The sequence below is a fragment of the Asparagus officinalis genome, chromosome 5 (assembly GCF_001876935.1).
Source record: "Asparagus officinalis chromosome 5, Aspof.V1, whole genome shotgun sequence".
NCBI classification, from domain to species: Eukaryota; Viridiplantae; Streptophyta; class Magnoliopsida; order Asparagales; family Asparagaceae; genus Asparagus; species Asparagus officinalis.
The window spans coordinates 105,137,919-105,193,280 of record NC_033798.1 but is presented as its reverse complement, the minus strand read 5'-3'; the positions used below and the strand labels follow the sequence as shown (position 1 = coordinate 105,193,280).

Below are 55,362 nucleotides of genomic sequence, written 5' to 3'. Positions count from 1 at the left end.
GTCGAGCCAGTTCAGCCTGGCCGACACTTATCTCGCCTCCCGCGACTATTTCTAAGTCCACGTCCGCTTCCGTTCCTGTTCAAATTGATCCAATATCTTTTGTGAAGTCACATGGCAGCATGGATCTTTCCTAGTTTAAGATGAAGATCACAGATCATCTTGGTCCTTTGCACGGGGATCGAGGCAAACTTCCAGTCAAAGAATGCCTGGGTCCAGTGAATGAACCTCGAACAACTCACCGGACTGAGGGTCGTATACGACCTTCCAACAAGACCATTCATATAACTGCCCGATTGGGGGTGCATGCAGAAAACCAGGAGCCCGTTAAGGATGCTCCCACACGAGGGCGTGGTCCTAAACGCGTGACTCCTACGAATGCCAACAAGGTGTTACCCTTTCAGAAGAAAACGTGTCTGTCGAATAATAATGTTATACCTGGAGACTCAAACCAACAGCCGATAGGTTACTTCGACCACAATGTTAATGAGTTGTACTATCGGGTTAGGGGTACGAAGAAATCTCGAAAGAGAAGTATCACAGAATTAGACTCTCACTGTCCTTGTGAGAGGTTTATCAGGGCAGTATTATTAGAGTATAGCTGTCCTAAGACTGCTCCACAGAGGGTCTCGGTATTTAAAAGACTTTTCATCGAAACATCGAAGCCCAAGCCAAGGCATTTCCGCAAGAGAAGACCGACTGTTCAAAAAGATGAACTTCTAGAAGTCACCATCAACGTGGTCGATAAAGAAAAGTCAACATGAAGTTTCAGTCCTGATCCTTTTCAAGAGTTGTCCTAGCGTATAACTCGGCTATAATTCGGAACTATCAGACCAAAGTGATTATTAACAGATGAACAGAGGGTTATCCTCGGATGATGAAATATCAGACGCCAACTCTATGGTCGCTTCCGACAATACAGTCTCCAGCTTCTCGTGAGGCGTTCATGATCAACGCTGAATAAATGGCTAGAATCCTCGAAGACGCTCTGGGCAAGCAGAAAGAGAATTTTAAATTCGAAATGGAAATGACTGTGTAACGGATAAGGGAATTGCATGATCAAAAGATTCAAGCTTTATCAAATCAGATTGGTGAATCTAGCCGTCGTAATGCTACAAATTATGTAGATTGGTGAATCTAGCATCGATGTCGAGTATACACGATGTTTCCATGTTTTGATGATTAAGAAACAATTACACGACGAGGAGCAGCAGAGGGTGATTGATACACCAGAATTTGAGTTTCAGATAGATTTAACCACCGTGGAGATCACATTTGTATTCTTGCTAGAGAGAACGAGAGTCTTAAAAAGGAAGTAATACCTTAAGTTAAAGTTCAATAGAGATGAAAAAGAGCTGATGAGGCTTCTTGGGAACACGAGAAGGATATGCGTCCCGTCTAGCTGTAACTGTTCGAGTGGGTAAATTGATTTGGTTATAGCTTATTGATGTTTATGATTTTTTTTATTTTCTACATGGTCATATTTATATTTAACGCTAGAATGGGGGTATTAACACTTAACTCTTAATCATTCGGAATATATGGTATATATATATGGGGGGTTTCTTGTTTGGATTTTTTGCTCGACGTACTAGTTCCGTTTAGTTAGGGGTTAAGTGGGAGTATTCATATTTTAGATTGTTAAGCATAGATATTATTAGTGATTCATATCTAAGGATTAATGGTATGAGATGTGTACGGGAGGGTTTTCTTATCTGGATTATCACCTCTTAATACTTTTCTCATATTATTAATTCCTAAGATACCATTGCGGAATTTCGGAGGCGAAATTCTTTTAAAGGGGGAAGAATATAAAACCTCGTAAATTTAAATATTTTATGATAAGTAATAATAAATATGTTATATGGTAAAAAATAATATATTTTGATGTTTGAGTATGATAAGAATTGGTTTGAGATCAATTCGATGTATATTTGTGAATATATGAGTGCAAATGCACAAAACATACACGAAGAGAAATCTGGGAAAAATTACCAGTTAAGGGTTTCTATGTTTTACGCACTGATACAGTTAGAATCTAAAAAATATAAAAGACCAAAGTTGTAGGTCTCTTCAATAGCTTTCTAACAAATCTTAGATCACCTCATTCCGAGGTCGGATGAGAAAGTTATAGCTAATATACCAAGTCCGAGTCTGAGCACGGCCCAGGATCTTGTGCGGTCGACCTCTGTAGTCGAGGCGGCCGACCGCTGGGTGAACCTGTTTTTGCCAAGTTTGTTTTGGGTTGGGTTTTGTTTATACCAAACCCAGTTGTTACCCTAAGTATATATATTTGTTTTCAAGCTCTTTTAACCCTCTTTCACGTGAGATTAACACCAGCAACCTTCCTCCTTAAACCCTAACCCTAATTGTGAGTTTTAGGAGAGATCTTGGGGTGTTTGTCGAAGGAAAGGCGAGGAATTGTGACGTTTGGTGTCGAGAGATCTTTTGTTGTTCGTTTAGAGGTGTGTTCACGTGCAAAGGCAAGATCACTTACATCCAAACTCATCCACATAGTTAAATAACTAGTTTAGATATTTAATTTGTGTTTACATGTCTAAATCTTAACCTGAAGTGTTAAAAGACTAGATTTCTTATGTTAGACTGTAAACAAATGTTAGATCTACATGTTTTTCTTGTTGTTTATAATAGAAGCATGATCATGATCATTAGGATTGCTTTTAAATTCGTTTTGATCTTGTTAATCATGTTTTAAAGATGTTTAAACCCTAGAATTATGTTTTAACGAGTTTACATGTTGATTAGTTTTAAAGATGTTTAAACCCTAGAATTATGTTTTAACGAGTTTACATGTTGATTAGAGATGCTTAAAATCCTAGGTTTAGGGCAAACAAGATCTGTTATGTTTTAACGAGTTTACATGTTGATTAGAGATGCTTAAAATCCTAGGTTTAGGGCAAACAAGATCTGATAACGTGGATAAATAATTGTTACATCTGTTTCAAGTTTCATGCAAATATATTTATGCTAATTTTGTCGATAACTAAGGTTCTTGTGAAAAATTTGCTTATTTCGGATGTTAAGCTTGATTAGATTAAATCAAAAGTTTAAAAAATTATGGGATATTTTTCTAATATGTAGAAATCAAGTTTTAATCTTGTCATATAATTTATAATGACAAAATACATGATGAGTCATAAGTTTTGCAAGTTCAAAGACTGAGAACCAGTTTTGGTCCTGTCCGGTCGACCGTGCACTTAGCGGTGGTCGATCGCCAACCTTTTCGTGCATGTTTGCACACGAACGTTGGCCGATCAACGCGGGCTTAACGACGGTCGATCGATGGACGATCTAGTTTATTTTCTGAGTGTTGTTTGCGCCGTTTTGTTTGCGTTTGCGGAGTTCGAGCCGCACGATGTTACACGTACAGTCATAGACACATATGAATAGTGTCGTAACACACATATGAGAAACCCAAAAGGGGATTTTTACAAGTATTGCTCATATTGACACGCACACTCAGATATATGCACGTACACTTAGTTTATGTTATTTTGACTCATATTATTGAGATAGTTGATACAAGTTGAGTTGGTGAAAGTGAATTAATATATGATAAAGTATTGCTCATGGTTATGGATGCTCAGTATGGGTGTTTATCCATAAAGAGAGATTTGGTTGTACCACACTAGGGGTATTTGGTTGTTTTCTCGTAACGAGATATCAGTTGTACCAAATACTCGAAGATGATCGGTGTATGTTTTTCGGGTTGGGTTGATACACCTATTCACTGTTGCACGATCATCTGGAAGCATATCCAAAAATAGGGAGATAAAACCCTATCACCGTTGGACGAATGAGCATTCCGGAAATAGAGAGATAAAATCTATTTGCCGTAAGGACGATTGAGTAAGGAGGTTGTATCCGATATCCGCATAGTATTATGCGAGCCTTACAAAAGTATCATTATTTTATGTACCCGGAATAGGGAATAAAATCTATTATAGTAGTGCGATTGAATAAGGAGGATTGTATCCGTTGTCTGTATAGTATTGTGCGAGCCTTACAAAAGTATCGCTATTATTCGTAGAGATGAATACATATATATATGCTATAGTTATAGTTTTGCTCCCATAGTAGATTGCCATGAGTAGGGTACATCTTTTGTTATATGACATACATGATATGACCATGGTGATTATGAGTTGGGTGATTTTCTCTTATTATTGCGCCGACTACTCGAGGGTAGTTCGAGATGTGATAATGGTACTATACAGATGAGATTTGGAGTATTTTCTTTTGAGTATTATTTTCATTCATAGAGTTGGAATTGGTGTTTAAGGATTCACAATTTGTGACATATGGTATATATATGAGGGTTTTCTTGTTTAGATTATTTCGCTTGACGTACCAGTCTCGTGTTGTGGGTTTCTAATTATTGATTTTATTTATATTGTTTATCTTTAGTTCGGTGTTAATGTTTAGGTGCCTACACTTTGAGACACACGGTATATACATGAGGGTTTTCTTGTTTGGATTATTTCGCTTGACGTACTACGTTTCGTCTTATAGGTGTCTAAATATTAACTCTATTAGATACGGGGAAAATGATATAGGTAGACTATACTTAATAGATAGAGTCTTCACTTTATCTAGCAGCCCTTCCCCTGGGGGCGGATGGAGGTGATCTTACTATAGCGCTCTGATGCTCTTGTTATTGTTCTTTTTGTTTAAATTGTCTCTTTCAAGCAGATTAGAGTTTCAGAGAGCCGCAAGATGACAAAGTTCTAGCATAGTCATTGTCGCACAGTGTTAGCAGCTGAAGCTCCACTGAATAGTTATGCTCATTTTTCAAACTTTAGAGTTGTATTCATTTTGTAGAGGCTGAGTGCCTTAGTGAGATTTTATTTGACTCATTGTGTTGAGATTTATTTCAGACTGAGAGATATTTTTATTCTATTTCAGTTGGGCTCGTTTATTGATATACTTCTTCTGTGCATATCTGATTTTGTACTACTACTATTATTTGTCTGTCTTGTACCTTCACCTATTTGTTGATTCTACTAGAGAGATAATGACTATAATGGTGAAACATGTCGCAGTATGGTGTATAGTGCTTGGCAGGTTTAATAATCCGGATTTTACCTTGGACTGCAGCCTTATGTGAACTCTGTGGCGTCACAGCGATGAACTAAAAACACATAAGATTTGTTTGATAAGACTTTGTGTGCCAAAATTTCATGTGCAGCTTAGTTTTTCGTTAGTAACTAGACTTACCAGGTTGACATTATTTTCAGGTTTGCTGCTGCTTTTGGAATTTTGTTGCCTCGACATGCTTCCTCCTGCAAGATGAGTTCAACATACAGACCACTCAATGCGACAACTGCATCATTGTATTCTCCTTATCATCTTTATTTCTCTATCTATTATGCTATCATGAATCTAATGTTTTCTAAACTATAGGGATTCAATTTTTGCTTGAGCCAACTTGCCTGCATATTCTCCATTGTTGTGACGATTGTTGTCCTGTTTACAATCACTTGAAAGAACATCATGTTGGCATTTTTTTATTTTGCCTGAAGGAGCAGCAGTAGGATACAATGTTCTAATGCAGACGACAATAATAACAGGGATACCGACAATGACGATGACGGAGAGTGAGGCTTGTTCTTATATGTATGTAGTTTTAGATTGTGTTAAGACATGTTATGACTTTTGAATTTTACCTACATGTATTATATTTATGATTTTATTGCTTAGTGAATGAATATTGTTTGAGCATGCGAGATGTGTTATGATTGTGATTATTGGATGAGTATTGTTTCATATTGTGGATTGGTGGATGATGGATGAGTTTTCATTTGGAATGTGAATGTATATAATAGTTGATTTTATGATATATTGTTAAATATTGTCATTGGATTGATGTGGATACATGCTATATGTGTATTCTCATACAGGAGGTTACCGAAAAATTAAATTTTTTTACGTAAATATGTACATTAGCGACGGAGAAAAACCGTCGTCAATACTCATTGGTGATGGGGTAATTCGTCGCCAATGTTTTAAACATTGGCGATGGGACAATCCATCGTCAATGTTTAAAACATTGGCGACGGATTGTCCCGTCACCAATGAGTATTGGCGACGGGGAAATCCATCGCCAATAATAAACGTCCGTCGCCAATAAGCATTGGTGACGGGAACCCCGTCGTCAATACTTATTGGCGACGGATCCATTTCCGTCACCAATGTGTATTGGTGACGGATTTTGGGGCATTTATGACTGATTTCCCGTCGCCACACATTGGTGACGGATTTTGGGGCATTTGTGACTGATTTCCCTGTCGCCAATGCCCGGTTTTCTACTAGTAATAATAAAACATAAAATAATGTAAATGATTCTTCAAAAAGAAACTTTAGTTGGAGATTTTGTGTATACCTAGAGAGAGAGAGAGTGTGTGTGTGTACGATTTTTAGGGAGGAAGGGAGAGCGCAATCATTTACTTTATGTATGAAGAGTTGAATGTGCGTGAGAGAGAGTGGAGGTGGGGTAGCACTATTTTGCCGTGTTCATCAAATCCTAAAACAAAACTATTCCTGAGCTGGTGTTGAATTCTGCAGAAAGGTCTATAGGAAATTAGTTCTGTATATTGATATTTCTGTATAGTCGAGCTCAGCATATGACCACTAAAACTTAAAACTTGATTATGTTAGTCCAAAAGTAGAGTTTAATTAGCCTAACATTCGATGTGCTTTCTCTATGCATTGAAAGAGACAACCGTCAATACCGGGGGGGAAATGCTAGCTCATTCCAAAAATAAAAATCTGCCTGCATTGATTTAAGCATGTGATAATTATAGCATTGGACTTGGAAAAATCCGTCTATGATTTTTATGTCTACATATATAGTTTCATCATACATAGATAGAACTCATAGAAGTTTCTGAGTGAGGTATTTTATTGCCGTGCTTGTGAATATAGAAATACTACTGAACTAATGACAGAGATCCTTCATAATTATGGATGCATGATTGTCATTCATTCACGGAGTTATAAGTGTTTTTCACTTGTTCGTATTAGTGAAGAATATGGTAATTGTTTTTGATATTTTCATGCCCTTCAAGAAAACCGCAATGATAAAGCAATGTGGTTTAGTACAAAACACATGCATGAAGATTTGATAGTACAAATGTAAAAAGAGCTTTGCTACATGGACCCATAATATAGGAAAAATAAGGGGGACAATGGAGGTGTTCCCCTCCTATTTGATAATGAGTTGGTCATCATTAATGATGGTCAACTCATTATCCAATAGGAGGGGGACACCTCACTTGTCCTCTCTATTGGTCTCATATTTTGAGTCCTTGAGGAATTTTTCATATAAAAAATAGCAATGAAATTAATGCAGAGAGAACAAGTTACAGAAAATACGGCTTATTAATTAGTCTAAAGACTGAGTGATGCTATTTATGAGTTATCATGGTCTCTAACTATTAGTTTAAATTTATGAATATTAAAATTTTAATTTTTCTTTCAAAACCACTTACCACACCTTTCAAGACCACTATTGCTACATTTGGTAATCTTAGCCTTTGACGTGGGGAGTAAACTTTGATATGCCACATTCCAATTTTCTTAGCTAAAAAATTGTATCACTTTCCATGTTGTCAAATACCCATTCAATTAATACTTTAATTGCATATCATTTCTATAAATCTGCTTCTATTTATTCATAATAATAAGTTCACATAAATATGTGCTTAAGATACGAATAGATGTAGTCCTTATACATTAATAATGTCACATGAAAATGTCCATATAGCTACACGCACGTGCCTACCCATTCACCCGCCTGCAGCCCATTCACTAACATATAGGACCCACAAGTAACATAAAATGAAGTAGATTATCATAAATTTAAAATAAGTGTTTTTTTCATTTTTTGATATATGACCATATCTTTATCATTAAGGAGCGTATATGTCCGCAATACATTTAGACAAGTGTTTGTATAGCATCAAAAAGTGTACAATTCATTATGCCCAACAATGGTACAGCCTAAAGGACCGATTCATTTGGGCCCAATAATAATAAGAGCCAATTAACTATAGTTAGGCCCTATAGTTAATCTATAGACTTTAACCATAGAGGGGCCAAATAAAGCAACCCAAAGGCCCAAAACACTGAATATTAAGTGTACGAGTATTTCAAAATTTAAAATTTCATAGGTTCTATCTTAAAATTTTTGCTCATTTTTGTTCATTTTGATCCATTAATAATTAATTATCATAGTTTAAACTTTATAATTTTATGGGTATAACATAAAAATTTTGTTTGCTTTTATTTGTTTCTCCCAATAGAATTTAGTATGTATATTTCAAAAATACTGATTTTCATTCGTTTTACCTTCAGTACGCATAATCTCCACCATATTTTTTATTTATTTATTTTGACCCAATAATAATTAATTATATGTACTATAAAATTCACAAGTTCATAGGCTTTAATCACTGCTTTTTATTCTTTTTTTTTTTTTTTGCTTACTATCCAGTGACCACAATTATTAATTGCTTTCTTGTCAACTTTTTATGCGTAGTAAATTAGAAAATGTAATCAATAAATAAAAGAGGATTGAAATTTTGGAAGAATTTCAAGGAGAATATACATACTTTTAATCAGTTCTCTCAGTAAGTATGTCATTCTTTTAAGAATGTTTGGCGATCACAACACAATCTAATGGAGTTGATCTAGACCATACAAAATTATATAGTATAAGCACACATAAGTAAGAGTATATAGTATTTGTATTTGTAGGACATAAGTGAAATTATCCTAGAAGGGGTATGAATAGGGTATTTGCTAATCTAATCCGATAACAATGCTAAATTAAAACTAATTAACAAATATCCTAGCAATTATGATATACAATGAGATATGTGAAAGAATATACAATAAAACAATAGGCGATATAAACATGCAACAATGGCAATATAACAATATGGTGAACAATGAGCACAAAAGAAATACGTCAAGGCAATCGCAAACACAAAGAAATGATCATGGAGTTCGGTCGACCCACGATCTACGTCTCCGCTCTTTACCCACGAGGAGAATCTCTACTATATCACAAAAATACTACACAATCGGCTTTCAGTGCTCACCGATAAACATTTACAACTTACACAATTACAATCACACAATACACCCTCTAAGTGTTGGCCTAGCCCGTGTCACATTCCTCAAGTGCTCGGAATTATAACCTCTCCCTAGGATTTACAACCGACGCAACTCCTCTTGGAATTGATCTTGTCTCTCACCAACCACTTCTCTCGGTATCCTTGTGTATTACAACGTGTTCTCAATAAAGAAAGTGTAAATACAAGATTTGTTCTTTAATACAAAGATGTGAACTCAATTAAGCTCACTCTCAATGTCACAACCCCACAATCCGAATTTATACAATATATGAAAATATTAAAGCTCAATAGGGGTGTGTGTAAGCAATGAGTAAAAATAAAATTAAACTCAAAATTAATCTAGAAAATACAAATATAACAATTGAAATATAAACAAGCTAGATAATTGAGTTTAGAAACACTTCTCTAAGAACAAGTGAGGGAGATTAGAAGATTGAATGCTCAAACCGAAATTGATCTCCTCCTCTTGTGAAAACCTCTTCACATAAACAAACTTAAAAACTACACTTAAACACCCTTAAACACTTGTAAACTTGATTTAAAATTTTCTTAGATGGTTCAGAAGTTTGAAGGAAAGGGGTATACATAGGATCACAAAACAAAGCCCAAAAACTAAGAAAATCTAAGCAAAAAGACCAAAAAAACCCAAAAAAAAATCAGGAAGCTAAAAAACTAGCCGATACAGTGTCATTAGTCGACTGATGAACAGTGTCAGTCGACTGATGAGCTGATCATTACAGGCAGCTCAACCTTCATCGGTCGACTAATGAAATCATCAGTCGACTGATGACCTGCTTCGATCGACTGATGGTTCATCAGTCGACTGAACAGAAACTTTTTTACTTTTCCAGCGCTTGGTCGACTGGTGATCCTCATCAGTCGACTGATAATGTGCACCAGGAATTTTATGAACAGTAAAATTAAACTTTGAACCCCTTTAAAAATAGCAAATAAATTCTAAAAAAATAAAATTTGGGAAAATGTTTATAAACATGAAAATAAACATGTTACAAAAAAAAAATTTAAAATATCATTTCTCGTTTGTGAAAACTCATCATTTTATAAAAACTCAAAAATACATGTTCGTTTAAACCCTTGATTTTGACACTATGACTTAAACCAAGTTATGAAATCTTTTTGAATTGATTTATATACTTAATAAAAGATGTATACAAGGATAATTTTGTCCTTAAACCAAGAACACAATGTTTTCTCAAAAATACCTATATTTTGAAAAAAAACCAAGAACGCGCGTGTGTGTGTGTGTAAAATTGAGCTTGAAGTATTTGCACAATATATAAATCCTAAACTAGTATACCCAAGCTAAAAGATCTTTGATATGCTCGTCTTGATTGTGGATAAGGTTGAACTTGTATTTGACTTGAAATGTTGGCTTAATTTGAGATATCGTCATTGCAAAATTTTTTTCAACTTGGATACATGTTAAACAACAATACTAAAAATACACAGTTATAAATTGTTTGTTAATCATCAAAATTAGATTAGATTGTAGGCTCATAAACATGAGTCCTAACAATAATAACCCTAAAGCATCTCCACACACACCCATCTACACAAAAAAAAACTCTCCGTGTATGCCCTTTAAAGAGGTAAAACGCCCAAATATCCCCACATCTCTCTCTCTCTCTCTCTCTCTCTCTCTCTCTCTATATATATATATATATATATATAATATATATATATATATATATATATATATATATATATATATAATATATATATATATAGAGAGAGAAGAGAGAGAGAGATAGAGAGAGAGAGAAGAATGGTATGCTTGGTACCAAGCACAAATAGTGTGCTTGGTAGTGAGGTGTTTATAATCTATTTCACTCATTCAAATAGATTGTATATCCTCATACACTCCTCAACTCATGTGAATTTGGTCTCCCATTTGAATGAGTAGAAGGAATTATGCCACCTCACTACCAAGCACAAATTTATGCTTGGTACCAAGCATACCCATAATTCTCATATATATAATATATATATATATATATATATATATATATATATATATATATATATATATATATATAATATAATATATATATATATATATATATATATATATATATATATATATATATAGTCTGCTGACATTTTTAGGTTAAGATATTTGTCCTATAATTATGTTATTTATGTGTTATTTCTTCGTCCAGAAAATATTCCTGTGCAAATTAGGATCTTTACTATTTACTTTCTTTTAAGAAAACCCGGAAGAAGTTATATGTTATTTATTCTTAATTTGTTGGATACATGTGTAGTGCTTCTAAATTCAGAGAGAAGCTTGTGTCCTTTATTCACGAGAAATGGGAATTAGATATATATATCGATCCTTTTCCATGAGACATACAGACCCCGTTTGGTACGTAGGAATGGGTTGGAATGGAATGTCATTCTCACTTCTCATTCCCTCATACCAAACAAAACTTATTTTAGATGTTGGAATGATCATTCCCATGGAATGATCATTCCCACTTTTTGTGAGAATGGACATTCCAAGTGAGAAGATAGGGAATGATCATTCCCATTCAAGGGGAGAATCAAATTAGTTAGGTTTTTTTTAATTATACTCCTATTAATAATAAGAATTAATTTAAAAATCATGGCTTTTGACTACGTATTCTCATTTTCTCTCAGCTACTAATTATATTCGAACAATAGGAATTTTTTGCGGGGTAGGGATTAAAACTAGTGGTACATATTTTAGTAGCATATTAAAACTAGCGGTACATATTTCATTAGCCTATTATATCACAATTGCTCAACATAGGAGCAACACAATTTAATATAAAAACAGATACGACTGAAACTATATACTATTTGCCGATTAAAATTCTTTCATGTCAATATTTTTTTTTGGTCAATCAAATTTTTTTGTTTATTCACCAATGTTTAAAGTCTGTTATTTTCACCAGCATATTATATTCTTTTTGAACTTTTGCTATTGTTTTCCCACCATAGAGAACTATATGTACCCATTGCGTACATGTTTGATTGTGGTTCATGCACAACAATAAATCTAACTTTTGATTGAAAAATATTTGACCCAATATTTATGAAAAGAGGAAACTCTCTCTGAGAAATTGGCCAAAATATTAAATTATCACAACCATATCATGTCTAGACTATATATAGAGGTATAAGGGCATTATTATAACACATACCTAGATTAATATAACATATGCTCCAAGTGAGAAGATAGGGAATGATCATTCCCATTCAAGGGGAGAATCAAATTAGTTAGGTTTTTTTTTTCAATTATACCCCTATTAATAAAAAGGATCAATTTAAAAATCATGGCTTTTGACTACATATTCTCATTTTCTCTAAGGTACTAATTATATTCGAACAATAGGAATTTTTTGCGGGGTAAGGATTAAAATTAGTGGTACATATTTCAGTAGCATATTAAAACTAGCGGTACATATTTTATTAGCCTATTATATCACAATTGCTCAACATAGGAGCAACACAATTTAATATAAAAACAGATACGACTGAAACTATATACTATTTGCCGATTAAAATTCTTTCATGTCAATATTTTTTTTTGGTCAATCAAATTTTTTTGTTTATTCACCAATGTTTAAAGTCTGTTATTTTCACCAGCATATTATATTCTTTTTGAACTTTTGCTATTGTTTTCCCACCATAGAGAACTATATGTACCCATTGCGTACATGTTTGATTGTGGTTCATGCACAACAATAAATCTAACTTTTGATTAAAAAATATTTGACCCAATATTTATGAAAAGAGGAAACTCTCGTTGAGAAATTGGTCAAAATATTAAAATTATCAAAACCATATCATGTCTAGACTATATATAAAGGTATAAGGGCATTATTATAACACATACCTAGATTAATATAACATATGCAGAAATAGTGAGAATTGTTTAAAAAATATAAATGAAACATACACTGTAGGCATCTAAAAATACCTATAGGTATCCACACACAGCTCGAGACAGAGAGAAGGTGATGAACGCCACTATCTAAGTCTAAGAGGATTATCCGATGCCGATGAACACATGAAGCGAAACGGCGAACCGAATAGCCTATGCACTCACCGGCCACCTCCAAGTGGCCCATGTACTCACCAGCCACCAAATCGGCGAACCAAGTGGCCTGCGTGCTCATTGGCCACCAAAACAGCGTACAGATCAACGAAACAACGAAATACGCGTAACGACGGAACAAGTCAAAACCTAAAAAATCAATAAAAGCCGCTGGCGGCCAAGTCACATCAAAACGACTCGGCCACATCAAAACAGCTCGGCCGAACTAGTGGTTCGGCCCAAAGCCAGATCATCAGAAGGTGACTCGGCGGCCGAGCCACCAGATGACTGTTCAGCCAAAAGTTGTTTTTTTCTATTCTTTGATGGATTCTTTTGGGATTTGAGTGTTCCTGGGCATTCTAACTGATCTGATATTGTGGTTGTACGGTTGTTAACTGAAGATACAGAGAAATCATCAGTCTCATCCAAATAACCGCATCCGAAGCCTATAAATATGAGCCAAAGGCCTCCATTTTCAGGAGGACGTCGATAGGACGAAGTGCTGCCGAATTAGAGAGTGAAGCTACGAATTTACAGCAAGGGTTAGCAGATCTTGGCGATCTCCTGTGCATTAAGAGTGGAGTTCGAGAGATCTGAGACCCGTCCCCTATTCCTCCGGATTTAAGCTTGGTCTTAAATCTCGAAAAGAGCCGTGATCTTGCTTGGCCGAGATCACCGCTCCAGCGATTACTTCCTTCGTGAAGTAAGAGTTTTGATCACCAATTTGTCAATCGGATCTGATCCGTGGCGGTTCACGGATATTAACGTCCTGGCACAAGCAAAGATCTCACGCAAGCAGCGGGTGATAAACGTCCGTTGCGTTGTTTGACAAGAGTTGTAATCTTTATTTTCATTATGTAAGGGAGATCTTATAAAAAGATCGACTTTCTTTCTTTTTTGAACTTATTGTAATGGCTGAAATTGTAATGAGTTCGTTATCAATAAAAATATCAACTTTTGACCCAAACATACACCTGATCGATAACATGTGCATTAGTATAACACATACCTATATTAATATAACATATGCATAAATAAAAAATTTTAGTTATTATCATTAATATTTGTTTTATCTTATTAAAAATCTATGTTGTTATAAGGGCATTATTAGAAAATGAGATTACATTCTCACTTGTGAACTAGTGATACCAAATATGGGAATGGGAATTAGATTTTCATTCTAGCTTCATTCTACAAACGCACCCAAACAAGAGAATGGGAATGACCATTCCATTCTCACATACATTCTATTTCATTCTTTCTTCCACTCCATTCTCACTTGACTTCATTTTCACGTACCAAACAAGACGAAAGTGTTAAAGTAACTCGATAATATGGGTAAATGTATTCAACTTCTTCCTATGTTCCTTTTTCATATGCTCCACGACTTAGAAAATTGTTGATGGTAACCTTTCATAATTGCGCTTGCAGGAGCTTGGACCGTGCGGTATTGCTGATGGCAAACATATTGAGTACCATACCTAGTGACTAGATTTAAATAGAATAAAAAGCTTATCCAAAACATAGAGCTAGTCTTAGATCCATGTTTTGTATGAATATGAAGAAAAGGAAGCGATTTCAATAGAACAATTTTTTTTGAAAGATTCGATGTGCATTTTATGTTGCATATAGCTTCACATACGAAGTTATTGTGTGTTTTGCGGTTTTGGTTGCATTTTGTCGAAAGTATAGCATGCATTTCTAAAAGTATATCAAGTATTTCTGAAAGTGTAGCACGATAAAATACAAGTATAGTAATGCTTTGCTGAAAGTATAGAAGATACTTTTAATAGTATACTAAGCATTTTCTGAAAGTGTAGCAAGATAAAAACACAAGTGTAGTAGGTATTGCTAAAAATATAGTAGGAAAAACACATTAATACATAATTAAACCAAACACAATTAAATTAGACACATCAATCAATTATATTAACACATCAAGACATAGTCATCTTGACAGGTACACATAGAAACGTGAGTCTTTACAAGTCAACCGCATTGTGCTTGCACTACAACCAATAATCATCACAATACCCCTTAGCAATCAATTTAAAGAAGTGATTATTTTCTCTAAAGTCCATCAATGCACAACACAATTCATCATCCATTTCTGTTTGTCATAAAAGAAAATAAAATGTGCAAACTTAATAAAAGATAATCAACTTAAGCTAAATTTAAAATATGAAACTTGGTCTAACAATAAATTAAAATCAAAATTATGAAATTGAACTAAAAATGTTTGATTTTTTAGTATTTTTAATTCTTGTTAATTGTAATAAAAATTGGTAGGAGTCACGCATAATTATGTGAAAATTTATGATGAATAAAATGATAAATCAATGTTGTAATTGTCCCAAATACTATATGGATTTATGCCACAAAATTAACTAAAAGTAGGGGAATTAGGAGAATTTATACCTCAAAATATCAAAAAAGAGATGAATCCTTACCAAAATTTAGTGTTTAAACTTTAGGCATTAATAGAATTGAAGAGTATTTAATAGGTTTATGAGGAATGAAGAAAGGAAATAAGAGAGCAAAGGAGGTGAGAGAGAATTAAATGAGAAAAAGAGGGGACTAAGATTAGATATTTTAAAAAAATTTAGGGGGAACCACATAAGTATGAAGCATATTTGAGAATTTAGGTTTAAAGATAAATACATAAATTTGGTTAGATCTAGAGATACAAAGAAAAGTAATTGGTTTAAACATAAATCATGGTAAACCTTTGGGACAAAAAACCCTTAAAAAAATAAGCAATTTAGATATAACTTAAACTACAAACAATTGAAGGATTAATACGAAAGGTAACATGGCCGTCTATTATATAAAAGAAAGGTTTTTTTTGCCTCCTTTTTGTAGTCGGATGTTATAAACTCGATTAAAAAATCAAAATAATACACAAATTTTTTTTTTTGGGAGGGTGCGGGTTCAAGTGATTGGATTTGATTTTTTATTACATTTTTGGCTAAAATTGAATTGCACTATTCTAAAATAGGTTTTATTAGTTTGTTAAACTGACTTATCTGCTCAGCGAAAAGCAACCTATTATGATATAACTAGTTTCAGACCCGTACGATACACGAATTTGTTTAATATATAAAAATTAATGTAGCAAAAGAATGCAAAGTAAAACGGTAATATTAATATATAAGTAGTCAGAAATAATACAACCTAAGTTGCATATATAGTTTGAAAAATTAGAAACTTTGGAAAACTTGAATCGGTTTAAGATCATATATAGTTTAAAAATTATAATTGTGTAAAAACGATATTCAAAAATATGGCGGGAGTTATTTTATTATTTAGAAGGTAGAAAAAATTCAAAATTAAAGTGAAATGTCAAAAAAGTACCAAAAATGGGTAAGCTTAAAAAAATTGAAAAACATGAAAGGTTTGGAAAATAGTAAAAATGGGAAAATAATTTTTGAACATTTTGTGCTAGTGATATCAATATTTAAACCGTTATAACTTTTCAAAGAAATTGGTAAAATAAAACTTTAATGATAAAAAACAAAGAAAATATACTACCTATCATATAAGGGGTGCATGAGATCCACCTGATGAAAATAAGAGACAATGTAATACTTAAATCAAATAAAGTCAGTGTAAGAAAATTATATGTGATTGTAATTTAATAACATCGTCAAACCATATGAATACGGCATAAGAAGTACTCAATTAGTTAAATAAAATGTAACTTTCACATACTATATATAAACATAAGAAAGAACAAAAATATTGAAGGGAAATGCATTGCCATTGGAGAAAATTAACAAAACATAATATAAGAGAAATACATTCTAGTAAGATTACATTGAGTTCATCACTTACCAATAGTAAAGATAAACAAAGAAACAAACAGATCTGAAACAGAAAAATATAATTATATAGAAAGAAAAGAAAAATACACTTGTATTTCAATAAGATACATGAATTGAAAAATAAAATTTTAGTTTGTCAAACATGCACATAAGCATGCACCACTACATACACGTAATGCTTTAATAAAAGGATACAAAAATATCCAATGAGGATCTTCTTTGATGACTGGAATATAAACTTGTTTCACTTGGTCATAACTTGCCAATTCTATAGCATTTTTTATAGCATTACGTGCAACATTAGGACCAATCCCAGTCCACAGAGCACAAACTCCTTACTAACATTTTGAAATCTTTGACAACTTTAGTAAAATAACATGACTGAGAAAAGGTAGAATTAATTGGAGTTCAATATAAAACCTGTCTGACTATAGTAGAGTAAGCATTCAGAGCTCCTGAATAACGTCTTGGTACACCCGCTGGAAGCTTGCCTTCAGCTTGAAGTCGTACTTTCACCAAATCGGTTGGATTAGCGACTGTTATTGCTATAGCACATATTTGAAAATTATAACACAAACATGTTATAAAATTGTCAGGAGTAGCCCAAAGAAGAAATCTTACCTTAGAAATTAAAAAAACTCAAATGTAAATTGGTCAAACAGATGCAGTTTCACTGACACGGACATTATGAAGTAAACTATAAAATGGACCTAGACCTACCAGTTGTAAGGCCATCAAGTATTTTCTTGGTTAGAGAAATATCTTCAACGAAATTATCACCAACATACAAGGATTTAACCTAACAAAAGAGACAACAACTAACAAATAAGGGATATAAATATCAAGCAAATTCTCATTTGATAAACAGTATAAACTTACCGGCTTATACAGTCCAATCCGTAGGCCTCTAAATACACATTAGCGATGTAATCCTGGCACAATACCTTTCCAAAGTGCTGCCAGGCCTTCTTCTCTAGCAATTATAGATACAATACCTAACATACCTCTGTATTTTGGTAAAGTCGCTACATCTCCTAAAACCGCTTTCTTTTGAAGATGAAGCCTGACTTTTGTAGTGTCCAAAGGAATGGTGAAAATCTTGCACATGAATTTATTCAAAAATCTACTAATTAATCTCAAGCTATTACAAAACTAATTCTCTTGTTCAAAAACTAAGAAATATATTTTACAACCTAATTTCAGCAATAATTAGAATCTAAATTTTTTTAAGCAAGTCACAGAAAGAGTACATTAAACTTGATAGACGTTAAAACTCAAAACACCTCACACTTGGAAATAATAACACAAAAATAGGCTCACACTTGGAAAACCAAAGGAAATGTTCTCACAATTGGAAAACTCAAACCAATGCCCACACATTTGGAATAACCCCAAACGAAAAAAGAAAAGAAAACACTAACAAATAACCCATTTTCTAGTCAAGTGTGCGTTGCGTGCACCAAGATACTACTGATACTATGTGGAAATTTTAAAAAGACAACAAAAGAATCATCTCAAGTATCAAATTATCAATCCGCTTTTCTACACAAGACAACAAAGTTTTGCTCCATGAAAAGCCATCATCATCAAACTGAGCTTATTGAAACCAGTAGTAGTAAAGACAGATAAGAAGAAGGACTAAAATTGCCAACCAAAATAGTAGGTGGTTTGATGGAGTATGTAATACAAATATATTTCTAACCTAATATTGTCAAGTGGCTTATGAGTAACTTATATGAAAGAATGTCATATTCAAGATATAAACCGAATGTTTGGGCATCCTCCAACAACTTGGTTAAGATAGGGGTATGCATAATATTGGAGTAATAATTAACCGAATGTTTGGGCATCCTCCAACAACTTGGTTAAGATAGGGGTATGCATAATATTGGAGTAATAATTATTTATTTGTGTCGCTAAATGGCACTTTATTAGTTCTTGAGTTCCTCTAAGCTTATCATAATTAGTGGTAGAAAAAGGCTTTGCATAATTCCATCAGAAAGCAAGCTAAAAATGAAAAAAAACTCAAAGAGTACTAATATAAAGTATAATACAAAGCATGACAGATTATTCCCACCATTGAGAAGATCATATCTACTTAAAATCGTATAGAAGAAGCAAAGCTAGGGCCAGATAGTTGTATCTATCTATTTTTGTAAAATAAGAACAATAACTAAAGTTTATAACAGTGAAAATTTTCCTCTGCCGACACAAAAAGAGTACAAAAAAAGCATGATACCCAACAGAGAACATTCTCTGAGAGCAAAATCTAATCGGCACCGGATAAAGATGAATAAGTAAAAATTAAATATATTTCTTTATTCAATACCTAACAAAGTACATAGATCTGCAAGGAATATAACAGAAATTGCTAGCTATAAACAAAGTAAAACATTATCTCAGACAAATATGCTAAAATTAGTTAAATTTATTTAGGAACCACAAGAACAGAGCGTTACTGATCAATTTTGAGTATTCATAAAATGAAATTGACATAATTTTAGCTTGTTAGAACTTTACTGATCAATTTCGAGCATTCATAAAATTCTACAAATATTAATTCTCCATGCACATAAGTTTCCTCCTAAAAGACAAAAATCCATAAAATCCAAGGCAAACACTTCTTAATTCTAGAGTTCCCTTCAAGAGATTTCTGTACTGCAGAGAAAAAGAACTACCATGAACTAAGAAGAAAAGAAAAAAATTAAACAAATTAAACATAATATCTTTATAATTAACAAATTTAAATTAAAAGAAAAAACCTGCTCAACTGAAGGAGAGGAAAAAAATTTGCTTACTCTCAACAACAGCAAATGCTTTGGAGTCATCAGCCTTCTCTTTGGCCAGAGGCAGCGGTGTCGCCGGAGATGAGATCACTTCCTTCTCATCTGCCACATCTTTCGGGGCCTCGGTTGCCGTTGGCGGCGGCGTAGCAGAAGCTTCTGGCTCTGTTGAGACCTAACGAAAAGGAGGCTTAGATTGAGGGGAGATGAAGAGATTTGGGGGATTTCAATCGAAAAGGAGGCTTAGATTGAGGGATTTCAAAAAGAGGGCAGGATTGAGGGAGATGAAGAGATGATTTGGGGTTGTCTAGATTATTTCTGAGATCGATGGATGCTTAATGATCTTGGAAGTTGAAGAAAGGGTGTTATTGAATATTAAAAAGAATTTTTTTAAGAAATTAAAAAAAAGAAATTGCCAAGAGTCGTGTGCAAGGGTAAGAGTTTTTAGTAATAGATATAGATTAATGATCTTGGAAGTTGAAGAAAGGGTGTCATTGAATATTAAAAAGATTTTTTTAAGAATTTTTAAAAAAAGAAGAAATTGCCAAGTGACGTGTGCAAAGGTAAGAGTTTTTAGTAATAGATATTTATTAATGATCTTGGAAGTTGAAGAAAGGGTGTCATTGAATATTAAAAAGAGTTTTTTTTTAAGAAATTTTAAAAAAAGAAGAAATAGCCAAGTGACGTGTGCAAGGGTAAAAGTTTTTAGTAATAGATATAGATTAATGATCTTGGAAGTTGAAGAAAGGGTGTCATTGAATATTACAAAGATTTTTTTTAAGAAATTTTAAAAAAAGAAGAAATTGCCAAGTGACGTGTGCAAGGGTAAGAGTTTTTAGTAATAGATATAGATAATAGAAATACCTGAATTGGAGAGTTAGTGAAATGAAAAAGAGGCTATGCTTACATATACACCTGAAAGTCAACATCCATTGTGTTGATTGGCGAACGCGGAAACTGTTGAAAAAAGATGACATTTTTTAGTTTATACTCGCCACACGCTTCATCTACTTTGTATGAAAGAGGCAGATAAATGTAACAGACATTACCATACAAAAAAAAAAGCAAGAAGACAGAAAATAAAAAAGTGATTATATTAATGAGCTTTTTAACCTCTGAAGAACAGGCGAGCTATTTGGAAGCAGTCCAGGTCCGTCTTAGTCCCGAGTCAGATTGAGATCCTCTATTAAGGCATAGTGTCTCCTAATATCTCATAATGCATCTTCACTTTTTATTTTGTGTATAAGCACAAAATACAAGAAAATACTATGCAATAAAAGATGGAGATGCATTAGGGCGCGTTTGGATGGGCGATTTTGAGCTCGAAAGCCTGCCACAGTGTCCCATCTGTGGCAGCTTTTAGGCAAAATCGCCTCTAAAAAGAAGATTTTGCCTGAAAGCTTGCCACAAATTGACCACTATGTGGCAGGACTTTCGGGCTCTAAATCCCTTTCAAAACCACGTAACAACGACGCCCGTTGGCGGGTTATTTGTTTGGGATACAAATTTGGGGCAAGTGGCAGCAAAACTTATTCAATGGAACAAATTTAACCCTTGGAATTTGAGTGGGTAAAGTGGGCATAATCGAATAATTTCGATTGCTTATGGATTATGACAATTTCATAGTGAGGATAATTGATATGTGACATTTATTAAAATATCAATTTAATCTTATTAATTACTTCTAAATTAACTTATCCAATTGGTTAGTATATTTATTTAGTATATTGATTATAATATAAAATATTATTTTACTTTATATAAAATATATAATTTTAGTACCTATACTTATAAACTATACTATTAGTTATATATATTGCTATATTATTATATTATATAGCAGATATACTATATACTAATAATTAATATATATTTAATATCGAATTATATTTAATATAATATTTTAATAAATCAATGATTTAATATAATACATTATTTTATTATACACAAAATATAATTATGTTATACAATAATTACTAATTAACATTATATTAGTATGCTACATATATAATATTGATTATTCGATACCATATATAATTTTTCTTATATACGAACATATATATATAAATATATAATACTTATATAATATATTATTTATTTAATATCTATAATATAGTATCATAGATATAATGTACTTTATCAAAAAATATTATAAATATTTTACTTTATTCAATGATATTGTGTTAAAATATTTATAAGTTAAAATTAACATAATATAAACATATATACTATTACAAAATAATTACAAAATATATATTAAATAGTATCATGTTATAGTTAATATATCTATATTATTTCAAACTAAGTAATTATATTTATTTAGTAAGTTATATCAGTATCATTTTATATATATTATAATAGTATGTCATATATCATAATAGAATATAATAGATTTATAATTAATTATATACATATATTATTATTAATAATATGTTCATTAAAATATTATATAATTAATTATAATAAATACGTTTACCTATAATTACTAATTAATATATATAATATATTACATCAATACTAATAATTATGTATTATAAATATGTATATATGTATGATTAAAATATTAATAAATGTTATAGATAATATTAATTATATACTGGTTTTTGTAACTAGTTAATATATTGTTCTAACCCATTTCCACGATGAATCATTTGATGAGAGTCAATTACTTAATGGGCTATCCCATTCTAATATATTACTTAATGAATATATATATCTAACATAGTATTAAATATATTTATTAAATATATATATGTTGTTAAAATATTAAATATTGTATATCATAATATATATTAATATATATTATTACAATATTTATATATTTATAATAAATATATTATACTATAATTATTATTATATAATATTATTAATATATGTTATTAAATTATGTTATTAAAATATTAATTTTTGTATATGAGTAAGGTAATTTTATCTTCAAAGTCATATATTATACTATAATTATACTATAATTATTTAAAATTATACTATAATTATACTATAATATTAATATATTATACTATAATTATACTATAATTATTTATACATCATGTCATATATTTATAATATAATTGCATGTATTAGTTAAGTAATATAAAAATATTTTAAAATTATCCCAATTATCTTCAAAGGGAAACAACATTGTTCCAATATGGAGGATGAGGTAAATTTTTATTATTGGGACAAAATTTTTGTATATGAGTAAGGTAATTTTATCTCAAGTGGTGTAATTGTCTCACTAGTGTTCCAAAAAACAAATAACACAAAAATATATTATCCTTATTCTATTGTCTCAATAAATAACACTATGAAATAGAATCCCTAAAATTATCCCATTATCTCTAAAATATCCCAACCAATAACCCCCCTGACTCATGGGCACTCGATGTTTAGACGTACGGCCGCAGCTAATCGAACCAAATCAAATGAGTCGATGTCACGTGCTCCTCACCCTTTCCCCCAATTATATCCTCGACCGCCGCTCCTAAAAACCCTACTCTCAGACGCTCGAGTCGCAATCGAATCCCAGGGTTCCCATCAAATTCTCAATCGATCAGGTAATGAAAAGTCTCTCTTGATTCTTGAAAGCCTAGGTCATCGAATTCGTACAGGCTTATGATGAATCAGTAGAACCGCGGAAAAATCACTGGGATTTCCTTGAAAGCCCTAGGTGTAGAATCCTCGGTTTTATGATGTTATTTAGACGATGGAATTGATACATCTGTGATTTTTTTTAATTGTAAATCTCTTCCATGATTTCTTTCATATCTCTGTGGTCGAGAGACAAAATTCATCCTTGACGAATTTATTTTATGTTCTTCTCTAATTCGATGATGCTTCATTCTTTTCCTTCTTTCCCTTGAAAGGCATGCGATAAATGAGCAATCTTGACTTCAAATTTCTTGATTTTATATTTTAATAAGGATAATTTTTCTTTGTTCTTGGTTTTATGACTAGCTACGTTCTCTTACTAAGAAAATCAAAGAGGCGAATCAACTTTTATTTTTGATAGTTTACATACTTTTAGATTAATTAGTTTTGGTTTACCCATATTTCTGGTTGCAGTTCATAGAAGTTCTTGGCCATCCATTACGTCCTTATACAGTCTGTATATTCTTGCTGGTGTGGCTCATCTTGAATTTATCATTTTTTTCATTTGTTATTAGTGAATCTTATGTTTATTAAAGTTTTTTATAGAGGTGTAGATTACTACAATAAGTTGTTACTATTCAATCTTTACGTATGTTCTCTCATCTTATTATGGAGTTGGGTTTATTTGACAGCATGACTCGTGTTTACGTCGGTAACTTGGATTCACGAGTGACCGAGAGGGAACTTGAAGATGAGTTTCGAGTATTTGGAGTTTTGCAAAGGTATAGCTGGAATTTCTATTTGTTTCGTTGATTACTGCTGCTTAGATTCTTGATCATTTTCTGACCCTTGGAGTTATGCCACTTGTTAGCCATTTATTTACTTGACTTGAAATATCATAAAGCGATAGAGAACCACTTGCATACGACTTCCTTACGTCATACACTGACAGAGAGCAAAAGTAAGAATGGAATATGAGTTTGGGAAGTTATTAGATACAGACAGCCTGATTTGATTTTGACCAGATTCAGTTTTATTCATAACGAATGCAGAAGGACCTCAGTGTGGCCCAATCTTACTTGACCTGGTTATATGTGTAACATGAAGTCAGAGCGTGTCACTAGTAATTTCCTATAGTTCCAGTTAGAAAATATAGAGAAGGATAGGAAAGAGGCAGACGCTCTATTGTCAAGGTTACTGTTGGAAAGCACGCGAATATCTCAGGCTGTTGTTATATAACGTCGTCTCTGTAGTTTGTCATCTAACTAAATTTACATGTTAGATCCAATTTGTTTTTAACATGTTTTGCAACTAAGATAATATTCTGTAAATAGTAAGCAGATTTGAGTGACTACTTTTTACTGACCTCTGTAACTCTGTTCTTTCCTTTTGATTCTGGATTTTTTTTTAAATTTTCCTTCAAATATATTTTACCTTTGATCTGCATAAAAATAGGTAATACTAATAAAAGCTCTTGTTACCAATGTTTCATTGTCTCTATATGTGAACCCTTAAGGAGTCAACAATATCTCTAGCTTTGTTATTTTTTATTCGAAATACCTTAATAAATATAAAAAGTAAAAAAGTTCCAACATCTGTACTCGTATACAGCTGGAGCCGAGGTTCAGATTTGCATTTACAACATTCATAGGAGATTCCAGTGTTTTTCCTGTTCTGATTAGGAGGAACCTCTTTGTGTCTGTAATGTTTGATGCTACCGCATATCTGGAATTAAAGTAACCTGTTAATACATGCATCTCTAGTAAATATGAATAGGAGTTGTTGTTTTTAACACCTAAGTTACAAATAACAAATGATTAGGTTTCTCTAGTGCTTCTTAATTCCTTAATAATTCCGCTGCAGTTGATCTTCTCAGTACAAGAAGCTGATAAGAGCCTTGAAGTCAGTTAGAAAACAATTGCAATGAATACAGAGGCACAAACAACATGGCCAAATTAAGAAAATTGGTAGTAGGCTAGGTTGCACAGATCTGGGTGATGGTGTGGCTACGGGTACGGGACACGACAAATTTGTAAAAGTTAGGGTGTGGGGACACGCACACACACATACATACATACACCCGTAGATGTATGTATATATATACACACACACATGGACACACGCACACATATGTATTTATATATATACACACATATATACATACATATGTGTGTGTATATATATATATATATATATATTATATATATATGTATGTATACATACATACATACATACATACATACACACACACACATGAGAAAATTGACTTATTCAGTTGGTATGATCAGTCTATGTGAGTGAGGAGCTATTTTGTTTTGGGTTTATGCTTTCTTGAAGGATCATATCATATTGAGAATTCAATATGTGCACTGTAGCAAGACTATGCATACATACATACATACATGAGATATTTGACTCCTTCAGTTGGTATGATCAGTTTATGAAAGTGAGGATCTATTTTGTTTTGGGTTTGTGCTTTCTTGAATGATCATATCATATTGAGAATTCAGTATGTGCACTGTAGCTAGACTGACTTAGCCACATGACTTTCTACAAACTAAAAATTCTCCATGACTAAAAATGAGCCACTTGACTTTCTTATTTTCTCCAACATTGAGGACTAAGGGTTATCCTTATCCAGAAAAGACAAAAGTCAGAACTCATTCTCATCAAACCACCCCACGAGAGGGATGATGTCATACTCCACTAAGTTAATAAAAAATAAAGAAAAATGGAGAGAGGAGAGAGAGGGAGAGTGAAATGTTCATCATCATCTTTCATCCTGCGCAAATCTCAGATGGCCGAAGAACCCACCCGTGTCCGCCGTGTTTGGTACGTAGCCGTACCCAAAACGGGTTTGACACGGGTACGGCCCCCAACTTTCTGTGCCGGGGTAACCGAGGTATTAGGTCCTTCAATTGATAAATAAGAACAACAAGGTTTCCAACTTCTGTTTCTGGCTTTAAGACTTGGCAAATGATTTATGCTACATTGTCAAAGGATATGGTGTCTTTTGTTTAATTTGCCTTTGCCTTTTCTCCTTTATTCATTTTCTTTTCAATTTTAATGGAACTGCATGTGTGATAGAATGCAACCTGTAGATATTTGTTTAATAATTTGTTTATTATTAATGGCAGCGTATGGGTAGCCAGAAGGCCTCCAGGCTATGCTTTCATTGACTTTGACGACCGCAGAGATGCTCTTGATGCAATCCGTGATGTGGATGGTATGCGAGCATCTTGATAATGTTTTAGTTGGAAACATATTAATTATCATAAAAATGATTCATTATTTTGTATTAGTTATAACATCATATGCTAGTAAGATACTTATGTAACAATGAACCTTTTCTCTGCATTAAGTGTGATTATTTTAGTCTCATTGTCATCGATATGTTTATTATGCGTCCACTAATGATGTGAATAATATCCATACATATTCATGTTTAGTTGTTTGTATTAATTTGATGTTACACAGCTTTCTAGGAAAAAGCAAAATGCATGCCCAACAAGTTTTATATTTAACCATAAAAGTTATTGTTTTTGACTGTTTAGAAAACTATTCTGCTCAATTATAGAATTCTATACGCACAGTCACGCACATATGTATAAGACGTGTAAACCATATGCTCATAGATGATGAAAATTTTAGCTTGTGTGAAGTGTGCATGCAAGTTATTATCTTTTGACTAAGAATTTAAGTGAGGATATCATATGCCAAAATTAAGAAATCTCAAATGCTTTTTATTATATTTGGAATTATCATACCTGTTATCTTTTTATGTATTTGTGTGAAGTTCTAGTTTTTATTGTGTTTGGACACATCTCTTTTTCTCTACTTTGCAATCAGAATCCTTGTAGGGGTTTTCATGTGAATATATTATCCTTAACAATATTTATGCAAATGTGTATCTTGGCATTTCTCTCAAAAGAACTATCCTTGGTGGGGCCATTTAAGAGTATGCGGATGCCTAGTTATGTATCTAAATGCTAGCAACACCTGGGCTCTCTCATAGTGCCTAGTTATGTATCTAAGATGTTAGCAACACCTGGGCTCTCTCATAGTGCCCACCATCTTATACAAATATTGGTTACAACATGATAGCCCTTTTATGCTCTCATCTCTAGAAATACATTTCACAGAGTTGTGATTTCTTGAAGGTTCCCAAAAGGAAACTATACTTGCTTTACTTAAGGTTCCTATCTAAGATGAGACTCGTGCATGAAAAATATGTGGATTATATTTTGGTAAAAGATATTTGTCTCAACTTAAAAATATGATTCCTATATGCGGAGGTGGGCTAAAGAATATTTTTTTGATCCGCTGAGATCATGGAGAGTCAAGAGTTAGTGTGGCAATGTTAGTAAATTGAGGACCATGTTAATTAAACTTAATATTTCTGCTGATAATGTTAGTTAAGAAGAACTGTTGACACAGTCAATGAGGTCTAAGGGTCATTGATTGTTTGTGGAAGAAGGCTTGTTGTTACTTATCTATCAGTCAAAAATCATCTAATAAATATTTATTTTAATGACTGTATTTCTAAAACAGGTTCAATATGGTTCTGTTCTATACAGTCACCTGGCTTGAGGGCTTGATTATGCATACCTAATGACATGTCACTGATTTGCTCGAATTGAAATATTCTGCACACCTCCAGCATTTTACCCCCTAGTGAAGAAACTGGATTTTAGAAATTGCATCAGAAAAATTGTTAAGGATTAAGTGTGGAAGCCAGACAAATTTCCTTCTGATATTTCTGGAATCTTTACTCCTTTCTTCAATTTATATTTTTTAAAACGAAAAATGAATCTCTCCACCTTGAATTTTAGTGTGATGATGAGATACTTTTGTCAACTCTTTTTTATCTGCTTCAGTACTGCATATTTGTCAATTTATAATTAGAATGTAGTATCAAGGGGATACTTTAGTTAAATATGTCTGTGCCTTAAATTGATAGTCCATTTTTCCTTTCATAGGTAAGCATGGATGGAGAGTGGAGCTTTCTCATAACTCGAGAGGCAGTGATGGTGGTGGTCGTGGAGGTAGGAGTGGTCGGGACCGTTATGGGGGTGGTTCTGACCTCAAATGCTATGAGTGTGGTGAGCCAGGTCACTTTGCTCGGGAATGTCGTTTGCGCATTGGTCCTGGTGGATTAGGCAGCGGAAGGCGTCGCAGTCCAAGTCCTAGATACCGCAGGAGTCCTAGCTATGGTCGAAGGTAATTATACCATATAACAAGTCATGATTTCCTCTAAAAACCTTCATATGTAATGTAATTTTCTCATCCATTCATTGTTATCGGGAGATGATGTACATAAGCATTTTTCAATAATTATGCTTGGTGTCCATATTTATATACCATATAGTTTGTTAGTGGTTCTAGCATCAAAATAAGCAAACCTTTGGATTTTCTCTGGTAATTTGGAATTTGCAACCAGAAACCTTAGGCTTATTAGCTATATGGGTTGGTATCGTGAAATTCTTTCAACAGAATCTATGCAGCAAAGGTTCCTGAAGTCTCATTGTTTGAGTAAGTTCCGGCAAATATTATGGAAAGTCATAGGCAAAAGGCAACTGATGAATAATGCCAATTCCACTCTGCTACATTGGGGCAAATTTAGGAGTCCAAATTTTGTTGAGAATGTGACTACACTGCCCATTTGGAAGTTAATCAGAGAAGTTAACCTGGTTATATTAGACGGATACAACCTGATTAAACCTTTAATACTCTCTTTCCTCGTCCTCTGCTGCAGTGCCCTTATTTATTCTTTCTTTGGAGACCTGGCTGCTGCTGAAAAGGCTCTGACAACACTGCTGCCAATTGCCAAAGACCAAAGCTGATGCTCTTGCTGGCAACAGTTTCTCTCATCTCCACTCGTTCTATTTTTGTTGCTGCTTTCTCCTCTCTTCCTCTACTTTGGTAGCTTTTGCATTTGACTGCTTTGTACCTGTTCTCCTACTTCCACCTCTTTATTCACCCTCTACGATCCTAAGAGATTTTCTGATATAGCTCTTTGAAAAAATTTTAACTTTTAATTTTATGTAAATTTATTTCAACTTGTACTGCCATTGAAACGGTTATAGTCAAATATTTATTTGGAGAAATTTTTAAAGTAAGCCCATTTACAATTTTATTCCCCAAAATCGGCTCATTTCAAATTTATTTACAAAAATCGACCCCGTTTCGGCCACATCAGCAGTTCTGGCTGAAACTGGGTCGATTTTAAAAAAAACATTTCTTTTTAATTAGTCAGGGATGCCAACCCTTAAATGCTAGTTTAATTACACATGTTAGTAGTGGGGGCTAAACTGCAGTTCAAAATAGTTACAGTTGCCAATCCCGACTATTTAGAAGGTTAATTAACCTAGTTACTAATTAGTCGGGGTTGGCAACCCGACTAATTAGAAAGAAATCTTTTGACCTAGTTAAAACTAGGTCAATTCTTGTGAATATTTTTGAAATTTGTTGATTTTGGTGAATAAAGCTATAAACGGGTATTTTTTGAAAATTTCTCCTATTTATTTCTATTATTATGTTGAGTCTGGATAATATTACACAATCACTGTTTTATCTTCATATATTTGGTGTCATGCGTGAATGGGTATCTAATAACTTTTTATAAGAATCTTAGTTTTTCTAAACTACTTGTCTGATGCTTGTCTTATGCCATGATAGTTTCATTTAAATTCTTGTACTATGTAAGCTCATTCAGAGCAAATTTGTTCATCCATACATTTCATGAACCTCTTGTCAATGCCTTGTTATTCTTGATCATGAAATATAACTTCTGCTTAGCGTAACTACTTTTTACCGGCTTTGAGCAGGAGCTACAGTCCTCATGATCGTTCTCCGCGGCGTCGCAGTTTGACCCCCCCACGTGGACGCAGCTATAGCAGGTCTCCACCATACCAACGTGGTGGCCGTGACATATCACCATATGCCAATGGGTATGATAAACTTTAATCAGTTAGCAAATTATTTAATCTCAATTGTTTATTTCTTTGTCTCCTGTTAAAGTTAATTATACAGAATAGTTTTAAGAATTGTGGCTATTTTCTTCTAACAGGGATAGGCGCCGTAGCAGGAGCTGAGTAACTGTTTTAATACTAGTGTATGATCCATATGAAGGCTTATTGGTTAAGTTTCTATCAACTCTATTAGCATTTCATTTGATATACTTACTTATCATGCCCATTTGTAGTTGTAGTTTATTTTATCTATTTTGGATAATATTACAAGGGCTTGCAAAATGTCACTAAAAGATATTACCTTTTTTTGTGTTGAGGAGGCGTGGTCTAGCTTTATCGGCTCGCCACACTTTCGGTACTCCAACTGCTTTTCTGCTTCTAGCTCACGTGGTTTTGTTCGCCTACTCTGCTATCTCCAAACGAATCCCGAGTTTCTTCCTTGCTTCTTGATCTAGATGCTTCTTCTCTCTGCATGATACTCATCTCCTGGTGTGATGATAAGTCAGACGCTTTAGTTTTTATATCTAAAAGGCTCGAAGAGCTGCATATTAAAGGTCAGATAGCTAACCTGGATACTTTTCCTAAAGAATTATGCACATCAGATTTCTTATGCATCAGAGACCTTCAGGAGTGGGTTCTGCTGGCCTATCTTCGGCTGCACTGCTAGAATTGAATGCTTCTATATGGGTTTGGGAAGGAAAGTTAGGGTTGGACTTGAGGGAATTAAGTGGCCTTTCTGACTTCATGCTAAAGCCATTATTCATTAGTACTATCGATCGTGGTGACATAAAAAAGTAATTATCATTCTGCCTTGGGATATTTCACAAATCTCACAAATTAGTCACAAGTTTTCCTCACTACGTCTACGTACCATTTATTTCCTAAATCATTTTATTTTATTCTTATATATACACGTCTGCAAAATTATTTTCAAATAATTTAAAGTATACCACTTTTTTGGATTTCTTTTATATTTGTAACATATTCATGTCTTGTTTTGGGATGTCTTGGTCAATCATGGTTTTGTTTGAACTGGAGATTGTTTCGACACATGTTATTTGATTCATTTGTTACTCATTGGCTTCAGCTTCTTCTTTTCTTTCTTTCTTTCTCTTTTTTTTGCCAACTGGATTGAATCAAAATGAAGTCAACATGAGAAAATTCACATTATTGCTTGTGCACATGCACAGTTGCGTATGCTTCCGGAGAGAAGCGTGTATCATCTGACGTTTCCTCCCTAAGAGAGTTAAATCGTTTTAAAACTTCTCAACATGTTTATTAATTTTTCCTCCTCGCTTTAGTAAGTTGTCTTCAAATTTCAAAACGTCAGGGTTATCATTTTATACTCCAGTTTTTGTACACTTATTCATATCCAGTTCTCCCATTTTGATCTTTTCACTTGCGCCGCTCTAAACGACATTGTAAATGGATGTCATATTAAGCTGTTGTCGTGACATGATTTAGAACAAATGACTATCGTTTTTAATTTTATCTATCTTGGTCATTTCAAGTTTTCTGAAGTTTTTATGGAGTTATTTGTCTAAGATTTTTAGTGTGATCTATGACATGGGAGCTGCCATGAAATATTAGGTATTGATACTATTCTGCTGTGGGACTGCTGTCGAAATTGGTTATGTAAAGTTCCGTCACAATTCTGGGACATGCTGTATATAGTTTGTCAATTGCATTCGTCGGTTAAATTACTGGTGTTTTGTTGCTTCTGGCTTCTGTGGTAGATCTGATGATAGACTATAAAATTTCTTCGCATTACGAGCTTTTTTCTGGTTGATGACAAGCTGAGGAGCTAAACAGGATGTTTGCCATTTGATTGACCGCTAGAGAGTCATCTATCTTCATAGGAAAGAAATTTGCTCTTAACCTTCCATTTCAATTATTGCATTATTTGTTTGAAGCACCAAGACTTGGAGCATTGCATCCAGTTTCTTCTCCCTCAATGGTATCTGTATGGCTTGTCGATTATAATCTCCTCTGTTAGTGATGGCCCTCGTATTGTTCCTAACTGTAGATGTTTCTCTTCAATCAAGCATACTGTGGGCAATTAGAGTCACCTGGTGCAGGAGTCACTTTCCTTTTGAAGCCAAGCTTTGATGAAATCCACCTCATCGAGCAGGCTCGGAAGTGGGCTAGCCTTTGAGGTCGCTGGTTACTGGTACATTTATATGGTTGCGATAGAGGGAAGGAGTGTTCTTTAGAAAACTTTGGATTCATACATTTTCTCAGCCTCTCAGTTCTGTTCGGATCTAAGGTTCTCATCCTTTAGGATAGGACCGCTTGCCCAGTGGATTTTGGTCCTTTAGGGAGCCTTTCAGGACATCCAACAGGTGGTGCGACCGACACAAGCCGGAAGCAAACTTGAGGCTATCATTCCGCTAAAATAATGGTGAAGATGGCCCACTCATCCGCGTAGTTTGAAGGTTCCCTCTTCAATACATGTCGATAGAGCTGTAAATTGCAACCGTTCGTGTTGCTATCCTTTTGGTAGAATTCCCCTTCCATCTCCTCTAGATATCAAGTAATTTGATTTTCCCGTTTCATATTTGTCAATAGGGGTGTGCAACGGTCGGTTCGGTTCGGTTTTTACCAAAATTTGAACAACCGAACCGAACTGTCTATAATTCAAAACCGAACCGAACTATTGCAAGTCGGTTCGGTGCGGTTCGGTTCGGTTTGTTCGGTTCTAACTTCATCAAACTTCTTATCAAACAACAAACTGTGTTAAAAAAAAGATATCAACAAAGTAGGAGATTATGAAGCATTAAACACTGATATAATGATATTGTTTTTAACTCATAATGATTCAAAAAATAAGTTTAGGGTTTGAGTCTTTGACTCTTTGGAGACGGGTCGGGTAAGTTTGAGATCAGAATGTGTAGTATTGCACTATATTCGGTCGGTTCGGGTTGAAAAGTTTTCAAACCGACCCGAACCGCCCTACTCATAAAACCGATTTTTTCGGGTCGGTTCGGGTCGGTTCGGTCGGTTTTTTCGGTTTGGACCGAACCATGCTCAGCCCAATTTGTCAACAGTCTTATAGTCCTTTGATATTGGTTCTTCAACTAAGATTGACAAACTTGAAGATAATTCGCTGTCTAGAAAATTAACCGTTGTTGATTGACAAAAGAAATTAAGCATTGTTCGGAAACACATTAAGTGAGAGATCAAGAAGAATTAAGTCCTTCACTTGCGAGAGGCGAAAAATCACAAAAGAGTTATGAGATAATTCTTTTATTGGGTTAAAATGAGTTAATCCTGCTAAGAGAGACCTTGAAGATAGTATTAATCCTTTCTCAAAAGAGGTGTGTACATGATTAAAACAAATCTAACCAAGCGAGCAAATTTAGCCTTCATTTACTTTTAAACGGATTAATTAAGTGTAGTCCTTCTTAATCCATTTTCTTCAAACCTTGGCTAGATATGAAGTCAGGTGTATTTAGCAACCCTACCCTACTATCCAATTTAGAAGCTAACCTAGTTAACAGGTTTAATTATTGTTTGGATAAAATTGGACTAACTCTAAACTTAGTTTTCTTCGTTCAAATTTAGGGCCTTTCCGGATTAGAATTTAACTATCCTCTACTTGGATTAAAAGTAACCTTAGTTAAGGTAGGAGTAGCCTTTTATCTTGTTCACTAGAACTTGCGCGGAAGCCAGCTTCCGTACTCAGTTTTTATATTGTATTGTAATTTGTAAAAAGAGCAAAAAACAAAATTTTCTTTTAATTTTTAAAGCTTTTTGTTTAATTATTAATAGGGAAAAATGTGTCCAGGCCCCAAAAACATAAACTTCATGTGCTGCAGCCCCTTCTAGTTTCCCCCATGTGGTTCAGCCCCTTGAAGTGTGACGTTTTGTGCTGCAGCCCCTTTTTAACAATTATTACATGCCAACTAAGCTAAAATCCCCAAAATAACCTTACCCCCTCTTCTCAATCCTTCAAACCCAGTTCTCTCTCTCTCTCTCTCTCTCTCTCTCTCTCTCTCTCCCCCCTCTCTCTCCCCTCTCTCTCTTTAAAAACAAGGGTTTTATCAAGCTCGTCGCTCTGGCCCTCGCCCTCCTCGCCGTCGCCACCTCCGCCCAGGCTCCCAAGCCTCCCCCGAGTTCGTCGCCGCCTCCCCTCCTCTCCTCCGCCCGACCTCGTCGCGGTAGCTCGCCGTCGCTCTCCGTCTCGCCCTCGACTACGCTGGAGTTGCATGATGCTCAAGAAAAGTAAAAATGAAGGGGACAGAATAGAACTAACATTGTGCAGATTAGAACTAACACTGTAGACAGAATAGAACTAACATTGTAGACAGAATAGAACTAACATTGTAGACAGAATAGAACTAACATTGTAGACAGAATAGAACTAACATTGTAGACAGAATAGAACTAACATTGTAGATAGAATAGAACTGTAGACAGAATAGAACTAACATTATAGACAGAATAGAACTAACATTGTAGACAGAATAGAACTGTAGACAGAACAGAACTAACATTATAGACAGAATAGCATATTCTTGTACTTTAACTTGGAACTAGATGCAACTTATGACTCTGTCTAGTTTCTGGTATTGGTTTATGATTCAACAAATGAGCATGCTCATATTCTTTACAGAAATTTACACCCTGTCATTAGATTGAAATAGAGCATTCTGGCTGTTTCGTCATTGGTTGACAATAACAGTATCAGTTTCTTAATGTGTTCCTCTGCCTGTTTAAGCTCTCGAGCTGGACTTCTGGATTACTATAGACATGTAGTTCGTTTGCATACAAGTTTTAGTGGTTTGAAATTGACTACGTGGTTACAGTTTTCTATTTTGGAAATGGGAACGTATCGTAAATCATGCAGCATTTTGCTCCTTGGCAACATTTTGGCTGACTACTATTCTCAATTCTGTAAACAGGAACCATGCTTTGAAAATGGGCAAAAGCAGCAGGAAGACTCTACACAATTGTCACGAGTGTGAAGAATCTGCGAGACATGCCGGAATGCCTCAATCTTTACTTCGAATCCCTTCAACCAAGTTTGTAATTGACCCAACAACTTTCTTATAGAGTGATTGTATTTTGGACAATTCTGGACAGAAATAATTGTGGTTGGTAACACCAGAAATTACAAACTCAATAAGCGGCACAAACTTGGTTGAAGGGATTCGAAGTAAAGATTGAGGAATTCCGGCATGTCTCGCTGATTCTTCACACTCGTGACAATTGTGTAGAGTCTTCCTGCTGCTTTTGCCCATTTTCAAAGCATGGTTCATGTTTACAGAATTGAGAATAGTAGTCAGCCAAAATGTTGCCAAGGAGCAAAATGCTGCATGATTTACGATACGTTCCCATTTCCAAAATAGAAAACTGTAACCACGTAGTCAATTTCAAACCACTAAAACTTGTATGCAAACGAACTACATGTCTATAGTAATCCAGAAGTCCAGCTCGAGAGCTTAAACAGGCAGAGGAACACATTAAGAAACTGATACTGTTATTGTCAACCAATGACGAAACAGCCAGAATGCTCTATTTCAATCTAATGACAGGGTGTAAATTTCTGTAAAGAATATGAGCATGCTCATTTGTTGAATCATAAACCAATACCAGAAACTAGACAGAGTCATAAGTTGCATCTAGTTCCAAGTTAAAGTACAAGAATATGCTATTCTGTCTATAATGTTAGTTCTGTTCTGTCTACAGTTCTATTCTGTCTACAATGTTAGTTCTATTCTGTCTATAATGTTAGTTCTATTCTGTCTACAGTTCTATTCTATCTACAATGTTAGTTCTATTCTGTCTACAATGTTAGTTCTATTCTGTCTACAATGTTAGTTCTATTCTGTCTACAGTGTTAGTTCTAATCTGCACAATGTTAGTTCTATTCTGTCTACAATGTTAGTTCTATTCTGTCTACAGTGTTAGTTCTAATCTGCACAATGTTAGTTCTATTCTGTCTACAATGTTAGTTCTATTCTGTCTACAGTGTTAGTTCTAATCTGCACAATGTTAGTTCTATTCTGTCCCCTTCATTTTTACTTTTCTTGAGCATCATGCACTCTTTTCTCTTGGTCATCCTCCTCCGGCCTACCATACTATGGGTTCAAAAGTGGCAGGCACAGCGACGAACTCCGGCGTAGTCGAGGGCGAGATGGGGAGCGACGGCGAGCTACCGCGACGAGGTCGGGCGGAGGAGAGGAGGGGAGGCGGCGACGAACTCGGGCATGTAATAATTGTTAAAAAGGGGCTGCAGCACAAAACGTCACACTTCAAGGGGCTGAACCACATGGGGGAAACTAGAAGGGGCTGCAGCACATGAAGTTTATGTTTTTGGGGCCTGGACACATTTTTCCCTTATTAATAAGTGAGCTTATAGTTATAGCCAAATTTCATGAGAGCTACAATCTCATGTACGCTGTACTGATGAGATGATACATCTCCCGGGATTTTATGAGGGTGGTCGGCTGTGACCACATCGCAACCAATTTAGCTACAACTAGCAAACCTAGCATCCTCTCTGCTGTACATTTAAGTGCACGGTTTACTCGAGCTTGATGAAGACCGTTAGTAACTAAATTTGTTCACAAAAGTTACTTCTTACCGTTTCATTTTCTGACACAGACGTTACCCTATGATCACTTTTCTCTGGTAATGCGAATGTCGTCTTTTGTACGAAACAAACAATTGGCTTGGAGAGACATAATACCTTGATTAGTTTTTGGTGACCACCTAATTTTCTTACTCTCTATCTTATGTATCTATTTTCTTTGGCTAATAAATTATCTAAACGCAAAAAAAAATCTAAAAAATACACGAAGAAAAAGTTTTAAAGTTCACGGGCAATGCTCGACTAGCATGACCACGGCCCACAAGACTCATACGTCATGTTTAACGGTTATTGATTCTTAGGGCGTGTTTGGAACCCAAATTTTTTTGGGTATTTTGGGTAAAAGCCTGACATTGTGTCAGGCTTTCACCCAAAATTAATGTTAGGCTTTCACCCAAAATACTCAAAAAAATTTGGGTTCCAAACGGGGCCTTACGGAATCCGGTAAGAAAAGGACAATCCAGCGTTGTTAACTAATGGAGGTTAACTACTCCACCTTTGCATGGAGAAAACAATCGAGAAGCGACCGCCACACTTTTACATTCAAAGCTAATCGAGGACGACGTTGGATGTGCTGAGGAATATAGTATGCTTTTAATGCTAATCAAATTAGACATAATTAGCATACCGCGACCTCTTATACGCCCCAAAATAGTTAGGGGCTGTTTGGTTCAATTTCTATAAAGAAGAGGAAAAAATGGCTCAAAATTTGATTTCCTTGTATTTCTATAAAATTTGTAGGAAAAATTTATAGAACTCAAAAGACTACCATATTTCTTATTTTTTGCTATTTCTTTGTTTCGTTCAAAGTATGAAAAAATTTTCTAACTTTATAGAAAATATATTGTTTTCTTTTTCTTTTGTTTGGTTGGATGTCACTTTATAAAAAATAGCTTACTAACAATGCCCATGGAAAATCACATGGGGAGGATACTGATGTATTTAATTATTTTTTAATATACGCGTCAGCTTTCTGAGTGATTTTCGTCTATTTTAAGCGGAAATTGATTTCTATAAAATGAGGTATTTTTCTGTACTTTATAGTTTCTGTAATTTTTTTGAACCAAACACAATTTACAGAAATCTCTAGAATTTTTTTATTTATAAAACTATCATTATCAGACATTTTCTATAAAGTTTTCTATAAAAACACTCAACAAACAACCTTGGTCAACCCCCCCCCCCGCATTTGATGCAGAAGGTGTGGGACTTGTCGGAGATGGATGGGATTGCGAGCAACGCGGACGATATATCATGCATTTCTCGAGCGGAGTGCAGTCAAGTCAATTGGAAAATTTTTTTAAAACAGCCGCTTTTTTTTCATTGTTATTTGGGCAAAATCGATCCGGTCTCACAAAAAAAAATGTCTAATTAGCAAAACCGACCGCAACAGGGTCGTTTTTGCAATACGAACTGCACGGGGACTAGCAGTCCGTGCCAGTCGCCGTAAACCCCACCGGCCTCCCTTTCTTTTCGTATGTCTTTCGTTCGGTGTTCGTTCATTCCTCTTGTGACACTCTCCCCGAAGAAAAAAAAAAACCCCCTCGAATAAACTTCCGTCGACCCCGCCCGCCCCCGCGGCCGTACCACCGGACATTTGCACGTTGACCATCCGGGGCCGCTCTCGGTGGACCGATCATCGCCGCCGACCACCGCCAAATTGCCACGGGCCTTAGGGGTCTTTTCGTTTCATTCCTCTCGTGACCAGTCCGCGCTCTCCGTGACGGCCCTCGACCTCGGTCGCGGCCGCCGACCCATTCAACCCCCCACCGAACCCCCCCCAATCCTCAGGTGTGGTTTTTCTTTTAATTTTGCTGTTAATTTTTGGAGAGGGCATATTCATCAAATTTTGCTGATTGAGTGAATAATGTGATTTTTGGGAGTTTAGGGTTTAGTTTTAGCCAATCTATATTACATTATGGAGAGGGGTTTAGCAATGTATTTTTTAAGAGGGGATATTCATCAAATTTTGCCTTAGAATTGGGGTTCAATAATTGTTTTTGGCCTTGTTAATTTTTGCTGTTAATTTTGCTAGAATTGGGAGGATTAGTTTTTATTTTGGCAATAGGATGAATAATGTGATTTGAGAGTTAGGAGGGTTTAGTAATTATTGTTTTTAACAATATGGATGAATTAATAATTAGGGGTTTAGCCCATTATTTTGGGAATTTTTATTCAATATTTAATAGATTTATTGCATTATGATGGACCTGTGTATTTTCAGTTTCGGGATGACGAACTCCATATCCATTATTTGTTTCTTTAATTGGAAAGCCTCGGTCGGAGTTGAATAAATTTGCGGCGTATTGATGGAGGTTCTCGGGAAATTGTTCATGCGTATCTAAGTTCGTGTAATTTTGATGGAATCGAGCGTAGGAAATACACAGAGTTACTAAATTAAGAAAGAAGGAATATACAATTAGGGGTCTCTCATTGTGCGATAAAATGAGGAGTAGAACTATTTGCCCGTGGGATTTACTGGAAGATGGAGGAACTTGAATGACATGAAACAATTAGTCGAGAAGCAAAACGTCAATTGGTTGTTTTTATTGCAGAAGTATCCGATTCAGGAATTTGCCCCAAGTTATCACGACACCTCAAAAGAGAGTTTATAAATCGGAATGTTAGACATAAATAAGGAACAACGAATCGATTTGAGGTTATAAAAAAAATGACAATCTCCAAGTCAAGAGCCAATGTCTCAACCACCACAACATTTAAGAATGTAATTCTTAATCTCGGGACGTCAACATAAATAATATATAACGACGCTAGCCACCAGTACGGGAGCAATTGAATAGAAGAATGAAAAAGCAGATGGACTGATATCAGATACATATTGAAGAAAAGATGGCGCTGCAAAATTGAATAGCATGCATGTGGCAGCTGGATCGGATGATAACACCGGTTTGTGGGGATGGAGAAATTTACAAATTTGAACAATGATTATGTGAAGCTAAGATCCGTTGCACGGACGGTAATTCATAATGAGACCTTGATAAATACTTCTCAAGCTGATTTGTATTGATGTGGGCCAATTACAACAGACCTGAGACTTCAACTTTTTTAAAAAAAGGACTCTATCGATAGCAAGGAGCACTGATCTTTGCAATCGGAGAGGTCCATCAAGAAAATCGGTGTAAATCAGCCAGGGTAAAAACTAATGCAAACAACTACAATGCTGAAATGCATCTTTATACGATAGAATGAAGTTTAAAAAGAGAGGAACGCACATATGGAGCAAGATGGAAGAGATAGATAAAAAATGTCTGGTTAGGCTAAATTGCACCGGGTTGAGTAAAATCATCAAATGGTGCAATTTGTAAATATGTATAAGATATTGGCGGACTTCCACAGTTGCAACCGGTCGGTGCTGATGTCGGAATGATATAATTCATGCATATATACATCTAATAATATTGTAAGACATAACAAACTATGCCTAAGTTAGAGACCTAACTTGATAATGAAATGCAGTCGATTCAGTGTATGTGTGTGTACTCAATGACATACACGTGAGGTGAATTAAAAGATATCACTAAAACTATCAAGATCTGTGGATGTTTGTTGAAAGCGTTGGTCCTCAAAGAAAAAACAAAAAACACAAGAAAAAACAAAAAACAAAAAAAAAAAAAAACAACCCCAATATAAATTTTTATATATTTTATCTCTATTTGTAGATTGGGAAAAAGTACATAATAGAGTTACATCACAGTATCTTTGAGACAATATTTTCAAACAAATAATCCGAGGTAACTGAAATCGAAAATAATTATTTCTTTAAGGAGATTACGCCACACGGTATTATTTTTTTGAGAGGTTTCTCTTTACTCGCGTGTTTTGGGCACTGATTTTGGTTTACACCCATTAAGGGCTATATCTTATTTCATTTTTTCGTCGTAACGCTATTGCTAGCACAATATGATGGTACAGCATTTATTTGTTATAATACAAGCAGTGCTTCTTGTAGCGATTTTTTTTTGGGGTGTAGAAATGCAAATGCGGTTATTATTTCCCTCTAGCTTTGCAGTCGTATGTGAATGGTGGGAGGATACGTCTTAGTTGTGTATATTGTTGTTAATATCTTATATACAATGGATCCAAGTGTTCCGTGCACCAAGAATAATTACTTTATTTTTATTATTAGAATTATAAGGTTTTTTGATCGGTTTTAGTGCACCACATCACATCTTATTGTTTTAAGGATATTAAGAGATAATTTCAAGAAAACACGGTGAGATTAATTGGCAAAAAATCTTTTTGTGCAAGCGGGAGTGGCGACCGACACATTAAGTGTATGAACATGTGCAGGGAGAAAGAATCAAGTCTTTGTAATTATTGATGAACAATAATTGGATATTGAAAATAACTTGGAAGGCCCAACAATTATCGAGCATCAGAGTGGGCATTAATGGTAAAGGTGATGAGGGTTGCAGTTATTGCATGATGACGACTAATTGCTCCAGTGACGAGCTTTAACAGCGTTCTTAAAGAGCACGAGCTATGCTCCGAATGATTGTGTAGTAAATATTTTTCACTTTAGGTCGATTTTGCCTATTAAATTCTAAAAAAGGTTGGTTTTAAAAATTTCTCCTCAGTCAATCTATTGCTAACCTCTCGGCAATACACGTGTCGTCTTCTTATAGATTATTTGTCAAAATTAGTTTTTTTTTTCATAACAGAATTGACCTAAATCGGCTTTGTTGTGGTTTGATTCGGTTTATGAGTATAGACATGTCAGATTAGAGCTATTTTAGCTAAAACTTAACCCTCTTGCTCCCTCAAAAAATCAGACATCTTGCTCATGTTTGTATCATAAATTGAAGAGCAAACTCGTCAAATCAACTATTTTTACAAGCTAAACTCGTGTTATCTTAAATAAAGATACATAAAATTTTGGTCAAATAAGAGGTTATTAGAAAACGTCATTTAGTTTTGAGGTTTTATTAGAAAATCTTCTAATTTAGGAAGGTTACCTGATAAAAGTTGGGGGTGGGGTCGGGTGGGGGGGTTGAATTATCCTCCAAAGTCCAAGGGGGTTTGCTGGTACTTACCCTAAAAGATTTAGTAAAATTTACTTCTCACAAAAAAAAAAAAGAAAAAAAAGAGTTTTAGACAAATATATGGGGAGCAACTAGAGATAAAAACCGAACTGCTAAACTCTTCACCAAAATTACATTTCACCAAAAACAAAATTAGCTTCAAATATTTTAAAATCGAACCGAACAAAAAGTTTTTAAAAACCATACCGAACTGCTAAGCTTCAATCATTTTGTTCGGTTTAATCGATCTGAATCGATTTATGGTCACCCCCTAGTAAGAAAGTCTAGCTCAACATAACGCTAGAGATATAGTCAACATGGACAATTTTTATTGAATAATTAACCAGATCAAAATGAGATCTTAACAAAAAGGTACTAAATCTATTTACTGCAATTTAAATAAATAAACGTTTTAAATAATAGTGTCTATTGGGAAATCTATTCGGAGCCAGACATCTTTCTTTGAGACGCTATAAATTGTTTGGGAAAGTGAAATGAACGTAACCCGAAAAACAAAGGAAAAATAGGGAGGAAAAAGAAGAGAAAAAGACGGAGTCAAGATTTCCCTTTGGAAAATTATTTAAGGACCCAAAATATGGGATCAAGGGAGGGGACAAGTGATGTGTCCCCTCCCTATTGCATAATGAGTTGGCGTGGTCAATTCATTATGCAATAGGGAGGGGACACTTCACCTGTCCCCTCCATTGGTTTCATATTTTAGGAACCCGTAACAGCACTTTTTTATTTTTTTAGTCTTTTTAATACCCCGGGGTGTAATTGAGCGAAGCGATGCTTCAAAAGTAAACAGCGGATTCTGCTCCCAAATATCCCTCATCTCCTACGTCATGGTCTTCACGTTCAACCCCCGAACAAGACTTCCCCAAATAACCCCAAAAAATGAAGGAAACAAAGAAGTTCTTTCGATCAACTACACTAGGGGCCCACCAGTCAGTATAGGGTACAAAACTGGGTTTCGTTGAATCTCCTTCTCATGCTGATCACAGTCCAAGCGCTGTCTTTCTCCTCTCGATATTCTCACTGTGAAAAAAAATGGACTTACTTTTACAATATTTAATTAATTCAATATCTATAAAATTATTATACAATAAAAGTACAGTAAATGTGAAAGGAAAAAGTCTCCCACTTTCTTCTCCCTGTACTCCCCTCTCCTCTCTCCCAACAGAAGAGACAGAGATCCCTCCCCGTTTCTTCACCTAGATTCTTGAAGAAGAAAAAAGGTGCAATTTTTGGAGCGAATCTAGAGGGTTCTGATCTTAGACAGGAAGTTTTTTTTTCTTTTCAATTTTGGTTGAATTGGTTCTGAGCTATGACTAGGGCTTGATGCTGAAAGATGTTTGGATCGAAGAGGAGGGTTGATGATGAGATGGAGCTGAAGAAGGATAGAACCGTGAGGTAAGTTGCAGCTGAAAAGTTTGCATTTTGATTGATGCCCATATGTAAAGTTTTTATTTTGACGGTTTTTTTTAGCTTAAGAATAAAGGCCTAATTAAAAAAAATTAAACCATGTAAAATTGGATCAAAATAGCTTAAAACTTTGTGTAGAATGAGGTAAACTAAATTGGAAACGTATTTGATTTTCTTTTAAATTTCGAATGTATGCTGCGTACGGTAGTATGTGGTGAAAGATTCATGGAATAACTTGGATTTTCCGGGAAAATGCTTCATGGTAATACGTAATATTAGTAAATATTTGTCGGTTCTCTCATTAGATCCAATAATCAAAAAAAAAAAAAAAAATCTGCTTTATACTTCTAAGTTTGGAATGTTCTTGTTGTTGTTGTTGTTGCTGCTGCTGCTGCTGTTGTTGTAGAGTCAAAATAACTAGCTAGAATATTAGTCATATGAAACAGTAAAAGGTGCATAACCATAACCATCACAATTATCTTCTTCATAAAACATAATCCCACGCTAGAGATAAAAACAAAAATACAACCTTTTTCTACCTTGAGAAATGAGAAAGCAAAGTATGAAATTTATACAATTTTCATATCCTACCTTAAGCATGTGTTGCATATAATAGGATGTACTACTACATTAAGCTGAAACTCATCTATTATCAGCGGATTTCTATGACTTGAGAGAGAAGCATGAAGGGACATTTTGACAGCTAACATGGCAATAAGCATCAAAGACTTAAATTTGCACTTATGTGCTGAGACAATCCTGGTTAATAGATGACATTACTCATGTTCGTCCATTTATTAGATTATTGATCGGATGGTTTAAGTCATTTTCACATACATCTGTCTGTTGAGAAACATGCACTTAAATCCAACACATTGATATGTGATTTCTCTTGCCGTCCTAACTGGTATACATTTATAAGCAAACAACAACTCCAACCTTGCGAAATAGTCAAATCAGTTTCTTCCTGAGCGTTATTTAAGCAGTCTCAACTATAGGAGGGAATATTTAGGAGCCATTCCAAGATCTAGCACCTATACATTTTGCTTTACCCACAGCATGTGCCTATCCTTTTGCTGACTACCCGTCTACCTACTTAGAAATTAGAGTTTCCAATTGGAACTGAAGCTTTTCCAACCTTCTGCTCCTGAAAATTCCACTCTTGGCCGCTCCATTGAATGTAAATTACCATTTATTAAACCATTACATAATAATTCTCTAAGAGATCAAGATTCTGATCTTGAATATTTGTAATGCCTGTCAAACCCTGCTTCCCAGCACACTTTTTAACAGTTAGTTCAACTATTCCCCTCTTACATTCTCAACCTTCACAAGAATCACAACTCCGACCCATATGAACTTCATCTAATCAGATCTACCTTTTGACAGACTAATGTGGTAGTGTTGTTTCGAACTCTATTATGTGTCTTTCTAGTGTTTATGGTTGAATTACTAAACTGTTTTGCCTTTTCTGCACATAGCTCGTTGCATAGCTCTAAACTTAGCTGAAAACTTGCACCTTTCTTGTTGGGTAAAAAGCCGTGTCGAGGAACCAAACCAACCGCCGATTAAAGAAGGCAAAAGCCAACCAAAATCAATGCACAAACTCAAAACACCAATTTTAACATGGTTCGGCAATTGCCTACGTCCACGGGACAAGAAGGGGATGATGTTTTCACTAATAGAGAAGAAGAGTACAAATTAAGATTACAAATCACTCAAAGGAACAAACTAATCTCACCACAAAACTCTTAATCTCTCCAAATAAACCCTAATCAAATAGCTCAGAAAATATCTCTTTTCTGTGCTCCAAATATCCCAAACTCTAGCCTTAAGAAACCCTAGAACGTGTATTGGTATTTATACAAACACCAAAACCCAATAAAAACAGGAAACACAAAACAAGCCCATACCCGCTACGCGGTCGACCACCAAAAGCTCGTGGTCGACCGCGATCAAACGACAGAGAGTCAAAAATCATTACAGGGTATCGCGGTTTCTTCAATTCTTCACCTCGGTGAAGTTTTTTTCAAAACTGAGCCGACACCAACCAAACCAAATGCCTTACTTGTTGCGTCCAGTACGAAGTAAAATAATTCACGATAACAGACTCAATGCATAACAAGTCGAGACCCAAACGGGAGTGCGAACACTCTCCCAAACGTCGGTATCTACTCACCAAATCGGCTGCATCAAAACTGACTGCCTACGTATCCTTTTGTCCAAGGAATCAAGTCTTCACGTAGTTCACCCACTAGCCTCCAAAGTACCTCAATCCAATAGAAGAGCACGTAACCCTCCTCCATCATCACCAAATTTGCGACTGATAGCACCTCTGATGACCTCAAACTGAAACGATCCAAACACCTCTGCCTGAGGTGAACTAATGGCCATGTCCAAACTACGCCTATCAGCTGCACTCAAAACAATCAACGCGTCATCTGCATCTGAAACCGAATGACCCCCATGCTGTGTCACCTCAGCTAAAGTCCTAAATAATACAGAATGATTTGGAGTATGTGGAGTAATATCCACCCAATGTGGAGTAGCATCATCTTCCACCCGTTGTAATATCCAACTGGTCTGATCAACACTCTTTACCTCCCGAGAGTCCAATGTGATATACCTGCTCAGAACGAAATCAGAAGCTCCCAAATGATAGCCAAACGAGCATCTGAATCCCAAACGCACAATCAGATCAAATTTCACATTCTCGATGTGATCAAGTGCGGGTAACCAAATATCTGACGTCAACCAAAATCTAAAACAGCTCCACCAGATCCAAAATCTCCAAACGCAGCAGTCGGCAACCTATGCATAAGATGACCCAAACATGTCGAAGCCCGAATACTAAATCCAATGCTCGACAACCAATGCCGATCCTCCTTCAGAAAGGAAGAGCTCACCAAATCTGTCATCTCATATCATCGCCTCAATATCTCATCTCCAATGAAGTGTCTCCAACTGTCATGAGTTTGACACAAATGCAAGAAAGGATCCCTACCAAAGCTAGAACTATGGGTTATCTTTCTGTCAATACACTTCTTCCAATTGTTACAGACTACTAGGACTTCAAACCAACGGGGCTTGGTTGTAACCCATAAATACCTAGTACAATCCCCAACTACAGCAACAAAAAAACGATTACCTCATAATGATACCTCCTTGGAAGGCCCCCAAATGCCTGACTGAACACCTCTTAAAAATCCCCTCGATCGATGGATAGAAGTGTCAAGCTCCACCACGGTCTTCTCGCTCATCCCAATGTGCTCAAAGGACTTCCATTTGTAGGTTAACGCACTCCTCAACAATCTATGCACGACATCGTCAATCAAATACCCCAACGTCAAACAACACCACAGTCTAGCCAAATCTAATGAAGTCGTCAGCGTTCTATCAATCACCGTGCTCCCAAACAAATAGTACAAGTTACTCCTTGTGACGTCCTTCATCATAATCATGGACCCAAATATAACATTCAAACGTGCATTCATCAAGGTCACCTTATAGCCTGCTGTCTCCAAAACTCCAAGTGAAATAATGCTCTTCAACTGAGAAACGAACCTTACTTCAACCAACTCCCGAATCACCCCGTCACTTATCTGAATACGAACGGTACCGATACCACTAATAGAGTATTTGTGATCATTACCTATGAGCACAACATCCCTTCTTTCCAACTCCTGAAAGCTAGAGCACCAATCCCTCCTAGGATAAATATGATATGAGGCACCCGAATCCAACATCCACTCAGTGGAGTCAGCAACACAAACTGACGGAAGTGCTGGGCACGAATAGCCCGAAGAATCTGAATCCGAAATATCGCCACTAGCCTTGGCCACATTCACCTCTGAAGCTTCAATCACTTTCCCCTTATTCTTCCTGGCTCGATCATTTAATTTTGGGCATTCGGCTTTTCAATATCCATCTTCTTTATAAAAAACACACCGATTCCTACGAATTTCAAGATGTGGCCCTCTAGACTGCGACCTTCTACCTCGGTTTGGATTCTTTGCTCTTGCAACCAATGCCCCCGTTACCGGCTCAATAGAAGTCTCCTTATCCTTCTTCCTAAATTGGTAATTCACAAGTACAACGGTGATCTCACTATATGAAAGAGGTCTTTCCATTAATAAGAGTAAGGACGAAGATCTCATATTTCTCGTCGGGCAAGGAACTCAACAATAACGTCTTGTCCTCGTCTTCAACAATAACATCTACATTCGTTAAATCTGTAAGAAGTTTCGTGTAGTGGTGTATGTGATCACCAATGGATGTTTTCTTTTTCAATTGGAAGCGATAAAGCCTCCTCTTCAAATGCAAGCGATTTTCGACGCTTTTCGTCAAATACTTGCCCTTTCTTAGCCGAAGTCTCATTCATCACATCATATTTTAGATCTTGAGTGAGATAAGACCTAATCACACCATACGTCGTTCTATTCATTTTCTTTCAAACCTTCTCATCAATGTCGTTCGGTTTTTCGTCCAACTCCAACGTATCTTTCAAATTCTACGTATTGAGCGCATCCAAGACTTTGCATCACCAAAGTTCAAAGTTGTTAGTGCTATTGAACTTCTCCACGTCAATCTTCATCGAGTGGATATTCAAACTTTAGACAGCCTTCACGTCTGAAGAACCACCCTCAACACCTTCTTTCTCGGTCATAATCCTCAACACACCAACAACCAATGCGGAAACAAACGAAGAATAGATCCAAAACTGAGAAAAGAAAGAAGCTTTACCAAAAAAAATTCCACATTTCTCACAAATTGAAACCCTAGACGAGCTTCCCAAATCGATCTACTCCTTTAAATAGCCCAAACGTAGCCCGTGCTCTGATACCAATTGTTAGGTAAAAAGCCGTGTCGAGGAATCAAACCAACCGCCGATCAAAGAAGGCAAAATTCAACCAAAATCAACGCACAAACTCAAAACACCAATTTTAACGTGGTTCGGCAATTGCCTACGTCCACGGGGCAAGAAGGGGATGAGGTTTTCACTAATAGAGAAGAAGAGGACAAATTGAGATTACAAATCACTCGAAGAAACAAACTAATCTCACCACAAGGCTCTTAATCTCTCCAAATAAACCCTAATCAAATAGCTCAGAAAATATCTCTTTTCTGTGCTCCAAATATCCCAAACTCTAAGAAACCCTAGAATGTGTATTGGTATTTATACAAACACCAAAACTCAATAAGAACAGAAAACACAAAACAGGTCCATACCCGCTACGCGGTCGACCGCCAAAAGCTCGCGGTCGACCGCAATCAAACGACAGAGAGTCAAAAATCATTACAGGGTATCGTAGTTTCTTCATTTCTGACATTTTATTCTAAGGACAAGAAAAAAATATCATTCAAACAAGAGTCATGTTAATTACCTCTATAATGCAGAAGTACTCTCTTCTTGTGTTGGTTTTGACATGTCTGAATCAACAATTCTTATTTGACCTACAAAATATAAATAGTTCTATGAGTTGGGCATAGTAACCCCTAATCAAATCTATCATATTTGCACGTTCACACCCCAACTTTAGATACTTACTAATTGACCCCTCAAATGTCACTTTTTTATCTACCTGTGAGTTTCTAATAACAGTAATATGCTCCTAATTGAGTTAATTAATTTGATTAATTTATAATTGGACAGAGAGGGAGGAGAGGAGAATTTTTTTTTTTTGGGGGGGAGGGTAAATTAGCAAGCTTCTCCTGTCTCTCTCATACTCTCTTTCTCTTGCTCTCTCTATCTTATGATAAATATAAAGCTAATTAACTTACATAAGGGTATATTAGTGATGCTTTAATATTGATGGGTAGAAAATACTAATAGGGAAGTGTAAAATAGCAGATACCTAGGTTTTGGGGGGGGGCAGATTTGCAAATACTGTAGATTGTGGGGTATATATGCAAAAACTCAAAACTCTAATATTTCTAGTAGTAGTATTTATGTGTTCAACGGATTTAATGTTCTAATATAATATTTCATCAATTAGGTTCTATCCTGAAGAGAGGCAAAACCCATCTAAACCTGTGTACCAATTGCCAAAAACCGGTGGACTCAGCAGAGTTAGCCCCGGGAATGTAGGGAAGTCCAAGGTGTTCCCTGAGGACCATGAGCCTTGGAGGAAGAGAATATTCGATCCGGGTAGTGAGATTGTGCTGAAGTGGAACCATATATTCCTAATCTCATGCTTGGTTGCTCTATTTATAGATCCTTTGTACTTCTATTTGCCTTCTGTTGATAACGATAACAATACGTCGTGCATTAAGCTGGATCACAATTTGAGCATTGTTGTCACCTTTTTCCGGACGCTTGCGGATTTATTCTATATGCTTCACATTGCTATAAAATTTCGGACTGCATATGTTGCTCCAAGCTCGAGGGTGTTCGGCAGGGGAGAGCTCGTCATGGATCCAAAAAAGATTAGAATGAAGTATTTGAAAACAGATTTCTTTGTAGATTTAGCAGCTGCACTGCCACTTCCCCAGGTAACCTTGAAGTTTTATTTTGATGATCTCAATAATGTATCATTGTTCTGGGAAAACAATATCATCCATGAATTGCACAATCACACATCCCCCACCCCCACCCTAAAAAAAACAAATAACAAAATAACAAAAAAAAAGTATATTATTTCAAGGTTTTTTTAACATGCTGATAGATAGTTATTATTCATAGACAGGTTCAACCATTCAGTAATTGTTATGAAGCTAAAGCAAATGCTTTGTGCTGCAAATAAGTTGATATAAGCTTACTTGGTTTACATTGGCGGGATATTTGAAAAGTGTCACGATATAATTAAAAAGTACGAAAATTTACAACCTATGTTACCCGAGTACTTTTATCGGAAGCCATGTCCAATATATACCCGTACCCATATTGAAACATATATTTATAGGAAGCCATACCCAATATGTACCCATACCCGTATTGAAACACACACACACACACACACACACACACATATATATATATTACATACATATATATGTACATACATATATGTACCTACGCACGCGCGCACACACACATATATATTTATATATAATATAGAGAAATATGGGTATGCTTGGTACCAAGCACAAATTTTGTGCTTGGTAGTGAGGTGGCACAATCCCTTCCACTCATTCAAATGGGGGACCACATTCACATGGGTTGAGGAGTGCATGAGGATATGCAACCATTTGAATGAGTGAAGTGGATTATGTCACCTCACTACCAAGTACAACCTTTTGTGCTTGGTACCAAGCATACACATTTCTCATATATATATCTATACGTTGGCTGTGTATATATATTATATTCGCTGTGTGTGTGCGCGCGCGGCGTATAGTTATATAATTTATAATATATATATATATATATATATATAGTATATATATATATATATTAGGTACGCGCGGCGCGCTAACCACAGCCAAATATATATATACTATACACAGCAATAATAGTATATATATATAGTATATGAGAAAAATGGGTATGCACTGGTCCGAAGCACATTTGTGGCTTGGTAGTTGATGTGTCCTCCTCATGCCAGTTTTTTCAGCTACCCATGTGAATGTGTCCATATTAAGATGAGTGGAGGGGATGTGGACACTGCACTACCAAGCACAAATTTTTGTGGCTGGTACGCAAGCTACCATATTGCTCTAATATATATAATATATAATATATATTATATATAGAGTAGTGGATAATATATGTAATATATAAATATGAGGTAGGGGGGGATATGAGAAAATGGGAGGAACCTTGTTGGTACGCAGTTGCTTAAGCAATTGTGGTAGTGGATGTGGGCACACGGTGAAATCTTGCCCCTATATCACACGTGCGAATGAGATAGAGCCTGCACGACGCCTTTGCATCAACTCAATGTAGATTGTAGGGACGAGGAGAGTTAGGTTCACATCAACTAGCCAAGTTGTTTGGAGCAACTTGTACCCATAGTTTCCTCCAATTATTTCTACTCTGCTCTCTCTCTCTCTCGTGCGTCTAATGATAAGTATATATGATAATATATATGATATATATAGCTATATATGAAGTATCGCCATGACCGTTGATCCTTTTACGAATTTGCTGTCATGTACCAGTACTAGTACCCGTGCAACTTAGTTACAACTGTCTCTGATAAGTTTTCACATTTTGAAAAATTACGTAATCATCATTAGTAACATTGTCAAAAAAATCTTTCTCAATTAGTGGGTACAAAATTAGTGGGGCTACCTAAGATTTTAGTTGTGATTTTATTAGTGGATTTTTCAGTTGGGTATTGTAGTATGTGGAGCAAAGTGGTGTCACACGACACCAATTTGCTCCATGATCTGCCATTGCTGTCTTATGTAAGAGTTTTAACTGTATTTACTTTTATTATGCAGAATTAGAAAGTTCTATAATATATTATTAATGAATTCAGATTATTTGTATGCTTATTATGTATTTTCTTCTAGTTTCTGTTTAGCCTTCGCTTTATCATTTTGACAAGAAAAGATATGCTTTACTTAGTTTTTATTTCGCTTCTAAAATGCAACCTATCCTTCACTTATTTGAGGTTTAAATGTTTGTCAGCTGCTAAAACCTAGCATTTCCAGCAAAAAATGTAAATGGAGATATCATGTGTAGGGAGTGATCATATTTATTATCAAATTTCCAGGCAACATTTTGAAGAAAAGAGAAACCACTACAATTAATAAACTAATTTTTATGCAGCACAAACATAAAGAAGCTCAGGCTAATAGGAAAGAAAGAACTTTGTAACAATTCACAAATTTCGAGATATAATTAGTTAAGGATTTCCTCGTCGAGCCAAGCAATTAGATTGGCCCAGTTAAGCGTCTTAATCGTTTATAGAGATTTGAAAGATGTTGCATATCCCCATCGTTAGTCAAATTTACCATAGCGCTGATGCATTTTCTGGAGTAACAATTTACTAATGTATGAGCAATTTATTTTGCAAGACGAACTTCTTTATTAAGCTTTTCTGGTAGATGCTTTATTCTTTGGAATCTAAGTGTGGCCTGGCATCTTATTTTTTCCTGCCTTTCTTTTGCAGATAGTCATCTGGTTAGTAATACCAGCGATTAGAAACTCTAATGCTGAGTACAACAACAATGCTCTTGCTCTGATTGTCCTAATCCAGTATGTTCCAAGATTATATCTCATATTCCCACTTAGCTTACAAATTATTAAAGCTACAGGTGTTGTTACAAAAACTGCTTGGGCTGGAGCTGTTTATAATCTACTCCTCTACATGATTGCTAGCCATGTATGTAACTCTGGATTTAGTATAATGCATGTTGTACGCACTGTCTTTAAATAAATAAGAGTGGTTTCGCAAAAACCCCATGAACGTTGGGGAGGGTTTTGCACAGAACCTCCTGAACTTTGTGAGTCAGATAAAACCTCCCTGAACTTTCAAACTTATAATAGGACCTCTCTACTATGAGAAAGTCTCATAAAAAACGTTTTAATGAGTTAAGAATAAGTTTGAATTACGACTAATAAAAATTTTGTGATGCAAAATTTGAACAATGAACATTCATGTGGGAGAACAAGACAAAATGACATATTTTGACTTTTTACTCTACACGTTAATGCCATTTATGAAAATTTCCAATAGATCAAGGGGGTTTAGTATGATCAGGAGTTCTCTCAGACAAAGTTCATGGGGGCCTTTTTCCAAAACCCCCCAAAGTTCATGTTGGGGGTGTATTTTTTATACTCTTAAATCTATCTCTGTGTTCCGTGCCTCAGTTCTAAATGGAGTTATTTACTGGACTAATATCTAAATGTATAGGTTTTTGGTGCTGCCTGGTATCTGCTTTCAGTTGAAAGGCAGACAACATGCTGGAGATCTGAATGCCATAAAGAGCATAATATTGGCTGCATAACAAAGTTTCTAGACTGCGACTTTTCAAGTCACACAGATAGGCAAATATGGGCAAATAAGACACAAGTTTTTTCAAAGTGCAATGCTGATGGTAGTATCAGTTTCCAATATGGTATATTTGCAAATGCATTAACCACTGGTGCTGTCTCCTCAGACTTCATTAGAAAATACTTCTTTTGCCTTTGGTGGGGTTTGCAACAATTGAGGTATGGTTTGTTTATTCTAATATTTTTCATATAGGATTTCTTGCTCTTGCGATATGGCAGATTTCTCTAGGTTGCACGTATATCTCTTGCCCATTATAATACCCGCAAGAATGTTACAAAATACAAAATCATAGTTTCAACATTTCTGAACGTTTTGTCTGCATGCTTTGATGGTAGTTCTTAGAATTTTAGATAATGGGGCTGTTTGGTTAATTTCCTAGAAACTAATAAAAAAAAGGAAATTGGTTGAAGAAATTTCCCAAAATGGTTTCATACCATTTCCCAGAAGGAAAAAAAAAAACCTTGAAATGGGTTTCCTAAAGACAAAGTCAAATCATCCAGTAGGAGGGTGCCACATCTCCTCTCTTGGTTTCCAAGTGGGAACCAAACATTAACAAGAATAAGTGTTATAGGAAATGGTTTCCTATAATACACTTTTCTAGTTTTTTCAACAACCAAACAGACCCAGTAGCATCTTTATCATTATTGCACTCGGGCTCACATGAAAGTTATGCTTAACATGTGGAACTGAAATTTTGTTCATTTTTTAAAAATGTGACAGTCATTTGACGCACTCTTCATTTCCAGCCTATCAACTTTTATAAGCTAAATGCTCCTTGATCAGGATGAACTAGTGATGCAGCCAATCCCATACTACATGGATACAAAACTCTTCGGATTGGAAGTTAAAAATCTTATGAAGAATAATATTTTAGCTATACATTTTAAAATAGATTTTTGATGTAATCCATATAGCTTGAAGAATATGATCATTTGTTCCTGTGGTGTTTGAAAAAATTTGGAAGCTTTTGCATGTTAACAAACCCACAAGAAGAAACTAGCTTATTTAGTCTGTCATTTTTTTTTCAATTTCTTTCACGGCATTCCAGTATTATGAGATATGACTTCTTCTTTCTTCTATCAGTTCGTACGGCCAGAATCTGCAAACGAGCACTTTTATTGGGGAAACATCATTTTCCATTGTGATGGCCATTATTGGGCTTGTTTTATTTGCACATTTGATCGGAAACATGCAGGTATTAGTTAAGCTATCTCCTTAGAGTCACGGATGCTTGATTTGTTGTTCTAACCTTAATGTGTTATACCCTTTTCAGTTTTGCATACAGTTTTTAATTTTCCAGGTCTTTAACTCCTGGATGGATGTCAATATTTGTTTGTTTAACATGAATGCTATTTATATTTTCTCATTATCGACCTTAGCAAATATTTGATGGGCCTAAGAATCAATAAGGAAGCTTCTAGATACATTTTGCGGGCTATACACATATCTTGACTTATGTTATGCTTTGTAAAGTATAATTTCTCTGTCTTGAGTAAAAAATAGTAAATTTTCTTTCAAATCTCTCAGGATTGGATTAGGAATCTGCTTTAGTTAGTTTGTGCTCGCAAGTTATGGGAAGTCTGATGAAGAAGACTAATTGCAATTTTTGGATGGCAAGACCAGTAATTTGTGAAGTTTAACGGCATATATCCTCTTACTCAGTTTCTGATCCTAGATGTGGTCATGTCGTAGAAAATTATGAAGCTACATGGGAGTACCATGACTTGTTTGTTATTTCATGTAATGTATCAAAATTTTCTTGAGAGAAAAAAGCACAAAATTTAGAGGGATTATGTTGCCAGTAAATGATGAATGAAAAAATTTGAGATATTTTTTTACCTCAAGAGTTATTTGCAAATTACAATTAGGGGGGTTCCGCTGAGAAAATTTTAAGTTTAGGGGGTTTTGTGAGACACCCCAAAAGTTTTGTTTTGTGGTGGTGGTGTTT

General features: G+C 35.1%; 2 protein-coding genes and 1 long non-coding RNA gene across 4 annotated transcripts in view; all 3 read left to right on the top strand.

Annotated features, from left to right (window-relative positions):
- LOC109840501 (serine/arginine-rich splicing factor RSZ21A-like) lies at positions 23,258–30,569 on the top strand. Its single transcript, XM_020409170.1, has 6 exons — positions 23,258–23,403; positions 24,130–24,219; positions 26,575–26,663; positions 28,417–28,657; positions 30,265–30,387; positions 30,507–30,569. Exons 2-6 carry the CDS (start codon positions 24,131–24,133, stop codon positions 30,529–30,531), a joined length of 567 nt encoding a protein of 188 aa, XP_020264759.1. The 5' UTR covers positions 23,258–23,403; position 24,130; the 3' UTR covers positions 30,532–30,569.
- Positions 30,570–32,967, top strand: LOC109840502. 2 transcript variants are annotated; one of them, XR_002246935.1, is made up of 3 exons: positions 30,570–30,962; positions 31,037–31,202; positions 32,435–32,967. It is a non-coding gene; the product is annotated as an uncharacterized LOC109840502 (long non-coding RNA). The 2 variants fall into 2 exon arrangements; XR_002246934.1 differs by lacking the exon at positions 32,435–32,967 and having other exon boundaries at positions 31,037–32,124.
- Positions 43,162–55,362, top strand: part of LOC109840500 (cyclic nucleotide-gated ion channel 17-like) — a 17,900-nt gene continuing 5,699 nt past the window's right edge. Inside the window, exons 1-5 of the mRNA XM_020409169.1 lie at positions 43,162–43,458; positions 49,467–49,962; positions 52,530–52,742; positions 53,274–53,572; positions 54,498–54,609. Of these exons, the coding sequence (XP_020264758.1) occupies positions 43,397–43,458; positions 49,467–49,962; positions 52,530–52,742; positions 53,274–53,572; positions 54,498–54,609 (1,182 nt within the window). The 5' untranslated portion in view covers positions 43,162–43,396. The remainder of the gene's footprint in view (positions 43,459–49,466; positions 49,963–52,529; positions 52,743–53,273; positions 53,573–54,497; positions 54,610–55,362) is intronic.

Excerpts from the sequence above, each read along its gene's own strand:
- LOC109840501 (XM_020409170.1), top strand. The coding sequence starts at position 24,131 with ATGACTCGTGTTTACGTCGGTAACTTGGATTCACGAGTGACCGAGAGG. Across the intron at positions 26,664-28,416 it reads TGCAATCCGTGATGTGGATG|GTAAGCATGGATGGAGAGTG; the intron begins GTATGCGAGCAT and ends TTCCTTTCATAG. Across the intron at positions 30,388-30,506 it reads ATATCACCATATGCCAATGG|GGATAGGCGCCGTAGCAGGA; the intron begins GTATGATAAACT and ends TTCTTCTAACAG.